This window comes from Arachis stenosperma, chromosome 9, assembly GCF_014773155.1.
Source record: "Arachis stenosperma cultivar V10309 chromosome 9, arast.V10309.gnm1.PFL2, whole genome shotgun sequence".
Lineage (NCBI taxonomy): Eukaryota > Viridiplantae > Streptophyta > Magnoliopsida > Fabales > Fabaceae > Arachis > Arachis stenosperma.
In genome coordinates, this window is record NC_080385.1 from 161,277,872 (window position 1) to 161,339,272 (window position 61,401).

Consider the following 61,401-nt stretch of genomic DNA (forward strand, 5'->3'; position numbering starts at 1 on the left):
AAATTCAAAAAATACTAAAATAAAATCTTTTCTTCCGTGGAAATAGAACTTTTTTAAAAAAAATTCTAATTGTCTTATTGATAAAATACTGTTTACATGACATAAAAATCCAAAATGGAATGGCAGCATGGCCCAATAACATAGCCTCCAAAACAGCAGTTGGCCCATTAACAAAAAAAAATATTAAACCAAACCTTTTATTAAGCACATTTAATTACCCATTCTAATCATGCTAGCATGAGACAAAGTTCTGCTGGTGTCAGCCTTCAAATAGCATCAACTGAAGCCGCTATAAAGTTACTCCCATCACGCTTTACATAAGAAAATGTAACCCTTAGGATCTATAGGTGTGAATGTTTTTTACAATCCACACCATAAACGCTTTCCAAAATGATACATGAAGTTTTCTAGTGGAAACGAAATTTTTTTTTTAAAAAATAAAGCAAGCAAGCAAGCAAGAGAAAATTATCAACAGAGAGAGTTTTAGAATTTTTTAAATTTTTTTGTGTCTTTTGATTTTTTTGTAGATTTTTTTTGTTAGAATTCATTAATTGATGTATGATTTGAGAAAAGAGGAAATATTGTAAAATGAATTTGCAAAAAAAGTTATATCATAGTTAACTGGTTAGGTTAATAAAATTTAAATTAATTAAAAGTTTAAATTAATTATGATAAGTTAAATTTATTTTATCCAACAATAATAAGACATATCATAAGGAATAATTTATTTTTTATTTTAAAGAGAATTGAATAAAATCTATTAAAAAAATATTTATATTTTTTTTATCACTGTAAGATGCTTATATTTATCAATAATTCTCACAAAAAGGCAAATTTCCACATATATAATCTAAGTTTAATAAGTAAATAGTTAAATTTATTTTTGAAAAATTATTTATGCTTTAAATTGGTCTCTAAAATATTTTTTAATTAAATTTATTTTTTAAAAATTTTTAATTAATCAGGTAGCTTAAAATTTAATATTTTATTAGTTTCTATAATTTCATCAAACTTATAATTAAGTTTTTATATTTTAAACATTTTTAATGAAATCCTTATATCATTTTTAATTTTATATTTAAATTATTTCCATATTAAAAACAATGTTTGTTAATAAAACATTTTTTTGTAAATTAAAAATACCAATAATTAAAAAACTAATTAATACTTTTGGACGTTTACAAAAGTGAGAGGAAGGAAGACTAGTGCGCGAATCTCTTAGGTTATCATTGGATTTTTAGGTGAGTAAATCCCACGATAACATAGAGTTCATTAAATGAAACGACGTGTTTTGATACTGTTAAATAATCTGACAATAATTAATGTTTTTTTGATGGTTTGAGTTTTGATTTTAGTTGTTTCACTTAAATTTTAGAGGTTTGAGAAAAATAATCTTAAATACTCTGCTATACTTGATAAGCAAAAGCTTAGTTCAGCATCTTATTCTTGATTGAAGTTTTCATGGATAATAATAACCAAATCATCAAGTAATGATCCTTGATTATCCATTCTTTATATGCTGCAGATTTAATGTTTTCTTGTCTCTCATCTTCTGTTAAAAATTTTTAAGAAATATTTTTTACATTAGATGATCTTTAAGGGAATTTTCTTTAATTGTATTAAAAGCCAACTGCTGATATGTTTTATAAAAATTCCTATCAAGTTTGTCAAGAACATGTGTAGAATGAAAGGATTTATTGGTAGAAGCTCTGGTGTTTAGTAGAATGATTTTAGCCATGGATCCAATCAAACTTTGGATACCATGTTAAATTTTTGTTTATGATGGATAGAATTATGCAAAATTGTAAATGTGAGAATTAGAGAAGAAGTGTGGATTCACTATTTTTCTAGATCGGAAGAAATTGATTGCTGTATTTCATTTCTCTACTATTACATTGAAGGGTGAACTCCTCTGAAATTTGGCACTAATATATTTAAGGGTTATACGTATAAAATTAGCCACTAAAATCAATTATTAGTATAAAATACATAGTAAAATATAAATATACATTAAAAATAAATTAAACTACACATGTATTTATATACAAATATATTAATAACTAATTTTAGTGTCTAATTTTAGTGTACAAATAGCATTTTCTAACATTTAGTTACACGCCATAATTTTAGATAGGAGTTTTTGTCGAAATTACTGTTTGACGGTGAGATTTGACGGAAAATAAAAAATATCATTTGTGTCATACTTTCTTATGCTAAATCCAATGGAATTTTTCATTGGAATTTTCTGACAATAATTCTAATAGTACTGACTGCGTTTTTAATAGTGGAATTTTGGGTGTCTACAAAGTATTTTTGAATTAGAAAATAATATAAAAATATATTTATATTATTCTAAAATCAAATAATTTCAAACATATGAAAGTTTCATATATTGTTAATCACACTTCTACTGTTCTACAATAACATTGTCTAAATTCATTATTAACAAAATTAATAATAACTTAAATTCTAATTTTAGTTTTTTATATTGATATAATCAAGAATTACATTGTAATTTCACAAGTCAGGAGTATTTAATGAGTATTTAATGGATTTTTATGAATTTTGAGATCTCTCTTAATTCTCATCCCTCTAATACAAAAATTAATTATTAAAATTAATTATTAGTATAAAATATATAATAAAATATAATATATATTAAAAAGAAATTAAACTACATATATTTATATATAAATATATAATAGTAGCTGATTTTTATAATAAAATATTAGAGTAAATTACAAGATCTTACTATCACTACAAAATCCTCTTCCTTTTTTCTCTGCCTTCCACTCTTTCTCCACGGGATGCTTTAATAAGGCCGATCCAATCAATTTATTAACAATAATATTATTAATTAAACAAATTAAATGATCTTTAGGAATAAAACTAACAATAATCATCAACCCAAATCTACTCAAAGTGGTATGGTTCTTAACAATGAAACTAACGAGTTGAACAATTCAAGAAAATTGTTATCATCGATACTCCCGCCCTAAATATTGCATCTACGACCATTTTCTTTTACCGCGAGAATTGCAGCCAGCTAACTCAAGTTGGGTTTGTTATGGCCTCCCACACCACGTTAATCAAACCATAATATTCAAAAGCACAAAAAAGGGTTATATAAAACCGATAATTGCTCATCGCCACAAATCAATTTTGACCATTATAGCCTAAATTAGTATACGATTGTCACTATAAAGAGAGAACCCAATATCAGTTAGAACTCACCTCCTTCCAGCAAACATACAAGGGGGATCCATTTGGTTCTTACACCATCTGGATTCCTCCGCCAACAATATGAATTCCTCAACACAATCCTCCCTCTTGCTCACTCTAGGCTTGATCCTCGTCATCTTTCAATCATCATATGCCCATGAAGATCCATGCCCACCACCAACAGTAGTTGCTCATCACGAAGAAAAACATAACCAAACACAACCAACAAAAGGAGGTCTTGGACTAGGAGTTGGAGTTGGTGCTGGTGCCGGCGCTAAAGTAGGACTTGGACATGATGAAAAACTCGGCCTAGGAGCTGGTGTTGGAGTTGGTGCTGGAGTTCAAGCAGGACTTGGACAACACGAAAAACTCGGCCTAGGAGTTGGTGCTGCTGCTGGTGTCGGCGCTAAAGTAGGACTTGGACATGATGAGAAACTCGGCCTAGAAGCTGGTGTTAGAGTTGGTGCTGGAGTTCAAGCAGGACTTGGACAACACGAAAAACTCGGCCTAGGAGCTGGTGTTGGAGTTGGTGCTGGAGTTCAAGCAGGACTTGGACAACACGAAAAACTCGGTCTAGGAGTTGGTGCTGCTGCCGGTGTCGGCGCTCAAGTAGGACTTGGACATGATGAAAAACTCGGCCTAGGAGCTGGTGTTGGAATTGGTGCTGGAGTTCAAGCAGAACTTGGACAACACGAAAAACTCGGCCTAGGAGTTGGTGCTGCTGCTGGTATCGGGGCTCAAGTAGGACTCGGACATGATGAAAAACTCGGCCTAGGAGCTGGTGTTGGAGCTGGTGCTGGAGTTCAAGCAGAACTTGGACAACACGAAAAACTCGGCCTAGGAGTTGGTGTTGGTGCTGGTGTCGGGGCTCAAGTAGGACTTGGACATGATGAAAAATTCGGCCTAGGAGCTGGTGTTGGAGCTGGTGCTGGAGTTCAAGCAGGACTTGGACAACACGAAAAACTCGGCCTAGGAGTTGGTGTTGGTGCTGGTGTCGGGGCTCAAGTAGGACTCGAACATGATGAAAAACTTAGCCTAGGAGCTGGTGTTGGAGTTGGTGCTGGAGTTCAAGCAGGACTTGGACAAAACGAAAAACTCGGCCTAGGAGTTGGTGTTGGTGCTGGTGTCGGTGCTCAAGTAGGACTTGGACAACACGAAAAACTCGGCTTAGGAGCTGGTGTTGGAGTTGGTGCTGGAGTTCAAGCAGGACTTGGACAACACGAAAAACTCGGCCTAGGAGCTAGTGTTGGAGTTGGTGCTGACGCTCAAGTCGGACTAGGAAATGACGAAAAACTCGGCCTAGGAGCTGGTGTTGGTGTTGGTGCTGACGCTCAAGTCGGACTAGGAAATGACAAAAAACTCGGCCTAGGAGTTGGTGCTAGTGCTGGTGTCGGCGCTCAAGTAGGACTTGGACATGATGAAAAACTCGGCCTAGGAGTTGGTGTTGGAGTTGGTGCTGGAGCTCAAGTAGAACTTGAACATGACGAAAAACTCGGCCTAGGAGCTGGTGTTGGAGTTGGTGCTGGAGCTCAAGTTGGACTTGGACATGACGAAAAGCTTGGCCTAGGAGCCGGTGTTGGTGTTGGTGCTGGAGCCCAAGTCGGACTTGACCATGACGGAAAGCTCGGCCTAGGAGTTGGTGTTGGCGTTGGTGCTGAAGCTCAAGTCGGCCTTGGACATGACCAAAAACTTGGCCTAGATGCTGGTGTTGGAGTTGGTGTTGGAGCTCAAGTCGGACTTGAACATGATGGAAAACTCGGGTTAGGAGCTGGTGTTGGTGTTGGTGCTGGTGCTCAAGTCGGACTTGGCCATGACGGAAAGCTCGGCCTAGGAGCTGGTGTTGGCGTTGGTGCTGGAGCTCAAGTCGGACTTGGACATGATGGACTCGGCCTAGAAGCTGGTGTTGGAGTTGGTGCTGGAGCTCAAGTCGGACTTGGACATGATGAAAAACTCGGGTTAGGAGCTGGTGTTGGTGTTGGTGCTGGTGCTCAAGTCGGACTTGGACATGACCAAAAACTTGGCCTTGAAGCTGGTGTTGGAGTTGGTGCTAGAGCTCAAGTCGGACTTGGACATGACGGAAAACTCGGCCTAGGTGCTGATGTTGGAGTTGGTGCTGGAGCTCAAGTCGGACTTGAACATGACGGAAAACTCGGCCTAGGAGCTGGTGTTGGTGTTGGTGTTGGTGCTGGAGCCCAAGTCGGACTTGGACATGACGAAAAGCTCGGTCTAGGAGCTGGTGTTGGTGTTGGTGCTGGAGCTCAAGTCGGACTTGGCCATGATGGAAAACTCGGCCTAGGAGCTAATGTTGGAGTTGGTGCTGAAGCTCAAGCAAAACTTGGACATGACGGAAAATTCGGTCTAGGAGCTAGTGTTGGAGTTGATGCTAGAGCTCAAGTAGAACTCGGACATGATGAAAAATCCGGCAATCCCAAACCATCAAGAAGAGACCTTGGTTTAGGAATTGGAGTTGCAGCCCATGTAGAGGTTGGAGTTAAAGCACAAGTAAATGTTGGACATGATGGAAAATCCACCGAAACAAAACCAGCAACCGAAAGTCTTGACAAAGAGGCTGTCAAACAAGAAGCAGCAACCGGAAGTGTTGATAATAAGGCCGTCAAACAAGAAGCAGCAACCGCCGTCAAACAAGAACAAGCAACCGCAAGTGTTGAGAAAAAGGCCGTCAAACAAGAAGCAGCAACCGGAAGTGTTGATAAAAAGGCCGTCAAACAAGAACCAGCAACCGCAGGTCCTGACTCAAGAGTTAATGCCACCGGAGCGCAAGACAAAAAGGTCGTCAAACAAGAACCAGCAGCAGCAAAGGCTTCTGGCGAAAAAGTCGGAGATGGAGCTCCCAAGAAACCTGTTGCTAACGTTCCCCAAGTTGCTGTGGAAGTTTGCAAGCTAGTTCCTTCAGAGGAAAGGTCCAAGTGCATGCTAGTCATGAGACAGAACTCCAAATTCTTGTCTTGCAAAACTCCCCAAGATGTCTTAAGGGCTTTGCTTGAGTTGGAAGCCAACAAGACCAAAAACGTGCATGAGCTACTCAGTAAGTTGGCATTGAACACCAAAGCTGCCGGAGAAGCCACTAATGCCTGCCAAGTTGCCCTGGCTAAAGAACATTCTGATGTCCAAGTTGTTCTCTCTCTTAACTTGGAGGTCGCTTTCATTAACAAGCTTTCATATCTTGTAGTAACCCACCAATTATGAGAGTAACTCACTAACTAGGCCATTCCAATGGGGGGGAATTTATGGGGAGGGATCCTATGCTATTATTCTTTTCTGCAATTTTATTTTGTTTGTGGACAGAGGAATAAGTGAATGAAAAAAGAAATATTTGTAGTAGTATTTGCTCCTACATTTAAAAAAAAAAAAAATTATTGTGTCATTTATTTCTTTAATTGCTCCTTTTCATGGTTTAGTTAACCAATTTATACTATTAATAATCAGATAAACAGATATTATGGAATTTATACTTAATAAAGAAGATTCTTAATTATATACGAGCTAGCTTATAAATATAAAACTTTTTAATTGTTTTATTGAAAAAGTTTCAGTTTCAAATGGTAAACAATTTTCATTCATTTCTTTAACCAAAAGTCCAAAGCCTTCAATTAAATTCTTCATTATAGTAAATTTGAGTTAGAATGAAGTAGGAGGCGTAAACATAAATGTCATAGTGGAGGGTGCTTGTACCTCTTAGCTAATTTCTTAATCTCTTTTCTTTCCTATATATAATTTAAATTTTAAAATTTAAGATTTAAAACTAAAATTAAGATTAATGATCATTTAAAAATATTAATTAATATTAACTAAAAAATAGTTAGTTCTTTAATTAAATTCATTAAGAGGAGTTGTTATTTATTTATTGGTTAAATTAAAATCACACTTCCTAATGTTCATAAAGTTTATCATCATACTTTTTCCCAATATATACATCAACGTTTTACCATTAAAGAGAGAAAAGGTATAAACATATAAATAAATTATAACTTCACAATTTTAATTTTTTTTTGAATTAAAATTTCTTAATTGATGAACACTATATATTTATTAAATTAATACATATAAAATTTTTACTATATTCCGTATACACAAAAAATTATAATATATATTAAAATACAAAATATATATTAAAAGTTATGAAATAACTCAGGTAGATATAAGAAATATCATGCTATTTTGGTAATTAATTTTCATGTAAACACTTAACGTTTTTTAAAAAAAATTATGTCTTTTTTTTCTTAAATCAAATAAATATGGTTAATTACAAGCAAATTTTCTGGCAGTAAAATTGTTGCATGATATATCCATAGTTTTCGAGTTTAAGCCTAACACATGGTTATTAGCAAGGAAAAGTATAGGTAATTAATAATATTTTTGAACAATGTGTAAATAATATAAATTAATAGAGTTAAAAGAGTAAATTAATATTTAGTAGCATTAAATTAGGATGCAGTGTATTTTTGTTTGATTTGTGGTTATTCATGTTATTCAAGATAATCATTGTTTACTTAATAGCAGTGTATTTTCGGGCACTTTTTTAATTTTGATATAAAGTAAGTAATAGTGTATGGCATAGTTACGGGAATATAGGGTGTTTTACCAGGCTGTAATGACTGCATCAAGCAAATCGGATGGTCTGATGGGATGGAGAGTAATCGGACGATCCAATTATAGTAATCGGAAGATCTAATTTGTATATTCTGAATTTTTTCAATTTTTTAAACACAAATTGGACCCTCCGATTTTGTGTACTTTCATAATTTTAAAAAATACAAAAAATTATAATATTAAAGTATATCACTCATTTTACTTCTGTATCAAAATTTTTTAGCCATATTGAAAAAGCATATTTTTTTAAAATTACTTTTGAGATATACATTTTACAATTTATCGATGAGAAAAAAATATGAGAAGCTTGCTTGGACTCTCTAACACGATCAATGGGTATTCTTAAAGTGAAAAAAAAAAACAGAAAAAAGAAAGGATCAAACGTTATCCATAAGTCCATAACCCACTGTTTTTTTTCGATCGAGTTCCATAGCATTTTCATTTTGTTGTTTTGTTAAATTATCTCTTTTTGCTAATCTATGTAACGGAATCTACAATTTGCAATTCGAAAATGCTACTCATCCAATAATAATTCATTCTTTAACCATTTTTTAAATTTAATAATTCTATTATATTAATTTTTTAATCAACTAATTAATTATGTTTCCTATTTTAAAAAAATTACTATCAATTTTATTATTATTATTATAGCTACCTCAATAAGAAGAACTTCAAAAATACTAAAAAATAGTATTTTTTATTTCAAAATAATTTAAATAATTAACCTGTCTTGTTTATCAAAATTTTTCTGTATGTAATACAAGCCTTTTTAGCTTACAAGTTATACAACTTTAAGTTCAAGAAAAAAACACGCGCTCCTTCAACAACACGTTCACTCTTCGTCTTTTCCTCAATCAAAATGCAAATTATCAAGAAAAAAACACGCGTCCCTTCCACAACACATTCACTATTCCTCTTCTTTCTCAATCAAAACGCAAACCATCAAGATTCAAGGGACATTCAAAACAAACTATTACGATTCTACAGAAACGTTCTAACTCCTCGTGAAGAGTAGAAGAAATCAAGAAAAAAAGATACGAATCTCCATAAAAAATCACCAGAAAAAAGGAAGAAACATTATTCAAGGTACTGGTTTACTGTTCTTCTAGGTTTTTCTTTTTTTCTTTTAGATTGTCTCTGCCATGTGCCTCATCCTTAACCAGCAAAACATTAAAAGATTTCAAGAAGAAATATACTGTGTCCCCCTGTTTTGGGTGTATTTCTTAAATCCTTTGGATGTATTTCTGTAACCGTTTGGGTGTATTTCTGTAATTCTTTCTGTAATCGTTTGGGTGTATTTCTGTAACCATTTAGGTGTATTTCTATAATCATTTGGGTGTATTTCTGAAGTTCCATTATATTCAAAACAATTTCAAAGCTTGATTTCAGAAACAATAAAAATCGAAAAAAACGAAACAAAGAGATCCAACAAATTTGGCAAGAAACTCGAAGAAAAGAAACAAATCTTTTACAAAATAGAAGTTATATATTTGTGTGTTAGTTGATTTGAATTGATTTAAAATTCTGTTAATAAGGCACGTAACAAGCAACACACGTTTAATGGGCGGGTTTCATTCAGATTTGTAAAACTTGTAAATGTAAAACACTTATATATAGAGATTAATCCAACTTGACACTAACGGAATTATAAAAGAGTAAATTAAAGAAAAATAAAACAAAAGTAATTAAACAAAATATAATGGTTTCCATTGCAAATAAATAACTACTACAAATCAAGGTTAAAGATGTTGATGGAAGAGCTGCAATGAAGACCAAGCTGAAGGCAGAAATGTTCAAGTTGCAACGAGGGAAGGCGAAGAAGATTCCAAGAGGGGCAAGTTCTTTAAAAAAAAATTATTCTCTATTTTCATTTTATTTTAATAAATTTAGTTTAATTTTATATATACATTTTGAAATGTGGCTTTAATTTTAGATATGTTCACAATTTATTTTGTGTATGATTATATTATTTTAGATGTATTGTGAATTGAGAATTAAGATCTATTTAATTAATAAAAAAATATAACATTATTTCTTATTTAATAAATAACTTTTAAGAGTGAGACATCTTTAAAAAAAATTAAATTTGAGTAAATAGATATAAATATATAAAAAAAGTTTATGACAAACAAGAGTACACACTAAAAATTTATAAATACCAAAAAATACTCTAAAAATTTATTTTGATGGACAAAAATTTTATGCCTACAGTGAATATGTAAGACTTGAGGTATATTTTTGTCCAAAGAAAATGATTTTTGAGGTGTATTTTGATATTTATAAAAAAAATTTGAGATTAGTAATTTTTAGTAAATTTGGCTATTAGTCCGTACAAATACTAAAGTTAACAAATAAATTTTATTAATTTATAATTTAAATTTTAAAAATTGTAAATACAAATTATTTTGATTTATGTGTATAAATATCTAATAAATATAAGTGTAAATTATATATTTATTATATATAAAATATTTAAAAATATGAGTATAAATTATTTCGTGCGGTAGCAATACCAAACCAAATACGACGAGTAGTGGGGTCCTGAGTTAAACCTTAGAAATCTTAATGCCATAATACTTTTCAAATCCTCTTAGCCATTATCCTACTGCAATAATTCTAGCTAAGAAGAATGTCCATGTTGTGGCAATTTCACCCAAAAGGTAATGAGTTACTTTTATAGCACGTCCTTGTACAATACTCAAGGCTCTAGGCTAAGTAGCAGGAGCAACTTTTAATTTACAGACAAAAAATAATAATATTTACTAATCACGTAACATTATTCATATATATGATTTTTTATGTGTATTTTATCCGTCCAAACTCTGTCACGTATAATTTTGTCATTTACTCATCAAAATTTGATGTGAGATATTGAAAAGAAAATAATTAAAATTACACAAAAATTGATGTGATGACAAATTCAACAAGTTGGTAGTCATTTTAATTATTTCCGATCAACCCACACACCTACAAACTGAAAAGGATGTCATTAATAAAATTCCCCCATTAAATTTCGATCCTCAACAATAGCCCCTCCTCTTAAATTTTGTTTGGAATAAAGTTTGTTGCAGCAAAAGCTATGCCTGAAAGCAACCTAATCTCCTTGTTTAGTTCGGTAACAGCAGGGTTAACGATCTTTTCACTGGCCAAACCTCTGTCGCAGGTGTCGGGACCATCGCTGGCGACCTTGGCATCATAATTTGCAGTCATGGGATCTTCCTTGATCTCGCCAAGGGCACTCTTAAAGGATCCAACGACGCCATCGTAGTCGAATCCGGCGCATTGTTCAAGCGCCGGGGACTTGGTCTTCTTTGCCAACTCCTTAAGGAATTTTTGTCCCTCCTTGCCCTTGCTTATGCCCAACTCAAGGATGGCTTGTGAGAGCTGAACAATGTTCTTTGCTGATAGCATCTTAGGGTTTGATCTCATGATGTCCATGCATTTTGCCCTTTCTGTTGCTGTAGCGTCACAAACTTTAATCACCAACTTCGATAAGTCCAAGGTTGCTGATTTTTCTTCGGCTTGTGCTACATTGGCGATGATGAGGATCAACCCAAGGCTGAACAAAATGGAGGACTTTGTTGAGGAATTCATCTTCACAACGGTGTATGGAGAGAACCCTAATGCGAATTGGTTTTGATTTGATGGGGGGATGATGAATTCTAAGTCGTGTTAGGGGCTCTCTTTATAGTACATCGTCATTAATTATGAAACCCTAAAAATTTAGGGTAAGAGGATAACTAATTTTGGAAGTTTTCAACAACAGAATAGATATATTATTTACTTATTTGTTGGGTTTTCCTAATTAAGTATAGAATCGTGTCATAATCTCATCACTTTTGGACTGATTCTTCTTCTTTTTTTTAATATTTTGTTTTACACATATCATGTCGACAATTTTTGTCCGAAATTATTAATATGTACCACATTTTGAACAAAAAAGAATAATATAATATAATTATTTTAGAAGAGTAGAGTATTTTTTCTTTCAAATAAATTGTGTTGTTTGGAATTTTTAATAGGAGTTTTAATTATGTGTTAATAATTGCATATTTTTAGTTTATTTGTGAGAGTTTTATACATCATCACAAAAAAATATTGTAAAGATTTTTATATGAAAACGAACCTTTACTAAAATTCTCACAAATAAATATAAATTATTACTAGTTTAAGCATGGAATCATCATGTGTTCAATTTTCATTTTCCTTCTCTAAAATGATAAAAAGAAAAATTAACATTGTGATAGACACTACTTTCTTACTGTACTACAATTGAGATCTAATAATAGGCTTAGAAAAAATATGAGAGAACAATTTTTTTTTAACAATCTAAATAATAAGTTAAAAAAAGTTAATTTTAATTTTAAAAATTAAATTTTAAATTAATTAGATATAATTCTTTTTTTTTAATTTGGCTTTCAAGAAGATGAGTGCTACACATACAAGTCTTTTTGACTTACAAGTCTTACAAGTTGCTATACATACGGGTCTTTTAATGCGTTATTCAACCGTTTCCTGTTTTCAAAGCGCTACACTCAAAACGGTTCTTCTTCTTCTTCCTCTTCCTCTTCCTCTTCCTCTTCCTCTTCTTCTTCGTTTTTTTTTCGATATTCCTGGTTTCAAAGTGCTACACTCATAACGGTTCTTCTTCCTCTTCCTCTTCCTCTTCCTCTTCTTCGTTTTTTTTTTCGATTTTCATGGTTTCTAAAATTAAGCTTTGAAATCGTTTTGAGGAAGAAGAAGCAGCAGAAGATGAGGAGAAAGAGAAAGAGTTCTTAATTATGCAACGAATTTTGGGTGTATTTTCGTAATCCTTTGGGTGTATTTCTATAATCTTTTTGAAAATAATGGAACTTTAGAAATACACCTAAACGATTACAGAAATACACCCAAATGATTACAGAAATACACTCAAACGGTTACAGGAATTCATCCAAAACGATTATAGAATACACCCAAAGGATTACAGAAATACACCCAAAAGATTACAAAACTACACCCAAAGGATTTAAGAAATACACCAAAAATTCGTTGAAATACATCTTATGCATAATTTAGAACTCTTTCTCTTTCTCCTCCTCATCTTCTGCTGCTTCTTCTTCTTCAAAAACGATTTCACCATGAAAAATCGAAAAAAAAACAAGAAAATAGAGAGAAAAGAACGTAAATGAAGAAGAAGAAGAAGAGGAAGACGAGGAAGAAGAACGTGCAGAAACGAAAGAAAAGAGGAAGAAGAAGAGTAAGAGGAAGAAGAACGTGCAGCAAGAAGAAGAAGAAGAAGGAGAAAGAGAAGGCAAAAAACGAAAGAAAAAAAGAAGGAGAAGACGAAGAGGAAGAAGAATAGTTCGAAGCGCGTTTTGAGTTAATTTTAATTGAACTTGTAAGGTTTACAGGCTTTAATCGCTTGTATGCGAAGAATAACTCTTTCAAGAATTACATAATAAGATGAAAAAACATCACCTCCAATTTAAATCTTTAAGATATTATCTCTCAACTTATAAACTTTTCACTTTTTATACTTTCTATGATATAGGACTAACTTCATACACTTTTCGTTAACATTACTATTACTATGGATGAGTCTTCCTACATGAATTTATAATTGCATTCATAAAGTCTTGAATTCGGACTCTTATTTAGCTCATCATTCCAGCTAATCCTATGTTGATTAAATACTAATATATCTATGTGAACTTAGTTGAAGGGAAGAAGAGATGATCTGAGGACTGAGATTAGAGAGAACTTAGAATCTTTTGTTGCAAGAAAAGCAGATTATTATATTAATCATGCATTCCTTTGTATTACATAATTCTCGTCCAAAAGAGTGTAATCATGATCCCTTAATTCACTTAAAACAAAAAACTAGAAACCAACAGAATTTTCTAATATTTATAACTTCGATTACATTAATCAAAACCATTCCAACACGTGTACATGAATTCCGCCATCCGCGTATGTGAGTGGCTACCTAATATATCTCTTCTCTAGTTGAACATTTCCATAATTAGTTTATCATGAACTATAAAGAGACCCCCTAACACCACTTAGAACTCATCTTCCCCCACCCAAATCAAACAATTATCTCCCTACACCACCATTATCAATATGAATTCCTCAACAAAGTCCTCCATTTTGTTCAGCCTCGGATTGATTCTCATGATTGCCAATGTAGCACAAGGTCATGTAAAGGTAACAGCATCTTTGGTCCCTAAACTTTGTGAGTCAGGACTGGTGGAAGAAAGGGCAAAATGCATGGACATGTTGAGATCAAACCCTAAGATCCAATCAGCAAAGACATTTCGTGAGCTCTCAGAGTTGATTCTTGAGTTGGCAGTGAAAAAGGCGACGGAAGGACAGAAATTCCTTCAGACATTGGCGGAGAAGGAGAAGTCCCCGGCGATTAAAGAATGCGCTGGATTGGATTATAATGATGCCGTTGTGCAGTTCAAGGGTGCCCTTCGTGACCTCAAAGAAGATACATCGGCTGCAAATTACGCTTCAAAGATCGTCGGCGATGACGTCAGTAGGTGCCACACCATTTTGGCCCGAGCGAAAATCGTGAACCCTGCTATTGACCATCTCAACAGTGACATTAGTTTGCTTTCAAACTTGGCTTTTGCTGCAACATCCCTAATAGAGAAAAAATACCAAATCGATCTTCTCTTAGAGGATTAGTGCTGAGGAATTTATGGGGGACTTTTCAGGTGGGGGAAGGTCGGAAATAATGAAAATCATTATCAACTTGTTGAATTGATCTTATCAATTCTTATGTATTTTAATTATTTCCTTTTCAATATTTAATATATAATCATTTCACCTTTCTTCCTAAAAGAAGAAGGTTTATCCTTAAACTCTCTTCTCTGTTTTTTTTTTTTTTTTTTTTTTTTGAAGCTTATATTATCTTTCAATTATAAATGATAGATTCTGTTGCCCGGCAAAATAGATAGTTTAACAAAATGGCAAAATGAAAAATGATTAGTTATGTTATAAGGTTTTTATTACATGATGAGCTATAACACTATAAGAAAAAAGAGAGTTATTAATTAAATGTTAAAATTAATATATATTTTTTATAAATATCACAAATGTCAAATTTTTTATATTTTGATACTCATTTATTTTTAATTTACTCAACTATTTTTCTTCTTCTCTACACTCTGTCAATTTTGACATCACACTGCTTTCCGTTTGGGATCATACTACTCATTCTTTATCTTCAAAATCTCAATTTATTCTTCAGTTTCAAGATCTTATCTCATTCTTTGTTAAAATTTTTTGTTGATAATATTTTATGGTCAATAAGTGTCAAATAAATAGTATTTTTGACGATTAATAAGTATCACAGAAAATATATTCTCAAATTTTTTTAAAAAATTATTTTTGACAGCCAATATTTATCAAATTAAGATTTATATTTTTTTCACAATTACTTATATGTTAAAAATACTATTTTTGACAAAACTTTTATTAACATATTTTCATAGCTAAAATAGTGTCAAAATTTATTTTTTTTTGACAAATTTTAATTTTTTTTTACACATATAATTCTCAAAAATAATCTATATTGTTGTAGTGTAACCATAGTTGTAAGAACCGGACCGGTGATCGAACCGGTCAGGTTACTGGTTCACTGGTTTATTGGTTCAACCGATAAACCGTTAGTTGAACCGGTAAAACCGGTTTCACATGAATAAAAATAGCAATCCTAAATTCCCTAGTTCCTATTCCCTATTCAGCAAGACAGCAACCTTAAATTCTTAAATAGTTAAATTTCCTATTCAGCAAGACAAGCAAATTCATATTTCATATATTCAAATCAAGCATATAATCCAACAGTTTCATATTTCCAGTACAAATCAACAAAACATAAATTGATTTACATGAAAAATTTGATTTACATAACATGAAAAATGCAACAGCCAACAGTTTCATATTTCATGTCCTAATCCAACAGTAAATTTACAAGGAAATTCAACAAGCATATTCAACATGGAAATTCAACAAGCATATTCAAGTGTAATGTATTCAACAGTTTCAAATTTCAACAAGCATATTCAACAAGGAAATTCAGCTTAACAGAACTTACAGTAACAGAACAGAGAAGAGTGTAATGTATTTCACACAACAATCATTAAACTTCAAGTGCAGAACAGAGCAGAAGCAGATTACAGAACTGGAGCAGTGGAGCTTACCTGTTGACAGAGTCACAGAGCAGTAGCACTAGAGCAGAAGGGCGACGGCGCTGGAATGGCGAGTTCGACTGCGTGCAACGGCCGACCGGCGAGTTCGCGGGTGGCGGATCTGCTGTTCGGAGAGGATGACGGGCTGAGTTGGTTGAGTTGGTTTCTTCAGAGCTCAGACCGCCGGTGAGACAAAGAGGATGACGGGCTGGGGGCTGGGTGAGTGAGGTGAGGACGGCGGACTGGCGGAGGGCTGGTAGGGTTTCGCCGTTTCGCCGTTAGGGTTGGGGGGAATAGCCAAAAGGGGAGGGAAATTGGAACTGCAAACTGGGATCGGGTGGGGCGTGGGGGTGGTAGCCCGTAGGGCTTTTCTTTTTTTTTTAAATAAACCAAAACGACGTCGTTTTGGAAAAAGAATAAAAAAAATTTTTTTGAACCGGTCGGTTAACCAAAAACCGTCGATTTTTCGGTTTTTATCAAAACCGACCGGTTCAAAACGGTTCTATTCCTTATCCACTTACATCACTCAACCGGACCGATTTTGAGTCCGGTTTACCGGTTTTCCAGTCGAACTGACCGGTCCGATCCGGTTCTTACAACTATGATTGTAGTAATCACGGTAATTATTGTTGTAGTAATTTTATTGATTTGAGAGCAAAAATAATGAAATAATATGATAAAAAAAATAATAGATGAAAAATAGTATTTTCAGAAGAATAAATTCTTGACCTGCACAACCAGCGTTACATAAAACCAAAAAATTAATTTGTTTTTAATTAATTCTAACCAAAAAATTAAAATCAAGTTATTCATAACAAAGTAATTAAGCATTTTTTCAGTCACATAATCAAACTCTTATAAATATAATAAATAAATAAATTATTATTTCTACCAATAAAAATTTAGAACGTTGATAAATTTACTCACAAATTTATAAAATTATCATTTTTATTTATGAAAGATGAATTTTTACTAACAAAACTACTTAAATTCTAAAAAATTATTTAAAATTTTCAAAATATCTTCCAATATAACCTAATTCTAATTTTTCTTTTTACTTCACACTATCATTCCTCCAATTCCAAACCTCGCGTCAGAACATCAATTCCAACAATAGTATTGGGTTACGAATTTATAGCCAAATCTAACAAAAAAATTGCCGCTAACTTTTGATACTAAATCCGATGATAAATTCGATGGTATTCTAATATTTTTCTTGTAATGATTTAAGCTCTAGGAGTGATGTTTTTTAAAAACCAAATAGGTTCTAATTTGGTTCAACCGACCGAATTTTTGGTTCAATTTTGGTTTTTAAAATAAACAATTTTGTATATGGACCAAATCGAATTAGTCATCGGTTTTCGGTTTAACTGGTTTGACCGATCGATTCGGTCTGATTTTCAGAACATTAGTGACCGCAATGGTGGCTTGGCAGTAGCAATTCCAGTAGCAGTGACGAGAAGATTTGTGTATCATCGTTGCCCTTGCCCAAAGATCTGTGTTTGTCATCGTTGCTGTTCCATCAACGAGGGCCATGAACTTTTTCTACCTTCCCTTTGCTAGCACACATGAGGCCTTGCATAATGGTAGCACTCTCGATTCCCTTGAGTCCCGCTTTGATAACCAAATCCTTGGTTTTCGTATTTTCTTTTACAAGAACATGGTGGACTCTGATTGGGACCATCTCCGACAACAGTCTCCATGCCAACGTTTTGACCTTGAAACGCTGCTCACGGAGCTTCGAGGCCGGGGACTGAGGAATTCGAAAATTTGGCAATACGTCGTCATTTAAGTCTTTTTTAATTTTTAATTTTTGTTGCTTCATTCTCTAATTCTGTATTTCTATAATCTGACTTATTATTGGATTGTAGATCTATGATTGTTGAATTTGAATTCTCCACTTCTATTGTTGTGATTTGAATTTGTGTATTCAATTTTGTTGTTGAATTTGTAATATGATTATGTTGCAGCATTATTATTTGAATTTGAATGTAATATTCTAAATGTTTCTCCTCTTTAAAATAAAATTTACAACCGTGATGAATAATTTCTCTTTTTAGTTATTCTCTCATTCTTTCTATTTTGACTTTCTCTCTGACTCTTCCTCCGATTCATTTCTCGGTGGTGGTGGTAAAGAGAAGAATTTAGGGATGGTGATGACGTTAGTGATGGTGGTTGTTGGGGTTGAGAGTGGTGGCCTGGTGATGAAAGATTTGGGTGGGAGTGGTGGTGCGGAGTAAAAGAAAAAGTTAGAATTAGATTATAATAAAGTGTATTTTGAGAAATTTAAATAATTTTTTAAAGTTTGGATAATTTTATTAGCAAAAATCAATCTTTTATGGATAGAAATAGTAATTTTATTTATTCGTGAATAGATTTACCAATATTTGAAACTTTTATAGATAAAAATGATAATTTACTCAATACAAAATAATCATCACAACTTTATTTTTAATTACATGTTTTTTTATTTTAGACTTGTTTTGAATTAAAAGTATTATTTCCATAACTGTTTTTTAAAAATAACTTGCATCATATTATAGATTCGTTTTCCAACTACTAATATACCTTTTGGGACTTAGCTTGCAAGAAAGGCAGAGTATTATATTAATCATGCATTCCTTTGTATTACATAATTCTCGTCCAAAAGAGTGTAATCATGATCCCTTAATTCACTTAAAACTAAAAACTATAAACCAACAGAATTTTCTAATATTTTTATAACTTCTGATTACATTAATTAATACGATTCCAACACGCGTACATCAATTCCGCCATCCGCGTATGTGAGTGGCTACCTAATATATCTCTTCTCTAGTTGAACATTTCCATAATTAGTTTATGATGAAACTATAAAGAGAGCCCCTAACACCACTTAGAATTCATCTTCCCCCACCCAAATCAAACAATTATCTCCCTACACCACCATTATCAATATGAATTCCTCAACAAAGTCCTCCATTTTATTCAGCCTCGGATTGATTCTCATGATTGCCAATGTAGCACAAGGTCATGTAAAGGTAACAGCATCCTTGGTCCCTAAACTTTGTGAGTCAGGACTGGTGGAAGAAAGGGCAAAATGCATGGACATGTTGAGATCAAACCCTAAGATCCAATCAGCAAAGACATTTCGTGAGCTCTCAGAGTTGATTCTTGAGTTGGCAGTGAACAAGGCGACGGAAGGACAGAAATTCCTTCAGACATTGGCGGAGAAGGAGAAGTCCCCGGCGATTAAAGAATGCGCTGGATTGGATTATAATGATGCCGTTGTGCAGTTCAAGGGTGCCCTTCGTGACCTCAAAGAAGATACATCGGCTGCAAATTACGCTTCAAAGATCGTCGGCGATGACGTCAGTAGGTGCCACACCATTTTGGCCCGAGCGAAAATCGTGAACCCTGCTATTGACCATCTCAACAGTGACATTAGTTTGCTTTCAAACTTGGCTTTTGCTGCAACATCCCTAATAGAGAAAAAATACCAAATCGATCTTCTCTTAGAGGATTAATGCTGAGGAATTTATGGGGGACTTTTCAGGTGGGGGAAGGTCGGAAATAATGAAAATCATTATCAACTTGTTGAATTGATCTTTTCAATTCTTATGTATTTTAATTATTTCCTTTTCAATATTTAATATATGATAAAATCTGCAATAGTATTGCAGAATTTGAATCAGGGGATGAGAACAGAGTGAAAGTGCAGAATGAACTTGAGAGAGATTCAAAAATGGAATTGTGATTATGGTTAATCTTATTTACTTGCAAATGACTAGTTCTATACTTATAGATACTAGAAAAAACTGAATCACACTAATTCAGCACTCTGCTAACTAAATGCTATGAGTTAGGAGCCTCTAACAAATTTTAGACTCTAACAAACTTAAGTAACAACTCTACTAATTTTAAAGATACAACTAATTAGCTATATTAACTGTATAGCCTTATCATCCAACAATATATAATCATTTCACCTTTCTTCCTAAAAGAAGAAGGTTTATCCTTAAACTCTCTTTTTTTTTTAAATTAAAAGTTTAACAAAATAAAATGGAGCAACAAAACAAATAGAACAAGACAAGAAAATTATAAGTAAATTTTAGACACTTTTGACAGTATCATCACAACTAAAAAAAAAATCCAAAATCATTCCACTCTTATAATTCTTAATCAACTTGATAATTATTTTTGCAACACTTAGTTTTTGATTTTTAAATATTCTATCATTCTTTTTTAACCAAAAACTCTAAACAATAACAAAAAAAATCAAATAATCTCCTATTACGTTCTTCTTTTCCTTAAACTCTTTTCTCTTTTTTTTTGAAAGTCTATATTATCTTTCAATTATAAATGATAGATTCTGTTAGTTGCCGCGCAAAATAGATAGTTTAACAAAATGGCAAAATGATTAGTTATGTTATAAGGTTTTTATTACATGATGAGCCATAACTCAATTTTAAAGTAAAATATATTTTTTATCTTTAAAATTTATTAAAAATTTTAAAATATATACTTCTAAAATTTAATTTAATTTAATTTAATTTAATTTAATTTAATTTTTTAATATTTTAATAAATCTCAATTTTGTCTTTATTCAAATATATATATAATGTCGAGCAAGTCTAAAAAAAATATTACTGTTTGAAAATAAATCTAAAATAGGATGCAATTTTTTTTTTAAATTTATGGAGATACTACTTTTAATCAAGAGCAAGTCCGAAATAAAAAATATATAATTAAAAACAAAGGTACAGTATTTTTTATTTTTATAAAAGGCTTGATTGTACAACTTTAATTTGACATGCTTAATTATTTTATTATAAATATTTTGATTATGTTAGTTTAAAAATTTTGATTAGTTTCATGGTTGATCATGATTAGAAAAATGAGGTAATGATATATATAATAAACAAATATAAAAAATATTATGTATACATAAAAATTTAGTCATAATATATTTGTATATAAATATATATATTATTTAATTTAATTTTAATATATATTTTATATCGGTAATATTTTTGTAGATACATAATAACATAGTTGAACAAATATATATATAATTATTATTTTTTGTGTTCCTCGCGAAGCATTAAAAAAATAAAAGAGTAATGTATTTATTTAGTCTTTAATAATATTTAGACTAAATTTTAATTTTATTTCTAATGTTTGAAATATCTTATTTTTATTTTAAACATTTTATTTTATTTTATTTTAATTATTTAGTCAAAACTGAAAATTTGTCTTCCAAAAGTATCATTTTTCTTTATCATGATTTTTTTTCTAAATAACGATAAAATCATAATTGTAGTAATCACAGTAATTGTTGTAGTAATTTTATTGATTTGAGAGCAGAAATAATAAAATAATATGATAAAAAAAGATAATAATAGATAAAAAATAGTATTTTTCAGAAGAATAAGTTCTTGCACAACCAGCTTTACATAAAATGAAAAAATTAATGACTTCTTAAAATTAATTTGTTTTTCATTAATTCTAACCAAAAAATTAAAATCAAGTTATTCATAACAAAGTAATTAAGCATTTTCTTAGTCACATAATCAAACTCGATCTTATAAATATAAAAAAAATAAATTATCATTTCTACTAGCAATAAAAATTTAGAATGTTGATAAATCTATTTACGAATTTATAAAACTACCATTTTTATTTATGAAAGATGAATTTTTACTAACAAAATTATCCAAATTCTAAAAATTTTTTAAAAATTTTCAAAATATTCTCTAATATAACCTAACTCTAATTTTTCTTTTTACTTCACACCACCACTCCTCCAATTTCAAACCTCGCGTCAGAACATCAATTTCGACAATAATATTTTAGGATTATAAATTTATAGCCAAATCCAATGAAAAAATTGCCGCTAACGTCCGATACTAAATCCGATGATAAATTCGATGGTATTGAATATTTTTCTTGTAATGATTCAGATTTTAGGAATGGTGTTTTTTAAAAACCGAATAGGTTCTAGTTCGGTTCAACCGACTGAATTTTTTATTCAATTTCGGTTTTTAAAATAAGCAGTTTTGTATATGAACCAAATCAAATTAGTCATCAATTTTCAATTCAACTGGTTTGACCAACCGATTCCGTCTGGTTTTCAGAACATTAGTGACAGCAATGGTGGCTTGGCAGTAGCGATTCCAGTAGCAGCGGTGATAAGATCTGCACATCATCACCGCCTTTGCCTGAAGATCTGTGTTTGTCATTGTTGCTACTCCATCAACGAGGGCCATGAACGTTTTCTACCTTTCCTTCACTAGCACACATGAGGTCTTGTATAATGGTAGCACTCTCGATTCCCTTGAGCCTCGCTTTGATGACCAAATCCTTGGTCTTCGTATTTTCTTTTACAAGAACATGGTAGACTCTGATTGGGACCATCTTCGACAACAGTCTTCATGCCAGCGTTTCGACCTTGAAGCGTTGCTCACGAAACTTCGAGGCTGGGAATTGAGAGATTCAAAGATTTGGCAAAACGTCGTCGTCACAGTCTTTTTCAATTTTCAATTTTTAATTTTTGTTGCTTCATTCTCTAATTTTGCATCTCCATAATCTGACTCATTATTGAATTGTAGATCTGTGATTGTTAAATTTGAATGGTCCAGTTCTGTTGTTATGATTTGAATTTAATTTATGTATGCAGTTCTGTTAGTTTTGTTGTTGAATCTGTAATAATATGATTTTGTTATAGCATTATTGTTTGAATTTGAATGTGAAATTCTGAATGCTTCTCCTCTTCAAAATAAAATTTTCAACGGCGATGAGTAACTTCTCTTTTTAGTCATTCTTTTACTCTTTCTGTTTCGACTTTCTCTCTTACTCTTCCTCTATTTTTCGATGGTGGTGGTAAAGAGAAGGATTTGGGGATGGTGATGACGTTAGTGATGGTGCTAGTTGGGGATGAGAGTGGTGGTGAAGAAAGATTTGAGTGAGAATGGTGGTGTAGAGTAAAAGGAGAAGTTAGAGTTAGATTATATTAGAGGGTAGTTTGAAAATTTTAAATAATTTTTTAGAATTCAGATAGTTTTGTTAGTAAAAGTCAATCTTTCATGGATAAAAATAGTAATTTTATTTATTTGTGAATAGATTTATTAGTATTAAAAACTTTTATAAATAAAAATAATAATTTACTCTATAAAAAATAATCATCACAACTTTTTTTTTAATTACATATTTTTTTTATTTTGGACTTGTTCTTAATTAAAAGTATTATTTCCATAACTGTTTTTTAAAAATAACTTGCATCATATTATAGATTCGTTTTCCAACTACTAAATACCTTTTGGGACTTAGCTTGCTCTTAACTTTGGATAAATCAATTTTATAACTATATATTACTTGTTACAATTATTAATAATAATATATATTATCTATTTTATAATTTTAATTTACAATAGTTGTTATTACGGCCTGATCCAAATCTCACGTGGGCATATCCGACTCATAGGTCATCCGACTCGAACGGTCGGGTGTGAGGCACTCGACCGCCAACTCGGACACGTTTTCTTGTCAGCTCTGCCACAGCTGTATGGAGAAACTTTGAAAAAGGCAGGCCTGCTTTTGTAGAATCCACCTCTGACATGGTATATATGAGGAGGGTCCTACCCCTCCCCGAAGGTAAGTCACATATCACTTTATTCCCCTTTTTTGCCTGCATACTCAACTGACTAGGACGTCGTAGTGTCTTTGTAGGTGACACCCCCTCCACATCAGGAACTCAGGACGTCGTCTACTCTAGCTTCACCCTCGCAAACCGGTTCCAGACTACACCCCACCTATCAACCCGAGGATCCCACCAAACCGTCTGGTACCCGAGTTACCGAACAATAGTGTTATATAATTTTACACACATACAATTATAAAATTTATGTTTGTCAGTTATAATCTACTTATATTAATTCGATCTTCTACAATTACTATTTTATTTATCACTTAAGAAAAATTCCAAACTTTTCATTTTTTAATTAATTTATTTACTTTTATTTTATCTAATAATTTATTATGCTTAATTAGTTAATTTATGAATTAAAAATTCTAATTACATTTTTAAGAAAGCATACCAAAGCAACAAAAATTCCAAGTTATAAAAGCCCAATATATATATATATATATATATATATATATATATATATATGATTCAGGCCATTTCTGTTACAGATATTCTTGAGAGTGTAACGTATTTCCTTAATTCACTTAAAATAAAAAACTATAAACCAACGGATCTTTCTTAAATTTATAACTTTAATTACATTAATTAATTAATTAATTAATACCATCCCCCGTATCATCCTTAAAAAAAAAAAGACGTTTTTTGCGACAGTACGTGAGTTGCTACCTAATATATCTCTTATCTAGTTGAACATTTCCATAAGTAGTTTCCGTCTTACTCTAAATTTAGCGTTTCATAATTTATGATGAACTATAAAGAGAGCCCCTAACACCACTTAGAATTCGTCTTCCCCCACCCAAATCAAACAACTATCTTCCTACACCATTATTATCAATATGAATTCCTCAACACAATCCTCCATCTTGTTCAGCCTTGTCTCGATTCTCATCATTGGCAATGTTGCACAAGCTCGTGTAAACTTGGGAAAATCCCTTCCCATAAGCGACTTGATAACTAAAGTTTGTGACGATGAACTGGTGATAGAAAAGGCAAAATGCGTTGACATCCTGACATCAAACCCTAAGATTCTAGCAGCAAAGAGCCCTCTTCAGATCTCAAAGTTGATCCTTACCTTGGCAGTGAACAAGGCCGGCAAGGGACAGAAATTCCTTCAGACTTTGGCGGAGAAGGACAAGTCTCCGGCGATTCAACAATGCGCTGGATCCGATTATGATGCTGTCATTGCATCCTTCCAGAGTGCCCTTAAAGGGATCGAGAACGATCCCATTACTGCAAATTATGATGCCAAGATCGCCGGCGATGACGCCGATAACTGCGCCAAAGGTTTGGCCGAAGCGAAGATCGTTAACCCTGCTGTTACCAAGATCAACGATGAGATTATGTTGCTTTCAGACATAGCTTTTGGTGCAACAAATCTTATTGAGAGAAAAACTACTCCTCAATAGGGGATGGATTACTGTTGAAGAGTTTAGGGGGGACTTTTCAGGTGGGGGAAGGTCGGAAATAGTGAAAATCATTAACAACTTGTTGAATTGATCTTATCAATTCTCATGTATTTTAATTATTTCCTTTTTAATATTTAATAATATATAATCATTAAAAGAAGAAGGTTTATCCTTAAACTCTATTACTAGATAAGTGTGTTGAGAATTGGATTCTTTTAAGTTTTTTTAACACTTGAAAAAATGCAATGTGATCTCTAATCATTAATTTTATAAGTAGAGTTAAAATTAAATATGATAGAGAATATTAAAAAATGAAAAATCACAATTGATAATATCTAATTTTTTATTTACTGGATAAGATCCAATCTCATGTGTTGTCATTTACCAATGTGATGTAGCACCTTTAATTTCTCATCTTTGCTTCTGGTTTCTTTTCTTTTAGTTTACAAGGCAAAAAAATAAAATAAAATAAAATAAAATAATAATAATAAAAATTTACGTAAAATTATTTTTATATAAAATTATTAGTTAAAAATAATTAGATAATTTGATATATTTAATGTTTTAATTATTAATTTTATATAAAAATAATTATAAATATCTACCAAAAAAATTTAAAATCAACTAACAGACAACATAACAATTAAAGCCTTAGCCGTTTTTCCTCTTCCTTCCATTTTCTTCCAAAACTTATACTTATCTCTTAATTATAAATTATTATAGATTTTGTTAATAGGCAAAAAAGAAATGAAAACGTTGCAGTCAATTCTTTGATGCAAAAGCTGTATATAATTGAAAGAGCAATGCTATGCACTTATATTTATAGATGTATAAAGTATATAATTTTATGAATTAATATAATTTGTAACTATAAATGAATTAATATAATTTGTGTTTATATATTTTAAAATTTACATATATAAATTAATAAAATGATAATTTGATTTTTATGTTGATCAAATAATGATAAAAAATACTAAAAATTATTAGCCTTAAAAAATTTCTCTAATTGAAAATGAAAAATGTTAGAATTGACGCGTTACTTTTTAATTTTTATCAATACTAGTAAAATTTTTATCAATACTTTTTAATTTTTTATACTAAAATTTTTAATTTTAAAGTTTAGAATTTAAAATTTAATATTAGTCAAAAATAATAAATTTTGTTGATTTTGTAACGTTAATCAATTGAAATTAACAAAAATACAAATAATGATATTATCTTGTACCATGCAACTCAATCGATTGAAAAAAGCTATGCATTATGAATAAAGATTATTTCTTTTTTTTTTTTTAAAAATTTTTTATGAAATTAGTCTCACATAAAAAAATATAAAAAATTTATAAGATAAGAGATTTATTAATTTAATGTCTTAGAATTTTAAGTTGAATATAGTATTTTTTCATTAACGTGATATGGTTGAAAATTTTAGATATATTATATATAGTGTTCATCAATTAATAAATTTTAATTAAAAATATTAAAATTTTTAAGTTATAATTTATATGTTTTTATACATTTTCTTTCTTTAATGGTAAAACTTTAATTTATTTGAAAAACATATAATAATAATTTAGTGATAAAAAATATTATATGCATACTAAAAATTTATTCATGTATTTATATATAAATATATGTAATTTTTAATTTATATTTAATATATATTTTATATTTTAATATTATTTTATATGGATAAGTAGGTAACTCGTAGTTTCTGTATAAACATACCATGACTTTAATCATTTTTATTAACATATGTATAATAATTATTTATACAACAACAACAAAGTATTGTTTTATTAGGTGGAGTCGGCTACATAAATTAAACAATGTCATTGAGCTCTGTCATGTATCATGTCTACAGAGAGACTGTTTACATGTAGATTTCATTTGACCACCTCATGAATGGTCTTCTTAGGTCTTCCTCTATCGTTCACTCCTTATCCATCTTCCATATTATCCACCCTCCTGACTGTATGTTCTATCGGTCTTCTTCTCACATATCCAAACTACCTGAGACACGATTCTACTATCTTTTTCACAATGGGTGCTACTCCAACTCTCTCCCTTATATCTTCGTTCCTTATTTTGTCCAATCGTGTATGATTACTCATCCATCTCAACATCTTCATCTCTGCCACACTTAGCTTATGTTCATACTCCCCTTTGGCCGCCCCAACACTCCGTACCATAAAGTATAGCCGGTCTTATAGTAGTGCAATAGAATTTACCTTTAAGTTTTAAAGGTATTTTTTTGTCACATATAAAGCCAGATGCACTCCGCCATTTTGACCAACCTGCTTGGATCCTATGATTTACATCCTGTTCAATCTCTCCATTATTTTGTATGATGCACTCAAGATACTTAAAATTTTTAACTTTTCGTAGGATGTTTTCTCCAATCTTCACCTCTATATTAGGGTTTTTCCTTCTCAGACTGAACTTACATTCCATATATTCTGTCTTGCTATGACTTATACGCAAACCATACACTTCTAGAGCTTCTCTCCATAAGTCCAACTTCTTATTTAGGTCTTCCCTTGACTCTCCCATAAGGACGATATCATCGACAAAAATCATACACCATGGCACAGACTCTTGGATGTGCTCTGCAAGTACTTCCAAGACTAATGTGAAAAGGTATGGATTATTTAAGGATGATCCCTGGTGTAATTCTATACCAATAGAAAATTTCTCTGTCACACTATCTTGAGTTTTCACACTAGTTGTGACCCCATCATATATGTCTTTAATTGCACGAATATATGCGATCCTTACTCTCTTTTTTTCTAAAGCCTTCCATAAGACCTCCTTTGGCACCCTATCATACGCTTTTTACAAATCAATAAACACCATATGTAGATCTCTTTTATTATTACGATACTTCTCCATCATCCTTCTTAACAGGTATATCGATTCGGTGGTGGATCTACCTGGTATAAATCCAAATTGGTTCTCTGTTACTTGTGTCTCTTTTCTCAACCTCCGTTCTATCACTCTTTCCCAGAACTTCATGGTATGGCTCATGAGCTTGATCCCTCTATATTTTTCGCAACTTTATATATCCCTTTTATTCTTGTACATAGGTACTAAGGTACTCTTTCTCCACTCATCAAGCATCTTCTTTGACCTTAAAATCTCATTAAAAAGCTTGGTTAACCAATTGATACCTTTTTTCTCTAAGGCCCTTCCAAAACTCAATCGGGATATTATCAGGTTCTACTTCCCTGCCATTTTTCATCGGCTTTGGAGCCTCTTTTACCTCAAAGTCTTGAATCCGTCGATAGTAGTCAAAGTTTTGATCTTCTTCCCTTGTGGATAATCGACCGAGGTTCGGAAGAGTCTGATATCCTTCATTAAATAACTCATGTAAGTAGCTCTTCCACCTTTCAGCATTAATCTTCTCCTCTTGAGCCAACACCTCTCCATCCTTATCCTTTATGCACTTAACCTGATCCAAATCTCTCGTTCTTCTTTCACGACTCTTTACGATTTTATATATACATTTTTCTCCTTCTTTTGTACCCAAAGACTGGTAGAGACCCTCATATGCTCTTGTTCTTGCTTCACTTACAACTACTTTGGTCTTTTTTTTAGCCGCCTTATATTTTTTCCAATTATCTGCATTGCAGCATAAAGACCACTCTTTAAAGCACCCCCTTTTTAACTTTATCTTTTCTTGTTCACTCGCATTCCACCACCAGGACTCCTTGTCTCTTGGTCCTATCCCTTTAGATTCACCAAAACTTTCTTTTTTCTGTTCTTCTAATAACTTCTGCCATCTCCCTCCACATCTCTTCCACATTTCCATTCCTATCCCACTTTGCCTCTTCTCCTACCCGTCTTAGGAAGCTTCTCTGTTCCTCACCTTTCATCCGCTACCACCTCATCCTTGAGTTCTTCGTATGTCTTTTCCTCAACTTTTACTCAACGCGAAAATTCATGACAAGCATTCTATGTTGTGTTGTTAAACTCTCTCCTGGGATAATTTTACAATTAATGCAAAATTTTTGGTCGACTCTCCTCAACAAGAAGAAGTCGATTTGAGAGCTTGTCATGCCACTTTTATAGGTTATAGATGTTCGTCTCTATTTTTAAAACATGTATTTGCGATGAGAAGGTCAAAGGTTGAGGAAAAGTCCAAAATAGTTTTACCCTCGGCATTGATTACCCCGAAACCATGGCCTCCGTGAATACTTCATACCCAGTCACTTCTCTTTCAACATGGCCATTTAAATCCCCTCCTAAGAAAATCTTATCTCCCGAAGGTATGTCTTGGACCAAACTCTCTAGATCCTCCCAAAACCTTATCTTATGTTGTTCGTCCGAACCCACTTGCGATGCATAGGCGCTAATCACATGAAAAGCACCTCTCTCCACCACAAGTTTGATAGAGATGATCCGATCTCCCACCCTCTTGACATCCACTACGTCCTTCTTCCACTGCTTATCCACCACAATGCCAACCTCATTCCTGTTCTTCACCTTTTCTGTATACCAAAGTTTGAATCCGAAAGTATCCAACTCCCTAGCCTTCGCACCAACCCATTTTATTTCTTGTAGGCACATAATGTTAATCTTCCTCCTTGTCATAATGTCCACCACCTCCATGGATTTTCCTGTTAGAGTGCCTATGTTCCATGTTCCAAATCTCCACCTTCTTTCGCTCTGACATTTACCTTTTACTTTGTGAACTAGCTTATTTACCCTCGTCCGTTCATGAAAACGCGGGAACCCTTACTCATTTAACACTACATCCGGGCAACGATGCAACGGCCCTTACTCATTTGACACTGTACTCGAGCCATACAACGCGTTGCTTCTGGGCAATGACCTAACTTTAGCGCAATAACGTCTTTGATTCGTGTCATGAAGATTCGACTAAGTTTTTATATTGGTTGTCGAAGACCTAACACAACCCTCCTCCTTTATCCGGGTTTGGGACCAGCTATGTACCACAAGTGTAACATAGGTAGAGTTATAATAATTATTTATAATATATTAAAATTAAAATCATAATTCATTACTTTTAGTGTTTCACACTAAAAATGACGGAAAGAAAAAGAAAAGCAAGAGAGAAAAATGTAAACAGAGAATGAACAATATGTTTATACGTGGTTCAATAATATGAAGAACATTTTTGTTTATAATACAGTTTGATCAACAATGTTCGTTGTTAAAGAAGAAACAGAAATCATAGGGAAAAGGCCATAGAAACCATTCGTTGATGCATCCTAACATTGTGGATGATAGATTTAACAGTGTGATCAACAATGTGATCATTAGCTAAGCCTATCTCACAATAATCAAGCTGATCACCTGCAATAGTAACATTCATACTTATGGACATAAGATCTTCCTCTGGATTTGGGTTCTTCAGTGAATCAAGGGCACTATCAAACTGCAGAACCGCATCATTTAAGAACCCAGCACAACGTTCTAGAGCTTTAGGATACTTCTTATTTGTTTTTGCCATCTTTTCCAGGGAGATCCGTGCTTCTCTGGTCTTCTTGATTGCCAGATCAACCAGTAGAATTCTCAGTCTTCCGGAATCTTTCTCTGATGAGATCTTGGGGTCTGAAAGCATCTCCTTCGTGCATTTTCCTCTATCCTCCTCTTGTATTTTGTAGCTTTGACAAACTACATCAACCAACGCTGAAACTCTTTGCTTTGGAGAAGGAGCTATTGCTTTCCTTGCATCTGCTACATGAGGCCCATGAGAGGTGATGATAAGGATCAAGCCAAGTACTTTGAAGAACAATGGTAATGTTGACGAACTCATTTTGTTTATTGATGTGTTTTCTTTGAGATTTTTTATTTTTGGGGGGGAGGGATTATATAGTCCTTTATACTAAACTATTTAATCATGAAACTCTAATTTTGGCTATTAATCATTTTCTTCTTTTGGCTTAACTTAATTAGTTGGATTTTATAACAAAGTCTCTTGATTTGATACCCATATATATTAGCATTGGATTTCCAAGTCTAGTTGTCATTATGGATTAGCTTCGTTTAACAAAATCCAATCATGGTAGATCGCTGAAAGGAGAAAAACAGAAATCATAATTGTCAATTTCTCATCATCAATCATCAACCTACTAACAAAATTAAAAATCTAAATAACCAAATGATTAACAAAAATTTTCTTAGCATACTAAAAATTGGCTATTAAATTAGTCATTATATATTTACATATAAATAATGTATTATTTAATTTATTTTTAATTTATATTTTATATAAATAATTTGATGATTAATTTTTTGTGTATATTTAACATAGTTGAATAATTAAATATTATATAGTTAATATAAAAATATCAATACTGTTTGGTTTGTCCTAAACAATTATTTCAAGATTGATTGACCCTGTGTGGTTCTTGGTTTAAATCGATTCGGTTTGTGTACACAAATTATTCCCAAATTCTAATCTAACTCAACTTAATCACATTTCTATAATAAGTTTGTTCTTGTTGAGATTGGCCGGTGTATAGTTCGTCCATCAATGAATGTCTTTAAACTTTTCGTCAAGACGAGTTATACGTCGGGAAGGAGAGAACAAGGGGTGGGTATCTGCAAAAGACACTCCAATACTCAAGTCAATAAGTGTTTAAGAGGTATAAGAATAATTCTATGAATATAGAATGTAAGTCATGAAATAGAAGTTATCATGTATGTGTTGTGTATTATAATAATTCTATGAATATAAAATGTAAGACATGAAATATAACTTATCAAGTATTTTGTTTATAATAATTCTATGAATATAGAATGTAAGACATGAAAATAGAACTTATCATGTGTTGTCTCTGGAGATATAGAAATTAGTGCTTTTTATAGGCATAAAATTGATGAATGATATTTATGTTATGACTATTTAGTCATTAAGATAGAAATGATGATCATTAAGCTGATAATGAAGGTGTCAGTTACAAGCAAAGAATGAATAATAATTAAAGCTGGGTTATAACTCATAATGCACAATAAAGATCGAATTATAAGGTGATGGATCAAAGCTAATAAGGGATCCTACTGTCTTTCCTTCATTTATTCTGTTTTTTATTTGTTTATTTACAACCATGATTTGATATTCTAACGAAGAAATAATAATAATAATAATAATAATAATAATAATAATAATAATAATTACAATTGAAGGTTTGTGATGGCTTAGAAAAGGGAGGTTAAATTTATGGTCTTCTTTTAAATTTTATTAATTGATTCTCAAACTAGAAAATAAAACAACACTCATAAGGAGTCCTATTGAAACCAAGAAATATAGGCCTGCCTGCTATCCACACCAGAATAAATGAAGTTTCCCGAAAAAACCTGCTTACTTCTATTTAGACTGCGTGATAGATTATGCAGGAGACAATTTTGTTTTGTCTCATAACAAGTGAAAATAGAATCAAAATAGAGAAGAAGAAGAAGATAATGACACATCTATGTATCATAGTTCAGCTGCCTTGTGCAATGCAGCCTACATCTAGTCTTCACATAACAGTGATGAAATTTTCACTATCTTTTCAAATATTACATACACCAATTCCCAAGGATTCAACCTAATCCTACCAAGGACAAACAGAGCCTCTACCTAAGCTTGATTTGGCTAGGTTCGCTCTCTAGACTCACAACACCATTAAGTGCTCACACAACTTAGCAAGAGATACCTCTCAAGTACATCATACAAAACAGAAATACAATCAAAAGAGACTTGACATAAATTTTGGCTTTTCTCTCCAAGTACTTTTCTTTGTCTTTTTTCTTAATGGCTTTTCCTTGTGCCTCACGTATATGCCTTTTATCACTGAATAGAAACCAAGAAAGATAAAATATACAAACAAAAATATTCAATGATAAACCATGAAGGAGATGATGTTGAATAGCTTAAAGCTATAGGATGAATTGAATTCAGCTCTTCTATATATAGCTCTTCATCTTGGAGAAATGTTCCTTTGATATAGAAATACTGTCCAAAACGTTGAACTAAAACAGTAGAAAAGTTCTCAATGAAACTCAGATTTTGTTGGTTCACTCTCCTTTTCCAAACTGAAGTTGATTTCTCCTTTTTGTATTGAGTTCTGTTTCCAAAGCTACGACTTGCTTTCTTAAGTCAACTCCTTGAATCTTGAACCAGCTGCAGTTTTTTCTTTTTTTTCTTCCATCAGACCAGAAAATTAGGAATTTAAAATTAGAGTTAAGCAATGCAGAGAATAGATCGACAGCAGCAGCTTCATTCCTCAATGGGTTTGATAACTCAAAATCATAACTTTGTGCTTTGGCTTCAAGCAACAATATATTAACTATTGATTCACAGCAAAAGAAGGTAGACTCTATTTTTCTTTTGTTACCCAAAATTGCATGTGCTGAGGGAAGGACAATTCAACAAGTAATTGACTTGCATGTTAATGGAAATATTTTACCTCTTTCTTCTGATTTAGCTTAACTTGAGCAAATTATTTTTTGCTCTCATTTGATTTGACATAATTTCCAATATTTTCTTTTCTTTTTTTTAATTTGGTGCTTAACAAAAAAGTGAAGCACCATTTTTCTTGGTTAATTGCTTTATCTGATTTGCCAGAATTCCACTATCAGCTAGATGATTTTTCTTTCATGCAGATAATGGGCTAGACTAAGAGCTTGGTCTAAGTAGCTAAGGTTCAGATACTTGGTTTCATTGTTTGGGCTGCATAATAACACTTGGACTTGCAACACTAAGTGATTCATCAAAAATATTTTTGGGCTATCAACCCAATTAAAATCATGTTTGTCATCACCAAAAATGTTATTATTGATTACTAAACTCAATAATCTCCCACTTGATGACAAATATCATTTAATGTAGATTTAAAGGAAATTAAATACAGAATTCAAATTAGAGACTTTTCTTTGATGATGCCAAATCAAATGCGATTTGCTCCATCTTTCTCTCGTAAGACATACTCCCCTTTAATGTGTCCTTCTTCACAAACAACATACATTTCATACTAGCATACAACCAGAATTTTTAGCAGCACGTATAAGAGATAAGAGAATATCATTATTAAACATGAGCTTATTAATCAAAAAACATCAAGTCACCATATGTCTCAATCTACTCTATCTCAATCTATCCTATTTATCCTATTAATGACTATTCTACTCCCCCCTTTTATCATCAAGGGAGGAAAGGTTCACCTATTCAGCCCTGCACGTTAGATTCCAAAAATAACATAGCTAGAAGAAAATAATTGTTTAGTTAAGAGATACAGTCATCCAAAAGACACAAGAACCATTATCTAAAAAACAAATTGTCTCATAAAACTAAGTGCAACAAAATTAAAAGTATTCAACATGAGACATCCTTAGGCATCCGAGCTTTCATCCTCAGTATTCAATGGCTCCTCTTGATAAGTTGCGATGGTTTCATCTTTATGAATGTTATCCACATACTTCAGAAGAATAGCAACTCGGTCCCTTGACTTGCGGAAAGTATTTTCATTTCAAACAACAAGCTTTCTCTCTTGTTGGCTGGAAGAGATGAGATGATTGGACAAGTTGACAAATTCTTGTAGAACATCCTTAACAAATTCGTACAGAAGAGATTTATGTCTAGTAGAGGTTGATATTCCAGTGGTGGATTGAGGAGAAATGTCATCAAGCTCTTCTTCTTCTTCTTCATCAATGACTACTCTTTCAGATTTGATAGGTTATTTCTTTTATTGTTTTACTATACCACCCTCTTTTGGGTAAGAGTTTTCATTTTCAAGTGACTCATTAGAAAGAATACCCAAAAATTCAAAAAAACAAGTTAAAAACATGCATATAAAAGTGACACATTCTTATCACTCTTTATGCAATCATACATATGCCTCATCAAATAAGCAAAGAAAATTTCAATTTTCATATAATGATAGTAAATAATGCTAGTATGTCACAAAATAAAATCCTTTGATATGAATCGCTTTGAGAGAGGATTATGTGGTGATAGAGTTGTTCATGAAAAGGACCTAAAGTCTTATGGGCCGGTAGGAGTGAAACCACTAATGAGAGAAATATTTTCACAGATAGAAGCTAGGACATCTTAGTATAAGAGACCTAATCCTTCATCCCATTTTCTTGAAATGTATGCATTAACACTAACATCATAATACCCTAGGACTAAAATTAAAATTAAAATTCATAATTCATTACTAAAATTAAAATCATAATTCATTACTTTTAGTGTTTCACATTAAAAATGAGGGAAAGAAAAAGAAAAACATGAGAGAAAAATGTAAACAGAGAATGAACAATATGTTTATACACGGTTCAATATGATGAACACCATTTTTGTTTATAATACAGTTTGATCAACAATGTTGGTTGTTAAAGAAGAAAGAGAAATCACATGGAAAATGCCCTAGAAACCATTCGCTGATGCATCCTAGCATTGTGGATAATAGATTTAACAGTGTGATCAACGATGTGATCATTAGCTAAGCCTATCTCACAATAATCAAGCTGATCACCTGCAATAGTAACATTCATACTTATGGACATAAGATCTTCCTCTGGATTTGGGTTCTTCAGTGAATCAAGGGCACTATCAAACTGCAGAACCGCATCATTTAAGAACCCAGCACAACGTTCTAGAGCTTTAGGATACTTCTTATTTGTTTTTGCCATCTTTTCCAGGGAGATCCGTGCTTCTCTGGACTTCTTGATTGCCAGATCAACCAGCAGAATTCTCAGTTTTTCGGAGTCTTTCTCCGACGAGATTTTGGGGTCTGAAAGCATCTCCTTCGTGCATCTTGCTCTATCCTCCTCTAGTACTTCGTAGCTTTGACAAACTACATCAACCAAAGCTGAAACTCTTTGCCTTGGAGAAGGAGCTATTGCTTTCCTTGCATCTGCTACATGAGAGCCATGAGTGGTGATGATAAGGATCAAGCCAAGTACTTTGAAGGATAATGGTAATGTTGAGGAACTCATTTTGTTTATTGATGATAGTGATGAAGATTAGAGTGTGTTTTTGTTGAGATTTTTTATTTTTGGGGGGAGGGATTATATAGTCCTTTATACTAAATTATTTAACCATGAAACTCTAATTTTGGCAATTAATCATTTTCTTCTTTTGGCTTAACTTAATTAGTTGGATTTTATAACAAAGTCTCTTGATTTGATACCCATATATATTAGTATTGGATTTCCAAGTCTAGTTGTCATTATGGATTAACTTCGTTTAACAAAATCCAATCATGGTAGATCGCTAAAAGGAGAAAAACCGAAATCATAAGTGTCAATTTCTTATCATCAATCATCAACCTACTAACAAAAGTAAAGATCTAAATAACAAAATAATTAACAAAAATGTTCTTAGCATACTTAAAAATCGGTTGTAAATTATTAGCCACTATGTAATACTTAGAATTTATATTTATGACTGAGATTTGATATTTTAACGAAGAAATAATAATAATAATAATAATAATAATAATAATAATAATAATAATAATAATAATAATTGAAGGTTCTTGATAGCTTAGAAAAAGAGTTGAATTTATAGTCTTTTTTAAATTTGATTAATTAATTTTTAAATCAGAAAATAAAATTTTACTTTTGTTCAGATTAAAAAATAGATTATGTAAAAAAAATTGTTTTATTTCAAAACAAGTAAAAATAGAATCAGAATAGAGAAGAAGAAAATGACGTAGCTATATATCATAATTCAGCAGCTATTTTATGCAATGTAAGCATGACGTAGTTATATATTTTTTTTGTTTTCAAATATTACATACATCAATTTTTAATGATTCAATATATAATTCTATCCGAGACAAACTAAGTTTCTACCTAAGCTTGATTTTTCTAGGTTCACTTTCTAAACTCACAACACACTAAGTGCTCACATAACCTAATAAGGAATACCTCTTAGGTACATGATACAAAACGAAAATACAATCAAAAGAGACTTGACATAAACTTTGGTTTTTCTCTTCAAATACATTTTTTTATCTTCTCTCTCAATGGATTTTTCTTGATGCCTCACATATATGCCTTTTACCAGTAAATAGAAATCAAGAAAGATAAAACATACAAACAAAATATTCAATGATAAATCATAAAAGAGATGATGTTGAACAGCTCTGAAGTTATAGGATAAACCGGATTCAGCTCTTCTCATATGTAGCTCTTCATCTTAATTAACAGAATGTTCCTTTAATATAGAGAAACACTATCCAAAATGTTGAATTAAAACAATAAAAAAGCTCTCAATAAAACTCAGATTTTGTTAGTTCATTCTTCTTTTTCAAATTGAAGTTGATTTCTCTTTTTTCTATTGAGTTCTTTTTTCAAAGTTAGGGCTTACTTTTCCTAAGTCAACTCTTTGAATATTGAATCAATTAAAGTTTTTCTTTTCTTTTCTTTAATCAAACCAGAAAATTAGGGATTTAAAATCAGAATTAAGCAATGCAAAAAATATATTGGCAGCTGCAATTTTATTGGTAACAAATTCTCAATGAATTTAATAAATCAAACTATTAACCTTATGTTTTTGTCTCAAGCAACAATATTAACCATTGATTCCCAGACCCCAGTAGAAGAAGATAGATTCTATTTTTCTTTTGTTACCCAAAATTACATGTACAAAGAAAAAGAAGATTTAACAAGTATTTGACTAGCATGTTAATGAAAACATTTTACCTCTTTCTTCTAATTTAACTTGACTTGAGCGAATTATTTTTGGCTCCCATTTGATTTCGTATATCCTCCAAAATTTACTTTTCTTTCTTTTAATTTGGAGTTTAATGAAAAAGTGAAGCCCCTTTTTTCTTAGTTAATTGCTTCACCTGAATTGCAAAACTCCACCTACAGCTAGATTTTTCTTTCATGAGTATAATGGGCTGGACTAAGAGTTTGGTCCAAATAGTTAAGCTTCATATACTTGGTTTCATTATTTGGGCTGCACATTAAGACTTGGACTTGCAACACTAAATGATTCATCAAAAATATTTTTAAGCTGTCAATCCAATTAAAATTATATTTGTCATCATAAAAAATATTATTATTGTTTATTAAACTCAATAACAATAATAATAACAACAACAACAAAATTTGTGTAACTTATAAACTACAAAAATTTCTTAAAAAATTTAGACATTAATAAAAATATTTTTAAAAAATTAAGACGATATAAATACTCCAAAAAATTTAAAAAAAAACAAATTTATCTAAACACTTTTTATTACCATGTCCAAGATTTTTCCTTGACTAATTTAGAAGTAAATTAGGTCGGGGCAGTGGTTATGATAGGCGATTCTCCTGCGTAATAATAGTCTTGCTACATTTTCAAATTTTTTTGGTAACATTTTTAAATTTTGTTGGTAATTAAGTTTAATTAAATTAGTTTAAAAATGATGAGAAAGTACCAAATTAGTTTAAAAATGACGAGAAGGTAAATTAAAAAAAAAAAGAGAAAGAGTTGTTTGTGTGTCGTTATTATTAAGTAATTATGATGCATTTTGAATTTAAAATAAGATGCACTTGTTTTGAACTGAATTTGTTTGTGTATCGTCATTATTAAGTAATTTCGGTATATTCTGAATTTAAATAAAGTGCACTTAATCTGTACTTATTTTAAATTGAATTTGTTTGTGTGTCATTACCATTAGTAATTTCGATGCATTCTGGATTTGAACTATTATAGGTATAAGAAGACACCGCGATGATGATAATAACGATAACGATAAAGATAACAATAACTATGATGATGATAATGAGAAAAATAAAAAAGATAAAATTAAAGAAATTCAAATGAAAAAAGAAAAAGAGAATGAAGAGGTAGAAGGAGGTGATTTGGTGGTGATTACGATGACCATAATGAAAAAGAAGATAAAAAAAATCCGTGATGTAAAAAACAGTTATAATAGTTTAGTTAAAATTGATCAAATATTTTGTTTAGTTTTAAGAATTTTATTCCATAAATAATTATTACATAAGGTCTCAAATTCAGTTTCTTACTTAAGTTATACCCAAAAACTATGGTATATTCCAACCAATTTTACGTTGATTAAATACTATATGATATCTATTATCTAATACAATGATAATCTTTTGAATTTTTTTTTATCTTTAGTTTAAAAAAAGGTCAAAATGAAAATAATTAATTTAAAATAGGGATAGTACATTTTATTAGTTTTGAAATTTTAAATAATTTCTAATTAATCCACCAATCTTTTTAAATGCCAATTCTAGAAGTTTCATGCATGTATCCCATTAAATTAACTACTTTTGGTTTATTAAATATATAAATTATTCATTATATATATATATATATAATTAAGAGCGTTAAATTATTTAAATAAATTAACTAAATTTTTATCTAATGATTCTTAGTTATCAACTTCACATAAAATTGATTGCATCTGAATTTCTACCTTTTAATAATTAAATACACGTGTAAAATTGCTGATACATGAAAATTAAATTCTTTGGTGATTGATAGGAAAGAGAAATCAATCATAGGTCAAATGCAATAGAAAGCATTCGATGAAACAACTTGACTTCATGGATGATAGAGTTAACAACATGATCAACAATGTGATCATCAGCCAAGGTTGTCTCACAATAATGGAGTTGATCACCTGCAATGGCAATATCCATGCTTGTATCTTGAAGGTCTATCTCTTGACCTTCGCTCCTTATCCTTGAAACCGCACTTTCAAAATGATCAACCGCGCTATGCACATACTTAGCACATGCTTTTAGAGCCTCAGGATACTTAGCTGATCTTAGTTGGTTACCTAGCAGAATTGTATTCGTCGCTTTTGCCATCTTCTCCAGGGAGATCCATGCTTTCGTGCCCTTCTTGATTGCGAGATCAAGAAGGAGCACTCTTAGCATTCCGGGGTTTTTCTCGGATGAGATCTTGGGGTCTGAAAGCATCTCTTGCGTGCATCTTGCTCTATCCTCCTTGTCTATTCCATTGCTCTTACAAACTAGACCAACCAAGGCAGAAACTCTTTTGCTTGGAGCAGAAGCCATTGGTTTCTTGGCTTGTGCTACATGAGAGGTTATAAGGATCAAGCCAAGTACTGCGAACAATGATAATGTTGAGGAACTCATTTTGTTTATTGATGATAGTGATGAAGATTAGTGTGTGTTTTTGTTGAGGTTTTTAATTTTTGTGGAGAGGGGAGTCCTTTATACTACACTATTTAACTATGAAACTCTAATTTAGGCTAATCAGTTTTTTCCGGCTCAACTTAGTTCGCTTTTTATAACAAAGTCATTATTTGATGCCTATATTAGCATTCGATATTCAAGTCTAGTTGTCATTATGGATTTGCTTCGTTTAACAAAATCTAATCATGTTAGATCATTAAAAGGTGAAAAACTGAAATCATAAATTAAACATTCAAATAACAAAATAACTAACAGTAAATGGTTAAATTAGTTTATGAAAGATTATTCATTTTTTAAATTAGTCTCTAAAAGATTTTTTTAATCAAATTCTTCTTTCAAAGATTTAAAGTTAGTCGTTTTAATCTTTATGTCACTGCCGTTGCTAATGGTGTCAAAGTTTGTTGACGTGACACATTAACTGACATCACAATACACACTTAGTAGTCCTAATTGGCGACTAACATGGTAAGTTTATGAAATTAGGTCAAATAAACTCCAAATTGACGAATTTCAATGCCTCAAGTTCTCTCCTCAATTAGGTTTTGATTTGATCTAATTTCATAAGTTTATCATATTAATAGTTAATTAAGATTTAAGACTCCTATGTGTGTGTTGTAGTATCATTTAACGTATCACATTAACAAATTTTGACGTCGAATAAAAAAAATAATAGAAGAACTAACGCGATTAATTTTAAATTTTTAAAAAATGAATTTGATTAAAAAAATCTTTCAAAGACCAATTTAGAAAAACGAATGATCTTTCAAAAACAAATTTGACTATTTATCCAAATAACTAAATATTATATAGTAAGTTAACATAAGAATGTCAATAGTCTTGGTTTGTTCTATACAATTATTTCAAGAATAATTTATCTTGTGTTCCAAATCTCATTTTGCAAAGGTAAAAATTCACATGCAATTTCACAACTGTTAAAAGTAGTTAGACGACAATTTAGTCAAACTTGTTAAATTATCTAACACCTCTCAATTGTCAACTTTACATAAAAACAACTACATATAAATTTTCACCTTTAAAATAATATTATAACAATTAACAAAGATGGTTTCATATAAACATCAAAGAAATGAAAAGCACTTGAAAAAAAATGAGCAGTTTTCCCAGGTCTAAAACACAGCATTTGTAGGGCAACTTCTTAAGTATTCCCAACTGGTTATTTACACAAAGAATAAAAGCCAACTAAGATAAGAATATAAGATCCAGTGATCCACAACATATTGATCTATTGAAAATTTTTAAAAATAAAATAAAACAAAATTAACCATAAAAACAAGACACTACTTTCTTTGTCCTCTCAAACAATTACAAACAAACATTTCTATGCTTTCCCAAAGAGCTAAGGTAATCACAAAAAAAGGTGAAAGTTTTTATACCAAAAGTACCAACTAATTCAACTCCCATTTGTGTTATGGCAACTCTGGACAAGGACCGTTTCCTTTGCTATCTTTTGTCTCCAAGTAATCCCACAATCTTGATGCTATGCAAATATCATAAAGACCGACCGGCCCTGGTCGGCACATTTCCAGAGGTTGTTACATAGCTTCTGCTTTCGGTGACATTTGAATCGGCAAGAACCTGCTGTGCAATTTCCAAGCTTTCATTCTTTTCCCAACTCGAACGCCTAGCATCCGACCGAATCGTGGGAGCTCGATGATCTAAAGACAAAATCGAGTCAGGTTCAGAGGTATTATGTGGTGGTCCATTGCTCCCTCTGCTCCGAATGTCCTCGTCAAGCTCTTCAATATTCCTACGCTGCGATATTTTCAATAGGTCTTCACCAATATCTAGATCATCTTCAACTTTGGGACGGCGATCTCCATCCAAATCATCCAGTTCATGTTCCCGAGGAGTGACCGGAACAGGTGGCCTCCTTACCTCCTCTTGAACAAAGGCCCTGAAATTGTTCCTAGAGGGCTTTACTTTTGTGCAAAACACTTCTAGAAAGTTACCTAAACATCCCTGATTAAAAACATTGTTCCTGCTGTCAGCTCTATACCGGAAGTTTTCGTAGGTAGTCTGCAAAACAATAACTTCAGAATCAATTTCTTGATAAACAAGGCATTATGATATTATGTACAGCACCCAGAAGCAAGTACTTGCATTTCCCTTCTAAGATTACATAGGTGGTCCATTGTTACATCAACAATGACAAATTATGTCACTCCTTTTAGAAGCCTCCCAAATAAAATGGAGATCACTCCTTTCGATTTTCTATATTCGCGTTGAAAAAGCCTTATAAGGTATCAAAACAAGAAATGTAAAAAGATTTAAACTCACCTGGTTTGTGCCTATAAGGTACAGATGAAAACCAGTTAGTCCACCAACAAACCACAGAGAGATGAAACAATAAGCCATGAGTATCACAGATGCAGGGGATTCTTTCATGGCCTTCCAAACTGTGCCATCATAGTTATCCACCCGAACCTTGATGTAGTAAGCTGAGATGGAAAAGACATAGATGCAGAGTAGAGTTGCTGAAGAAACAAATAGAAAGAAGTAACGGTAGTTCCTCTGCGCAGACGAAAAAAAAATAAATGAAAAACTGATAAGAACAAAGCAAAACTAGTAAGAAATAGAACATAAATGAAGAACAACACACTTCACATGAAAAAAATAAATTAAGTCATGAATGTCAACTATCATACCAGACCAATACATTGTCCTACCCAAGGACAATGGTGGTCGAAACGCTCAACACAGTTGTTGCAAATGGAGCAATGCGAGCAACGCGGAGGTCGATACAGCATACAAGTTTCACAGTACTTCACCCTTATAGTATGGCCATTGACTATTACATCTTTTGTTCGGGGAAACTGAAGGCTAGGCGTTTGTCGGCCACCCCCACCATCAACAGATTCGTAGCGAAACTCTTCCTCTGGTGGATGTGAATTCCTTGGAATAATGCCCGGATCACGTGAAGAAGTAAGGAAGAGAAGCATCAACACCTAGAGACAAAGACTGTGGTATTAAACTGTAGAAAGCAGTCTCATGATGACATATGATAACCTTTTTTAAATTTGGACCATTGAAATTAGAAATTAACAAGGTTTGACAACATAGATAAGGATAGAATCATCAACCAATAAACTAAGGGAAGAAGGCAATGATACTTACAAGAAAAGTAAATAGAATTGCCACCACTAGAATAGCATATCCTGAATCATATGAAGAAAATTGATGCCGAAGATGCCTCGCTACGAATACGCAAAAGATGATAACTGGAACAAGAATCAATAACAAGGTGATGAGAAGCGACCTAGCATCAGGCCCAAATATCAGCCTCCCTCCAAATATGAATTTCTGCAAAAATATTTGGAGAAGTTGAGAGTAAAATATGAGCTAAAAATCAGCAGAATATAGTTCACAGGACACTAACAGTTTCCGAAAGAGACAGAATAATGCAATACTAGTAGAATGCTACATATTTTCAAGAGGATAGGATCAGAAATTAGAAACAGTTCTAACAGAAGCTGCAGAATACAAACAATTTCCAGCAAAACTTTCCATAAATACACAAACACCCACAAAATATAATATGTCATTAGTAAAAAAATTAAAAGAAGACTTTAATTTTGATGCACTAACAGGGTAAAACGTTTTACACAGCCGTCCAATCACATCTGTTCTTTCGAACGCTCAATGTAAAAGTAGTTATTTTTGTAGATGTAGCGTTACATGATTGGATGTACGTATAAAACTTCTTTACACTTTCAGTGCATCAAAATTAACTTTTTAAAGGAAAGAATATACATGCGGTGGAAGATAATAAATACTCTTATCATAAACAGAATGTATCCTACAACCTAATGCACCAAGCAACCACATGAACTGCAAAATGCCATAAAAACTAAATTCTTTTTTCACTCCAAAACCTTTGAAAAGGAGAGAACATATGATGCATGAGAAGACAAACAAAATCTTGACCAAGAACCACAAAACAATTCACCAAGTGCACCACAGAAATGGCCAATTTATATTCTATGGTATTAATATTTGCTTATTTTAGCAGTTTTTGCTAACAGTTAAACTATAGTCTGATGAACATACCCAAAATCGTATCATGCATTATATCATTTGGACCTTTTCACTGGGTAAGCATCTTATATATGGAAATAAAACAAAGATGAGACAACAAAAACCACATGGAACAAATCAACAATAATCATTCATAGTTTCTCAACCATTGGACCACCACTGGAATCCTGTACATTGGAATTGTCAACAAGATTCTAGTTACAAACTTACAATCAAACATGTACGACGTAGCATTAATCATCCAACAAACACCAACAGCAAACATTGCCTATCATTATCAATTTCCACAAAAAGTAATTTAGCAAGCAGATAGTGAAGACCACTATCACATGCTAGTACCAATCTACCACTACCACACATCTTCAAAAGCAATCACACTATTATAATAAAGAAGATATAATATTCTGCTTGCTCTAATTCATTAATCATCCTAAGCTCACACTTTAAGTTTCTCATTCTTTTAGAGTTTATTCTACAAGAAGCCACTTAACATCATACCAAACATAGCAACAACATGGACCCACATATGTTACTAAAGTGCTCCAATCATTCCACGTTAAGCCAATATAATCCAACCTGTAACCAAATCTAAATCTCACCTCACTCAATTATCTACTAATAAACTTTAACTTAGCCAGGAGTCATTTCACCAAGAAAAGAGAATACAAAAATCTAACATGAAAGCCTATTCCAAAAAATTGAGTCTGCTAAATGTAAAACATGGATATCATCTTTGTTTCCAAAAAAAAAAAAAAAACACACACACACACATTAAATTAAACAAAAAACAAATAAAAAGAAGCAGCAGCAGCAACTCACCAATTATTGTAAACCTCACTAACATGATCTGTTGAACTACACAAAAACTATAATCCAAAAATTCAAACCAATAGGCAATAACTGATCCAAAGCTGAAACATACACTACACTGAATTCTAACTCCTTTCACTTACACAACTTGAGCAGCAGATATAGCAGAACCAGAACAATAAAATTTCAAATACTACATCGACATATCTTATTTTCTCAGAAGTTTCCCAACACTTAAAATCAATTCAGAAGATACAAGACCAAGCTATTACTTCAGATACCACTCCAATATAACAAAGACCATACTTCATAGCTTACCACATAACCAACTGAAATCAAGAATGGAATCCTAAGAGCTCAATCAAATCAGTAGAATTCCCCCCAAAAAAGTATAACCTCACTCCACTGCCAGCTCAAAAATTCATCGAGCACACACAACCGACTTGTAATTTCAAAAAATCAAACTCAAGTAAAAGCTTTTCCCACTTAGCTTCCACAGCTCAAGCAACCAGAAGTTCAGAACTGCCCCAGAAATTCAAAGGCACCCACTAGAACCCACCCTTAAGAAGCCTTCATCACCAAGCAAATCAAACACATACCCACAAATCTACATCATACCAGATAGCATATCAAGCATAAAAAAGCTAAATTTGCAGCTAATAATGGATAAAAAATTGAACTTTACATTGCTTCCTTTCCAAACTTGGTACACGCGCTGCTTCGGTGCCATGAAGATACTACCCTCCCTCTTCCTACTTGAGTGCTAGAACCAGCAAGCTTTCTTCATCTCATTCTCCAACACCATTCTTCCAAACACAGTCACAGTGAATCGAAGTGTTGTATTCAGGGTCAAAAATTGTAGGCTTCGTTATAGAAAAAGCTTCATAGACAAAGAAAAAAGAAACAGGAGAGAGAAAAGGGGTGGTGTGTGATCCTAGAGAGAGAGAGAGGGAGATGGCGGTTTTCTTGAGTTTGGAATTTTTGGAAGTTTGGATTTTTTTTTTTACTTTGTTGAGGAGTGTTTTGGTACAGAAAAAAAAATGTAGTGTGTGCACTGCAGATACAGCTAGAAAAGTGAAGAAAGATTGAATTTTTGAAGTTGAAGTAGGTATGAGAAGAAGAAGAATAAGAATAATCCCTTCACTAACACCTTACTATTATTATTTTAATCTTTATCGCTGTCTTTATGACAGTAAAATATCTATTTAATTATTCTGAAATTTCACAATCTCAAAAAATAAACCTACTATTTCACAAAAATGGGGTCTGTGGTGGCTGAGTGAGCATGATCCAACGGTGGTGATGGAGATTGTCCATTCTCTGTCACCAGGTTCATGTCCCTTTTTATAAACAGGACAAAATATGTTACCGAAAAAACAAATCAAAAGAAAACAAGTTTTCATGGCGAGTAAAACACAATGAAATGTATCAGCATAGATTTTATGTTCACAGAGTTTTAGTCAGATATGCAGATTAAAAAATTCAGATATGGACGTGTGGAAATATTATATTGAAGAGAATAATTTCATATATTTTATTTTATTAGTAAGATTAGGTAAATAAATATTTAAAAATATTATATACACAAAAAAAATTATCATCAAATCAGTACATAAATATATATTATGTAATTTATTTTTAATATATATTTTATATTTTAACATATATTATATATGGATAGTTAATTTGGTAAATAATAAATATTTTTTATTTGTTATAAGTTATTTTTTGATAAAAATTGTGATATATATATTTGTTATTTTTCATATATAAAATTAACTATTTTTTCACCATTTAGATAAGATATATATGACCTAAATCAATGAGTTTTAAATTAAATTTAAAGATAAAAAATTAATATTTGAATAAAAAGTTAGGTAAAAGATGTTGTCTAAAAGATGTTGCCTATTTATTAAAAAATGTTAAAAAATAATATTTAATTTAAAAGATATAATAATAAATAATTTTTAAAAAATCAAAATTTACTACAAAAGGTAAGTTAGGCAAAATTTAGACACTAATTCATAGACACCATAGAATTGACCAAAAAGTTATTACTGAAAAACATTAAAGAGAAAGCATATTTTTTTTTGACACATCAGTAAATAGTGAATTATTTTGATAGTAAATATTATGGTGCTTTTAAAATTATGTCTAACTTACTAAAAAGGTAAATAGATAATATTTAATAAATTTTAAATATTTTATTTTTTACTTTAAACTTTTTATTTTTATCTTTAAAAATAAGTTAGACAATTTAAGCACTATAGAATTCACCTATTTTGATATGTATGAGATGATATTGTTAATGCCAATTATGTAAAATTGTGTGCACTTCAAAACAAATTTTTTATTTGAATGTTATTCTCTTTTTGGTATATATCATTCTCTTTACATCAAATCCCACACTTCTTTTAAAAGAAAGAAAATAACAGTTTTCAGAATGGCAAATGGGAAATGGTGCATGGGTCCAAAAAAGTGTAGGGAAGCAAATTGACAAAAGAGAAGTTCCAACCTGGCTTTGTTGGTCTAAGCCTTGACCATATGGCATAGATTCAGATGCTTTAGCATCCTTCACTTGCCAAAATTGTAGCTTTATTATTATTAGTATTATCTAGTAATAAAATATAATGATGAATAATATTGTTCCATGACTAAGTGTTTGTTCTTTAAAGTTTTAAAGGCATTGCCGAAATCTAGATATTCTCTTTAATTTGCAAAAGTCAGCTTTATAAGCATAGGCCATATGGTCCTTGATTCTTAACTCTGCCTTTCTTGTTTGCAAATTGGTCACAACGCAGTAGTTTTTGGATAATGAGAGATGAAGAATAGTTTTTGTTTGCGTCAAAATAAAGAATTGCCATGACAAAACAAAATGCAAAAAGAAAAAAAATGGAATAAGATCATTATTATCTATCACTTATTCCTCTCTTTCTTATATAATATAAATAAATAATACATATTTGGTTTTAGTTCTACAAAAGGTAAACATTTTTAGTATAAAAAAATTGATTAATATTAGTTTAAAAATAAGATAAAAATAAAAAAAAATTGGTCAAATTTTGAGAAAAATATATACGTACTTAAATATTAAAAAGTGTTCTTGTAAAATAAAATAAAATTGTATTTAAATTTTCTTGGCTCTTAATTCATTTTTATTATATCACGCAGATATAATGTGGATATTAAAACTTCTAAAATAAAAAGGTTGATAAATAATAAAATAGAAAGCTAATATTTTTAATTAAGATAGTGTGATATATTTAATAAAAAATTTTAAAATTAACAATAATTAATTTTTTACTTTTTTTTTACTTTATCAACTTTTTTAATTTAAAAAAAATCAAATTCAAATGGTAAATAATAAATATCTAAACCATGTTGAGTTTATTAGCATTTGTATTTTAAGGTGTAATTCTACATAGACGTTTTTTTACTCTTTGGTGTCCATATGAGGATTCTTTCTAATCCTTTCTATTAGAGTTATACACGGATCGAATAGAGTCGGATACGATATCTGCATTTTTTAGGTTGAATTTGATCTGATCCACATACTTATAAATTGGATCGGATTGGATATCCAGTATATCCGCATAATTTAAAAATTTTGTTTTAAGGTTCTTTTTTGCTCTAAAAAAATTATTTTTTCACTAATTTAAACCTATTTACTCTTAAAATTTTATAAATAAAAGTTCTTTTGAATAACAAAAGAAAAATAATAACACAATATCTAAGTTTAATTATTATAAATTAAAGTACAACATAAAAAATTAAAAACAAGATATCATAAAATTCATAAAGCAACACACTAAAATTCATATCACATTAGGATTTACTTTATTAAATTATGTTATTTATATGAAACGTGCGGATCTGCAAATCAAATCCGCAATCCAATCTTACCATAGTGCGGATCGAATAATATCCGTAAAATTCGAATCGGATGCAGATATTACTCGATTTATGTCCAGCCCTACTTTCTACATTACACATCTAAAATTGTTTAATCAATTAAATTGTACATTTAGATAAATTTAATTTATTGGATTGGTTTGTAAATATTAAACTAAAAGCTTAAGAAAATGTAAATATTTATTTTTATTATAACACATAATTTCAAAATTTATGAAATTGATTTTTCATATTTTTTAAAATACAGTGTGAAAGTGAAAGTACATTAATAAGAGAATACACATAATATTATAAAATATTTAATAATAATAATAATATAATATTTAAACTTATTTCATTAGATTAGGTTAGATAATAATTTAATTATTTAAAAAATAATTTGGTATTTAAAAGTTAAATATTATTAAAATATTTTTTATATCATAATTATGTAATTATGAGAAAGAATTATTTTTTTAGACAATATACAATTTTGTTGTTAATAACTTAATATATAAATAAAAAATTTAATTTTAATATATTAAAAATATAAAATATTTTATATAATTATATAATTATATTTTTTTTAATGACTATTCGTACAGTCAAAATAAAAAATAATCATATAATTATGTCATTAAATACACATTTAAAATAAAATAATTTAACCGAATATCAAAATTAAATTCTAAATATAATTACAAAAGAAAAATACAACTTTGATATATCGTAACATCTTCAGACTTGAGTCATCTTCGTCATCGCAACCACAGCACTTCGACCCAATACCTACGCTACGGTCACAGTTCACCGGAAAACCTCTTATCCGGCGCCGGAGAGGGGCTTCTCTTCCAACAGGAAACTGATATTGATGCATTGGAGGATCTTCTGTCCCGTTTGTGCTGCCACAGGTTTGAACCTTTTAACAGTGTTCTAGGTTTCTACACCATTGTTTTTTCTTCTTCGTGCAAAGATTTGACCTTTGGAGGCGAATCTGTCTCTAACGTTGTTATTTTCATGTTATTCCTCAAAAACTGCGACCAAATTTCTTTGCCGGAGTTCTTAATCACTGCTTGTGTTTAAGCTAGCTTGACCTGAGTATCAGTACTGGAATTGTGAATTTTCAATTTTTGTAACTCCATGAAGTGTGAATGTGAGCTTAGGTTAGGGTCACTCTCTAGTACTTTGTGCCCCTTACTTTGATCTAGAATGTGGTGGGAAAATAACATCCTATCTAATTGACTAATTGTAAAGAGTGAATGAAACAGAAGGGGGAGGCCAAGACATGGTAGCACTTGAGTTCCTTCTATTAACCATGTCTTGTTTTCAGTGGAATTTTATTCTGATTGGTAAACTGAAGAGGAAAAGCTGAGACTAGTTTATCTACAGTGTCATCTTGCAAGATGCTGAGTTTGATTATCTTCTATTAGTTTGGATAAAGTAATTAGTTTATTGCTATCTGTGTATCAAAGATGAGTTATGAACATAAGTTTCTTTTCTTAAATTTTCTCAGGTTGTAAGCATTTCAGCAGTTACTCGGATGGTAATTTCCTTCCACTCACTTCATCACTCTGTATCTAGTTTTCTCTTATTACTTTCCATGTTATTTTTTCAATAAACAAATGCTCCATTTTATGGCGTGCTGGAGTCAAGTAACAAATACTTTATCATTTGAAGGATCCTAATGTAGAAGAAGAGTTGCCCCAATACATACATATAAATCAGAATGAATTTTTTATACGAAGGTTAGTAATTTCATTGATGGTACATGTTTTGATTTTCCCTTCTCTTTGTTCTGACACCAGTTCTTGTGTTCATTTTTTTGATATGCAAGTCTTTTTGTGCTTATACTAGATTTTAATTCCATTTATAAATAATTAACTTCTTGTATAATTTATCCTGCCCAGGCATAAGAAGCAGAAGGAGGAGGATATTGCTATATGTGATTGCAAATATAATGTTGACGACCCTGATAGTGCATGTGGGGACGGCTGCCTCAATGTTTTAACCAGCACCGAATGCACTCCTGGTTATTGCCCATGTGGTGACCTCTGCAAAAATCAGGTTAATTCATGTTTATGTCTCTCGATGATGATATTTTGTTATGTATTAGTAATACCTATTTATAATTTAATTGCGAAAGAGACCTGCTGGATCATAAGAATCTATTATTTACTGGTTATCAACCTGTCTATCAGGGGTGCCTGTCATAACTAGTTGCATATTGAACATTCTTGAACTGATTTTCCTATCTATTTTGAGACTTTGACAAACTTGGACCAAGATTCATATTTTTCTGTCCTTGTGTAATGAATACACTGAATACAGAGATTTCAGAAGTGTGAATATGCAAAAACAAAGCTGTTTAAAACTGAAGGCCGTGGTTGGGGTCTTTTGGCTGATGAGAACATTAAGGTAACCGTGCAGCGAATTACTTTTAAACAAAGTGATGTATGTCTGCAATCTCTGGCTATTTAGTGTAGTAGTGTTGACGCTTCAATTTATTTGTATCATTCAGGCGGGACAATTTGTCATTGAATACTGTGGAGAAGTAATATCATGGAAAGAAGCCAAACGTAGATCCCAGGCTTATGAAATTCAAGGTCAAATGTTGACTAGTTTAATGTTTGTTACTTTCTGTTTGATGATTAAGTTTGTAACCTCATTTTCTTATCATTTTTTCGTTCTTGCTTTGCAGGTCTAACAGATGCATTTATCATTTGCCTTAATGCCTCTGAATCTATTGATGCAACAAGAAAGGGAAGTCTTGGCAGATTTATAAATCATTCCTGGTATATCAATCAAACAATATACTAAGATTAAATAAAACTACGTTGACTTGCAAATTATAGTAGCCACTAGTTATTCTCCTTGTTTCCCATTGCCTCAGGTTTGACATCAACTTACTACTTTTAAGTTTGCAGTCAACCAAACTGTGAGACAAGAAAATGGAATGTCTTGGGCGAAATAAGAGTTGGAATATTTGCGAAATATGATATTCCTTTTGGAGCTGAATTGGCATATGACTATAATTTTGAATGGTTTGGGGGCACAAAGGTTCGCTGCCTCTGCGGTGCAGCTAGATGTTCTGGATTCCTTGGAGCAAAATCTCGTGGTTTCCAAGTAAGCTTTTTCTATTAGCCACCTCAGAAAATAGTTAATGAATTGAAAATTTTATTTGTTCCTGAGGTTTTAATGCAACTCTTTAGCCATGATTCATGTAATCACCATATTAAGTCATTAATTAACTTCTTTGGTGGACATTGTCGGGTGTATTTTTGCCTTTTAAAATTCTGCCTAAGGCATAATATTGTTGTGATCAGATCTTAAACATAATTGACACTGGACTTTTCTTGTTGGCAAGGCAGTGAGGTCCTCCGTTTAATTTGGTTATATACATTTTAATACAGTTGAATGTCTGCTCAACTGAGTTTATTGTTCTGGACAACTTTTTCAGTTGTAGTGAAGTACTAAAAAGAAAAAGGCATCTTGCTCTGCCTTTGTTTAGGTATATGTGTATATATCTCATTTCTCTTGATTCTTATTTGTTTTTTTTTTTTTTTTGGGAAAATTCTGAGCAGGAAGATACTTATCTATGGGAAGATGATGATGACAGGTAACCTATATTTTATGCGTTCTTTTATGATGTGGACTAAACAACAGTTTTCTTTTCTTTTTCAAATTAGTTATTGGCCACAGATAACACTTGCAATAAGAAATCTAATAAAATAATTCCATTGAGTGCCTAAATCCAATCTTTTCGGTTTAGGGCAAAGTACAGTCTGGTTAGAGGTTGAATAACTAGTGCTGTAGCTATTGTGATATGTCACTAATGGGGAACTTGCAACTTAGTTGACTCAGTTGCCCGGCATGGAGAAATGCCCTTTATGCAACTTGGATAATATTCCCCATTTCCCCCTCCCCATGCCCATACTTATAGTGAAAGCGAAAGTATAGGGAACCAATTTTTAGTTAGTTAATATTGGCCAATCTTTTTTTTGAAATTCTAATAATTCTCATTTTTTGGAGAATATAGGATTTATGATTTATAATTTAGGGTGTAGGGTTAAAAGTTTATGATTTAGAGTCTAGAATTTAAGATAAACAAAATTTTTAAAAAGTTGGTTAATGTTGGGTGAAAAAATTTGGTTTCCTGGCATTTGTGTGAAAGTTAAGTCTCTTCTACTTTTTATATGAAACCGGCAACTTAAGTCTTGTTGGATACAGGTACTCTGTTGAGAAAATTCCTGTATATGACTCCGCGGAGGATGAATTGGGGACAGAAGTTCTTAAACGTATGAACTCAGACAGCTCTGGAAATGATTTTAATGGAAGAATAGGATCCTCCGTGGATAATACACTGAAAGCTGAGCAGCTACCAGAGTCCGGTGCTTTCAGTATTCCCCTTAATTTGGCTCAGATGAAGGATTTAGACGTCAAGAAGATTAAAACTGAAGTAGTAAGCGAGGATATGAAATTGGATTCTGAAGATACTGAACAGGCCTTCTCCCAAAAGAATGCAATGATCTCGCGTATCCGAAGTAATAGTGCTGCCAGAAACTATCACCTTGGACCTGGGTCCATGTCTACTAAACGATCCAAGGCATATCGTGGCAGAAAGTTAAAGAATCTTGTTCAGAAGAAAGTTGATGCCAAGTTTGCCGCTGGACTCTTGGCTTCAAAGGAAGCACAAGAGGAGATTCTAAAATATGAGGTTTGTCTTACATTAATATTTTCTTGTATGCTGAATACTGTTTCAAGAAAAATGTTTTTTGATTTGATGGAACACTTAACATGTGAAACTTTTGAAAAACGCTCAAACTAATCCTATGGTTTCAATGCAGGAAGTCAAGAATAATGCTACTTCTGGTCTCGATTCCTTATACGATGAAATAAGGCCAGCCATTGAAGAACATGAGAGGGATAGCCAAGACAGTGTATCTACCTCTGTAGCAGAGAAGTGGATTCAAGCTTGCTGCCTAAAATTGAAGGCAGAGTTTGATCTTTACTCCTCAATTGTCAAAAACGTGGCTTGCACTGCTCAAAGGTCTAAACCTCCCCCAGAAGCTGATAATGAAAACGAAATTAGGCTGTTGATGGGTTGAAATGAAGACATTTTAAACTTAATTTAGTATTTAGAAGGATATTTTGAATCTTACTCTCGTTACTCGTTTTTTATCCTTCAACAATTTCTTCATTATTTCACAAAATATATGGGAAGCTGGCAGGAATTTTTCTCTTGAAATTCAAACCCGTATAAGTTATCATCAATCTTTTCTTTTTTCGTTTAGCTTTTGAAAGCTTTATTGGGCTGTGTATCTCCATTGAAGTTATACTTTCTCCTTTATAAATTTTAAAACTCACGGATTCACTCTCTCTTGATTAAGCAAAAGAGCATACGAAATAACCTCTTAACAAGCATAATACAACTCGAAAGGGGTTTATTTCCTTTTAAACAAGAGTCCATAGATCAACCCTTTTCATGAACATGGTCAGCCCTCAGCTGTTTCTTTCGTTAAAGTGTCAAAAGTCATTGCAAAATCAGTCATTGTAGTCCACAATTGAGTACTATGTTATTTGAAATAAAAGTTGAGATACGAAATATTTGTGGCACATGTTGCTTTCGAGTTGAGTTGGTGACTCGGTGCTGCTACAATAAACAATAAAACCGAACGGGAATCAGGATCTCCCAAAGGGAGGTGGTAGCAGGTAACATCAGCAATCAGCATGATAGTGTTATATTTATATATATATATAACTGAACGGTCTTTTTCACCAAGGCCGGTTGCCATCCATTCAAAGTATTGTTTCTTACTCGCCGAGATTGGAAAGCAAAAGACAGTGATGACTGGTGAGTGGAGTCTACAGCACGGAAATCGTTGACTGAGTCTAAGAAAAACACACCACACTTTCTTAGAAACAACGCCGCCCCCAGTCCCCACCTTTCCATGGCCATACCCATTTCTTTCTCTCTCTCTCTCTTACCCCGTCAGTATCTCACTTTCTCTCTTCATACACCCTTTCTCTCTCATGGAAAAGGCACTCCAAGCCGTCTTGGCCGCCGCCGGCACCTTCTTTGTCGTCACCCTCCTCTTGGCCATCGTCATCCTCGCCTGCCAGCGCCGCAAGGCCAAGACCTCCATGCTTCTAACCCGCCACGACAACCGCGCTACCAACCCAACCCGAACCCAAACCCGACCCGTCCCAAACACTGACCAATCGTCCGTCTCCGTCGTAGATGCCAGCTGGTCCTCCGATCCCAACCTCAAGATCTCCCTTACCGAGCTCGCACGCGCCACTGAAAACTTCTCTCCAAATCTCATCGTGGGCGACGGCAGCTTTGGCCTCGTCTATAAGGCCCGCCTCAACGACGGCACCGTCGTCGCCGTCAAGAAGCTCTCCCCGGACGCTTTCCAAGGCTTCCGCGAGTTCCAGGCCGAGATGGAAACTCTAAGCAAGCTCGATCACCCAAACATCGTCAAGATCCTCGGCTACTGGTCCTCCGGGCCCGAACGCTTACTCGTCTACGAGTTCATCGAACGGGGAAACCTCGATCAGTGGCTCCACGAGCCCACCACTGGGCCCAACGACCACATCTCCCTCAGCGACCTCCGTTTACCTCTGTCATGGGAAACCAGGGTCAACATCATTAGAGGCGTGGCCCACGGGCTTTGCTATCTCCACGGGCTTGATAAGCCCATCATACACAGGGACATCAAAGCCAGTAACGTGTTATTGGACTCCGAGTTCAAGGCCCATATAGCTGATTTCGGGCTTGCTCGGAGGATTGACACGTCCAAATATTCACACGTGTCAACGCAGTTTGCTGGGACCATGGGCTACATGCCCCCGGAGTATGTTGCTGGGGCCAATGTGGCCAACCAGAAGGTGGATGTGTATAGCTTTGGGATTTTGATGCTTGAGACGGGCTCAGGGCGCAGGACTAATTTACCAGTGAAGTTAGGGGAGGAAGATATTGGGCTGGTCCAGTGGGCCCGGAAGATGAAGGAGCGAAATGCTGAGATGAATATTGTTGATGTGAATATTTCAAGAGAAGGTTTAAGGGAAGAGTGTGTTAAAGAGTATGTGAGGATTGCTTGCATGTGCACTGCTGAGTTGCAGAAGGAAAGGCCTGAGATGCCCGAGGTTGTTCGCTTGTTGGATTCCATGCCGCTCTGAGCCTCCGCCGCCAATGCCGGAACTAATTCGCTTGTCCAGTCCAGGTCAGATCATAAGAGATATGTACATAGCTAATACAGTGTATTAGTAGAACTATAGATATATTTCTTTGAATGATTGATTAATAAATAGTTTTGTGGCTCTACCCTTGCTTGAAACATATTCATTCATTTGTTTGTTTCCTTAATTCTTTGTTGTTCTAATGTTCTTCTTGCCATATGCCAATTGAGTTTCCACAAGGAAGTGAGAATTTGAAAAGAAAACAGGAAAAAGGAAAGGTTCAAGCCATGGCATTTCTCTCCAATTCTCAATAGAATTTATATATTCATTTCAAGTGTGAATACTATGTTATATCCAACTTTTTCCATGACAAAATATAATGATCAAGGGATTGTTTGAGTTAGAAACTTAGAATTTAGGTGGAAGGAAAACGTTTGAAGAATATATAAGATTGATCAGCCTTTAAATTTAGGTTGTTTTATTTTTTTAAACATTTGTAATATTTTTCAATTATCTAGTAAGCTATCTATAACTATTATATTTATTCCATTAACATTTTGATATTACACTGTTATATCAAAAATAATATTTTTAACAAAGATATTATTAAACTCTTTGATAGGCCAATGTTCCACAAATTTAGATTTTTATCATTATCAAGTAGTAAAAATTTTTCCATTAACTTCCAATTGGATTGGAGCCAATTACGTATTCCATTAGATACTCTCTATTAATCAATTGAGGTCAGCTATGTCAAAGAAGAGGTCAACCGTGTCGAAAATGATGGTCAGAAAATCGAATCGAAGGTAAAGTTTTAATCTCTAAAGGGTTTAGCAAAACTAACTGCTAGAATGACGTGTCAGCAAATAATTGGATAGATTGGACTAACCGCTAGAATGATGTGTCAGCAAATAATTGGACAGATTGGTCTATAAATTGACAAGACATAGATGAAAAAAGGGTTAGAATCTTTTCAGACAAAACACTCACACTTACTCACATTTCCTAGCAACTTTCTGAGTCAGGCAAGAGTTTTTTTTAGGATTTCTTCCATATCTTTCGATTGTACTTTATCATTTTTGCACTTTTTTTTCATGTAATTTACCTTCTTTGCAATGAGGTTTCGTTTTTTTTAAATTCAACAACTTTTATTTTTTTCCGTCTTCATTCTAATTTGTCCTTTACTTTTTCAAATATTTTTACTTTCTGTGATTTGATTTCATTTTTATTCAAGTTATTTAAGTTTTATTATGCATTTTGAATTTTTGCAAAGTTTAATTCTTTTTTCTTTATCATTGTCAAAGGCATAAATTTTAAGACAAACGATAGAGTCTAACAACCCTAAAAAAATAAAAAGTTAGGTTGTAATGTTAGAGCAACTCCAATAAAATATTTTTAAAATATTAATTTTAATATTTTAAAAAATAAATTAATTTAAAACTAAAATTTGTATTAACATTGATAGATAAAATAAAACCCATTTTACTTTAAAAAAATGATATCACTCTAATAAAAAATTAATAAAATTTTGTCATTTGTATAGCTATTTTAATAAAATAATTAAAAATAATATAAAATTATATTCAACTGAAACCAAACATTCGAATAACAAATTTTACTTTTAGTTTTAAATTATTATTCAAAACATATAATCTCATAAATATTATGTGTTATTTTGTGACACCTAAAATAAATTGAACTTAAAACTGATATCAAAGATATTCTTAAGAATATCCAAACTTTTATAAAGTCTATTATAAATTTATAATCACATTCTAAAAGAATTAGCTAATAAATATTCTTAAATATTATTTTTTGAACCTTTTTTATGTATTTAATAGCTAGATTGAAAGTGTATCAAAAACATAAGATTTTGATTAATAAAATTTTTTATTTTATTACTTTCTTAAGTTAGCAAAGCGCTATCTTCAATTTATGTAGGACTTTTAATATCAATTACTTAGTTGAAGCTCTGCCATATTCAATAAGAAAGACTACATTGATCTCAGATACTAGCGGCGGCACTTCACCTCTGACCAAGGCCTTACAAGAGACGACCAACGTACGGCACTGTCATTGGTTTTGCTGTGAACCAGAGCTTGTTCTCTGTCCGGTTTATGGCTGCGATGGACCAAACTCAAGGGGAGATTCATGCCAATTGCTGTGAGGAGTAGCAATAACCAACTAGTCCTTTTCGTTGGCTTCTGTGGTTAAGGAGCCGAGGGTGTGGTTGAAGTATTATTTTATTATTTATATTTTATTTTTATGAAAATTAAATATATTTTGAAAGAAGATGAGAATTAAAATAATAATATTTTAAATTTTTGAAATTAAATTTATTTGAAAATAAATTTTTAAATTTTGAATTAAATATAAAAATATAATATTTTTATCTTAAAATTCTTAAAAATTATTTATAATTTTTTCAACCACACTACACTCTGACAAAAATAGGAATGTTTATAGTCGGACTGAATTTAATTAGATTTAGACGCAACTCCAATAGTCTATTAAGTTTATTTTGACTTAATCTAATATAAAATTAGTATATATAATATAAATTTATAAATTTAATAAAATATTATATCATATAATATATATAAAAAAATTTAATTAAAATATAAAAATATAATATTTTATTATTAATTTTACTCTAAATGGTATATTTTACTTATAAAAAAAATAACAATTTCAAATTAGATCGGACCACCGGAAATATAATTCGAAGGTGTTTGTTACGGTACGATGATAAATTTATACGTACTGATATAATAAAATATGGACAAATTAGAACAAGACATGTGGACTATATTTTCCATGTCAATAATTAATTTTTCTTTTTTTAAATACAAATTATATCAATACTTTTACTAAATCACCCTTATACTTTAATAAAAATAAAAAATAAATTTTATTTAATTTTAATGAAAAGACTTAAATATTCTTTTCTTTTTCTATTGGACAAAAATCACCCTAATCTTTTAAATTTAATCAAAATTCAATTAATTTTACTTTATAATTTTATATCTGAATCAATTTAAAAATCAAAACTAAAATACATTTCATTATTCATATACATTACAAAATTATTTTATTTCTGATGAACCCTAATCTAATTTCTCCTTTCCTATTCATACCAAAAAAAAAAAAACATATCTAAAGAGTAACCTTTCCCTAATCCCCCTACCAGACAGCTGTATTTTATCGTCACCCTCTCTCTTTCTCGTAGCCGTGCTTCCTCTCCGTCGGTCTTCACACTCCAGCAGCTGCTAGCCGTTCTCCGTCCCTCTCCTCTCCGCATTATATGGTTGCTTTGGATTATTATGGGATTTGATTTGTAATATTTCTTTTCCTTGTGATCAAGCTTAGTCAATTAAGTAATGAGATTCAGTTCTATTTCAGTGCATCAACTATGAATGAGTGTTTTATGATTATAGTTATTTATGAGGCAAATTACTCTCTTAAGTGGATAATTATTAAGGCTTGGTTCATGTTTTTAATGTAATTGCTTGCCCGACCTTGGATTTAAGGCGCTGTTCATTTTCTAATTGGTACATATGATCTGGTAAGATAACTTTTTTTTTTAAGTTTAATTGGAAATTTAATTAAATGAGATGGTGTGAGGTGTGATCGTGGTGGAGATTAACAAACAAGAATAATGGTAAGATAACTTTTCTTTCTCCATTTTTTTATGGTATAAGGATCCTGAATCATAGACTTTTTCTTCAATTTCTTTTGTAGTTTTTCTGATCACTGCTTGAATCTCAAGTATTGCTACGCGACCCAATTTATCTGGGTACTTCAAATTTTCGACCTTTTTCAACTGGGGATGCTTAGTTTAACTCTGAGATTGATGAATCAATGTATCTGAGAAGTGCCTTTTTATTAATTTACTATTAATAATATACATATCTATTTACGTTTTTTTTTATCTATCTTAATGTTTCAGGAAGTTACACTTACACATCACAGGTTGCAGGTAGTAATTTTTTTCTGTTGAATACATGCAATGCATTATAATCTCTTGTTCGTTTTAACTTCTAACTATGAATTGATGCAAAGCGTTATAATATATTGTGAACTTAGTAATTTACTACTCTGAATTTTCCATGTCAATCTTAATTTTTGCCTTAGTTATGAATTTTCTGCCGAAAAATTCGAAACAACAGCAGGTCATGAGGAATCCTCCGTTTTTGACCGTGCAGTGTTATCAAGATCATTCTAATGCGTTGAAGCTTGAAATTGGATTGTCTAGTCCTGTGGTTTCTTCAGAAGTTGGGATTAGCCAACCCAAGGAGGAGCATGAGGTGGATGAATTGAGTGATGCTGATTGGAGTAATCTCACAGAAGTGCAATTGGAAGAACTTCTCTTGAGCAATTTGGACACCATTTTAAGAGTGCAATAAAAAAGATTGTTGCAAGTGGCTACACCGAAGAAGTTGCTAAAAATCCATCTTAAGGTCTGGCATCTGTTATGGATGTAAAGATACCGTATCGAATATAGTGATAATACGTTTAATCATGCATTTTTTGATGTATACATTAATTTGTTTTCATTGTCAATGTTGATCATAGAGGTAAGTAACACTCTTGTAATATTTTCCAAGCCATAATTTTGGAATTAAAGTCAGCAAGCAAAATACTCCATTTTTCTTTCTGTAAACAAAATCACAATTTTATATTTTACACACCAGACACCACCAAACAACAGTACATATGAGACTGCAAAAGAAATTTTCGTAGTCTTCATAATTGTTTTAAATACTGATATTATATGCTAAAAGTACTAGACAAGAGGAATAAGAGATTAATTTTCATGGAGCTATGAATTGGTTTTGACTAGGTAAATGAATTAAATCCCCAACTTTTTGGAATTCTAAGTGATTACCAAATCTTAGAGGTTGTTTGTGTTTTGATGTTGGGGGTGGAAAGATCTTTTTCTGTTAAGCTGGTTATGCTTTTGAAAACCAACTAGTTGGTATCTTTTGTTTTCCTACAAGTACAGGATGGTATTTCTGTAAGTTATGTTCCTTTACTTACTATAGAGCGGTGTAGATATTATGCGTTGAAATACCAAATCAGAGACAAGATGAAACCATGAATTATTCAATGAGAAATTTGATTTTGACCGTGTGGCAAATGCATAACTCAACTGTTCAAAGTGTTCTTACAAGTTTATAAACTTTCATCTCCTACTTTGATCTAAGAACTCAAATGA

The 61,401-nt window shown here is 32.0% G+C and overlaps 5 protein-coding genes across 6 annotated transcripts; 3 read left to right on the top strand and 2 right to left on the bottom strand.

The window, feature by feature from the left end:
• Positions 1-10,872: 10,872 nt before the first annotated feature.
• On the bottom strand, positions 10,873-11,427 carry LOC130950356 (uncharacterized). The gene has a single exon (XM_057878859.1). The coding sequence runs from the start codon at positions 11,425-11,427 to the stop codon at positions 10,873-10,875; it is 555 nt and encodes a 184-aa protein (XP_057734842.1).
• A 13,106-nt stretch (positions 11,428-24,533) lies between these two features.
• On the top strand, positions 24,534-25,124 carry LOC130950357 (uncharacterized). Its single transcript, XM_057878860.1, has one exon. It carries the CDS (start codon positions 24,534-24,536, stop codon positions 25,101-25,103), a length of 570 nt encoding a protein of 189 aa, XP_057734843.1. The 3' UTR covers positions 25,104-25,124.
• Positions 25,125-41,351: 16,227 nt separating this feature from the next.
• LOC130947320 (protein S-acyltransferase 8) lies at positions 41,352-46,235 on the bottom strand. Of its 2 annotated transcripts, none has more exons than XM_057875987.1 (5): positions 45,799-46,235; positions 43,383-43,568; positions 42,914-43,213; positions 42,546-42,779; positions 41,352-42,284 (listed from the first exon to the last, which is right to left on the bottom strand). In XM_057875987.1, exons 1-5 carry the CDS (start codon positions 45,841-45,843, stop codon positions 41,757-41,759), a joined length of 1,293 nt encoding a protein of 430 aa, XP_057731970.1. In that variant the 5' UTR covers positions 45,844-46,235; the 3' UTR covers positions 41,352-41,756. The 2 variants fall into 2 exon arrangements, with proteins under 2 accessions (XP_057731970.1, XP_057731971.1); XM_057875988.1 differs by having other exon boundaries at positions 41,353-42,284; positions 43,383-43,486; positions 45,799-46,231.
• A 3,502-nt stretch (positions 46,236-49,737) lies between these two features.
• On the top strand, positions 49,738-54,289 carry LOC130948360 (histone-lysine N-methyltransferase ASHH1). The gene is made up of 11 exons (XM_057877081.1): positions 49,738-49,915; positions 50,518-50,547; positions 50,682-50,749; positions 50,912-51,068; positions 51,333-51,419; positions 51,523-51,607; positions 51,703-51,796; positions 51,929-52,127; positions 52,586-52,620; positions 53,232-53,718; positions 53,849-54,289. The coding sequence occupies exons 2-11, from the start codon at positions 50,545-50,547 to the stop codon at positions 54,107-54,109; spliced, it is 1,476 nt and encodes a 491-aa protein (XP_057733064.1). The 5' UTR covers positions 49,738-49,915; positions 50,518-50,544; the 3' UTR covers positions 54,110-54,289.
• A 540-nt stretch (positions 54,290-54,829) lies between these two features.
• LOC130948363 (phytosulfokine receptor 1) lies at positions 54,830-59,698 on the top strand. Its single transcript, XM_057877082.1, has 2 exons — positions 54,830-56,227; positions 58,193-59,698. Exon 1 carries the CDS (start codon positions 55,035-55,037, stop codon positions 56,181-56,183), a length of 1,149 nt encoding a protein of 382 aa, XP_057733065.1. The 5' UTR covers positions 54,830-55,034; the 3' UTR covers positions 56,184-56,227; positions 58,193-59,698.
• Positions 59,699-61,401: the final 1,703 nt, after the last annotated feature.

Bases quoted from the DNA above. Each gene is read 5' to 3' on its own strand.
- LOC130950356 (XM_057878859.1), bottom strand. From the start codon at position 11,427: ATGAATTCCTCAACAAAGTCCTCCATTTTGTTCAGCCTTGGGTTGATC.
- LOC130950357 (XM_057878860.1), top strand. From the start codon at position 24,534: ATGAATTCCTCAACACAATCCTCCATCTTGTTCAGCCTTGTCTCGATT.
- LOC130947320 (XM_057875987.1), bottom strand. From the start codon at position 45,843: ATGGCACCGAAGCAGCGCGTGTACCAAGTTTGGAAAGGAAGCAAT. The intron at 43,214-43,382 runs GTAAGTATCATT...CTTTGTCTCTAG, and splicing joins CAATTCTATTTACTTTTCTT to GTGTTGATGCTTCTCTTCCT. The intron at 42,285-42,545 runs GTGAGTTTAAAT...ATTGTTTTGCAG, and splicing joins ACCTTATAGGCACAAACCAG to ACTACCTACGAAAACTTCCG.
- LOC130948360 (XM_057877081.1), top strand. The intron at 51,069-51,332 runs GTTAATTCATGT...CACTGAATACAG, and splicing joins GTGACCTCTGCAAAAATCAG to AGATTTCAGAAGTGTGAATA. The intron at 52,128-52,585 runs GTAAGCTTTTTC...AATTCTGAGCAG, and splicing joins CAAAATCTCGTGGTTTCCAA to GAAGATACTTATCTATGGGA.
- LOC130948363 (XM_057877082.1), top strand. From the start codon at position 55,035: ATGGAAAAGGCACTCCAAGCCGTCTTGGCCGCCGCCGGCACCTTCTTT.